The sequence below is a fragment of the Wolffia australiana genome, chromosome 10 (genome assembly GCF_029677425.1).
Source record: "Wolffia australiana isolate 7733 chromosome 10, ASM2967742v1".
Taxonomy (NCBI): Eukaryota; Viridiplantae; Streptophyta; class Magnoliopsida; order Alismatales; family Araceae; genus Wolffia; species Wolffia australiana.
Window position 1 is genome coordinate 17,553,123 of NC_135844.1, and position 71,912 is coordinate 17,625,034.

General features: G+C 42.4%; 5 protein-coding genes across 7 annotated transcripts in view; 4 read left to right on the forward strand and 1 right to left on the reverse strand.

Annotated features, from left to right (window-relative positions):
• Positions 1-6,206: 6,206 nt before the first annotated feature.
• On the forward strand, positions 6,207-9,250 carry LOC144708386 (protein FAR1-RELATED SEQUENCE 9-like). Its single transcript, XM_078581665.1, has one exon. It carries the CDS (start codon positions 6,617-6,619, stop codon positions 9,137-9,139), a length of 2,523 nt encoding a protein of 840 aa, XP_078437791.1. The 5' UTR covers positions 6,207-6,616; the 3' UTR covers positions 9,140-9,250.
• A 13,177-nt stretch (positions 9,251-22,427) lies between these two features.
• Positions 22,428-53,227, reverse strand: LOC144708728 (plant/protein (DUF810)). Of its 3 annotated transcripts, none has more exons than XM_078582152.1 (28): positions 53,123-53,227; positions 49,702-49,771; positions 49,429-49,604; positions 49,291-49,355; positions 48,720-49,086; positions 48,432-48,498; positions 48,208-48,355; positions 47,857-48,024; positions 47,670-47,780; positions 47,190-47,399; positions 46,975-47,076; positions 45,520-45,750; positions 39,117-39,191; positions 38,804-38,884; positions 37,798-37,983; positions 37,571-37,729; positions 32,868-32,960; positions 31,390-31,461; positions 26,334-26,414; positions 26,061-26,178; positions 25,780-25,958; positions 24,868-24,928; positions 24,138-24,251; positions 23,938-24,044; positions 23,321-23,398; positions 23,113-23,208; positions 22,875-22,970; positions 22,428-22,771 (listed from the first exon to the last, which is right to left on the reverse strand). In XM_078582152.1, the coding sequence occupies exons 2-28, from the start codon at positions 49,713-49,715 to the stop codon at positions 22,610-22,612; spliced, it is 3,417 nt and encodes a 1,138-aa protein (XP_078438278.1). In that variant the 5' UTR covers positions 49,716-49,771; positions 53,123-53,227; the 3' UTR covers positions 22,428-22,609. The 3 variants fall into 3 exon arrangements, with proteins under 3 accessions (XP_078438278.1, XP_078438279.1, XP_078438280.1); XM_078582153.1 differs by lacking the exon at positions 53,123-53,227 and adding an exon at positions 52,613-53,111; XM_078582154.1 differs by lacking the exon at positions 26,334-26,414.
• A 13,464-nt stretch (positions 53,228-66,691) lies between these two features.
• On the forward strand, positions 66,692-69,417 carry LOC144708321 (putative chromo domain-containing protein LHP1). Its single transcript, XM_078581564.1, has 5 exons — positions 66,692-67,329; positions 67,511-67,597; positions 67,673-68,386; positions 69,028-69,088; positions 69,197-69,417. The coding sequence occupies exons 1-5, from the start codon at positions 66,692-66,694 to the stop codon at positions 69,242-69,244; spliced, it is 1,548 nt and encodes a 515-aa protein (XP_078437690.1). The 3' UTR covers positions 69,245-69,417.
• LOC144708428 (protein METHYLENE BLUE SENSITIVITY 1-like) lies at positions 69,380-70,056 on the forward strand. Its single transcript, XM_078581742.1, has one exon. It carries the CDS (start codon positions 69,558-69,560, stop codon positions 69,870-69,872), a length of 315 nt encoding a protein of 104 aa, XP_078437868.1. The 5' UTR covers positions 69,380-69,557; the 3' UTR covers positions 69,873-70,056.
• Positions 70,057-70,470: 414 nt separating this feature from the next.
• Positions 70,471-71,912, forward strand: part of ACDO1 (Protein kinase superfamily protein) — a 4,588-nt gene continuing 3,146 nt past the window's right edge. Inside the window, exons 1-4 of the mRNA XM_078581741.1 lie at positions 70,471-71,093; positions 71,228-71,317; positions 71,465-71,611; positions 71,730-71,894. Coding sequence (XP_078437867.1) covers positions 70,572-71,093; positions 71,228-71,317; positions 71,465-71,611; positions 71,730-71,894 — 924 coding nt within the window. The 5' untranslated portion in view covers positions 70,471-70,571. The remainder of the gene's footprint in view (positions 71,094-71,227; positions 71,318-71,464; positions 71,612-71,729; positions 71,895-71,912) is intronic.

Consider the following 71,912-nt stretch of genomic DNA (forward strand, 5'->3'; position numbering starts at 1 on the left):
GTTGTGGACGTGGCAACGGCGGGGGGGGGGGTGGCATCCAGTCTAGATCCTCTCCCTCTCTTCCGTATTGACCGAGGAATATATTGGCGGACGGGAGAGGAACCGGGGGAGAGTGATTATTTTAATTATTATAATAATATTATTATTTACGAACGGTCCTCGGTCCGGTTCGACTTGCGAACCGGACCTGGGCCGAACGGTTCAGTCAGCCCCAAATTGGCTGACCGACAATCCGGTTCAGTCCGGTCTGACCGAAGTTCGGTCAGACCGTGTCCTTCCCTAGTTTCACCCCTATGCTGGCCCACCAAGATTGTGGGGTGACCATTCCCTCATTAGGCACGATCTCCGTTAGGTATTGATTGAACTTGTCCCGCGCCGACTTTGTTGACGCAAGTGCTAGTTGGACTTTTCGCATAATGTGCTCTAGGCAAGAGTTCAACTCTTTACCTTTTGAGTCCCCATCTTCGGCGAGTCACATGGTAACAAGGGCCGAATGTATGTGATGGTTGCTTCTCTGACGCCCTGACGGAGCATTGACCCTTTGTGGAATGGATCCATCAATGCCGCGCCGGTGATTGCCTCATTGGCCCACAAGATCTTTGCATACTGTGCAAGATTGAGTTGCATTGCCTTGCATGTTTACGCCATGTTGGAACGATCTCCTTCATGCAACCGTCGTACGCACGTGAAGAAAGTGTCATCTTCGATTTGCTGGACCACTTCATCCATGTGTTCTTTGAGGCCGTCTATGAGATATGATACGTCACATATCGTCGACATCACTATCTTGCAAATATGATCGGTGGATACAGCGAACCATCCAAGGATGCGACAAAATTTTTTCACCAACTCCCACTCGTCCTTCGACATCTTTGTCGCCTTCCCCTTCCAGCCAAAAGCCTTCGACACTTCATCAATTACATCACGCTTCTTCACGGCGACGGCTAACATAGTGTAAGTGCTGCTCCATCGGGTCGGATAGTCTAAGACGACCATATTAGAGTCCTCGACTTCGGAGTTGTCTTCACATGCCTTTGCATAATGTTCTCTCTATTGGGTAGAGCTTTGAATACTACGCACTAGTGTCTGCACCTTCGCAACTACATCACCCAAACATAACGGCTGGCGTGCTCCGTCATTGTCATCAGATGCTGAGAATATATCTCCAAGTTTGTTGTCATTTTTGCTGTCATACTGGTCTATTGTCCTGGTCAAGTCGCCTTCTTCGGGCTCTACAGCTTGGGCTGGGGGAATGCCGAAGCTTTTTATTGCCGCTTGCACAATAATGTTCAGAATGTGTGCAACGCATGGGACGTGCCTTCTGGCACTAAACGTCGGGTTGATGATCTTTATCTTTCTCACCATCAATGCAACATACTTTTATTCACCGAGGCATTGTCAATAGTCACGGCGTACACCTGCATAAATACCGGTCACGTGTAAAGTCACATGTTTAATTAATAAGATAAGTTTGACGCTAAATGCTGACCTTTGGCTGTAGACAGAATTCTTCTAGGGCCTGGAAAACGATGGATGCCATGTTGTCCCCATCGTGCTTGCTGACGATTTCTCGAATGACAAGTATCTGCTCTCAGTACACCCATTTATCGTCCACCCAATGGATGGTGATGCCTAGAAGTCCAGTACCATTCTCCGCAGTCCACGTGTCTACAGTGAGGGATACTCGGTCCACATTCTCCCATAGCTTCTTCACATCTTGTTTCATGTGTCCATGCATTTGGATGGTCCACTACTTAATGACTTTTGCACTGGGAGCATCCAAGTCGAGTAGTGTCGCGTAGCACCACATCTCCTTGAACGCGACATTCTGAACAATGCTCCATGGGGAATCAGTCATGCATATAAATTGTGCAATGACATTCTTTTTCTCGTTTGGAGTATGCCCTCTAATCGGCCCTCGTCAGCTTGGCTCTCGCTGTTGTTTGCTTTGTATTTTCTCTGATATACGTGACTGATCAAGATCTTCCAACACCAAGCCCTTAAGCTTCGCATGACGTTCACGATGGCAAGCTTTGAAATGTCTCCAAAATACGTTGGTGCTTTTGTCGGCCTGTCGTTTTATCATTTTTCTCTTATTGTGCGGGTTCGTCTCCCGGCACAGAAAGCATGCATAGTATTCATCACCAATGGATTTGAAGTAGTCAATGATGACTGAACGGTTCAAACGAGGTTGACTCTGTATGGCACGAGAAGTTCCCGCGTTCGTACATTTAGGACAATTAGCTCTTGACCCAGATCTGTCTTGGGGTGGGGCACTACCTCCAGGTGGGTTCATGGTTCTGAATTCATAATTTGGTAAACAATGATTGTTTAATACGTCAACGCATGATGCTGATCTACGCTTATAAATCTAATGAAAGTAAGAGGTACAATGAACATAACACAAGAAATAAACATAACACAAGATAGAAAAATATCCCGACAATCTTAATTGAATTTCAGTTTGCTACATTGCACAGCCAGTCAATAATAAGAGGCTACCAACAACCAATAAACACGCAAGGACTTCATGAATCTGAATTCATAATTTGGCAAGCAATGATTGTTTAATACGTCAACGCATGATGCTGATCTATGCTTATAAATATAATGAAAGTAAGAGGTACAATGAACATAACACAAGATAGAAAAATATCCCAACAATCTTAATTGAATTTCTGTTTGCCATATTTCACAGCCAGTCAATAATAATAGGCTACCAACAACCAATAAACACGCAAGGACTTCACCAAGAGAGAATGAGAGATGTTTGAATGCAAAAGAATGAGACAAAGATCAGAGACTGAGAAAGGAGGAGAGAAGAGTGGAAGATTATGAAATAACAAGATTGAGAGGGAATGAGAAAAAATGAGAGAAAGAAGGGAGAATGAGAACTAGAGAGGAGAAGATAAAAAAGGCAAAGAGTGAGAGAGAAGGAGAGAAGAATGGAAGATTATTGATAAGCCAAAAATAGGGGTAATCTTTAAGCAATTTTAAACCCTTGTCGTTGTCAATTTTAGCCTATACAATAAAATTTATAAAAATTCTACTTAAGATGTGTAGTGATAAGTACGACTGTCGTCCGGAAGCTAGTAAGAAATCCAATTGATGTTCGTCTTGAATAATTTGAACCTAGTTGGGGTTAATTTAATCTTCAATAGAGATTAAATCACCCTAATTAGATGAGAAATTTGGAAAGGGGGGTAGAAGAGATGAGAGGAGTAGATGAAATAAGGGGCTCTAAGTTGAATTAATTGATCCAATTGAAAGGATCAAAGAATTCAATTAGAGAGATTAAGAAGAAAATTTAGAGGCGTTTTGGTTGGTTCTTTAGGTTTGACAATTCAGTAATAACTACTCTATTGGATAATGAAATGGAAAATTTAATATCCTAGAATGTTAACCCTTTTATAAGTTTTTTTTTATAGTTTTCTTTTATATGCACTTGGAATAGCTAGGAAATCTCTCAATTTCTCATCTAAATCCTAGTCAGGGCTTGTACATTCCGCTCAAGCCAAGCGATTTAGAAGTTCAGACATGGATCAAGAAGAAAGATTAAGAAATTCAACTAACAACATCCAAAATACACCAAAAGTTCAAATACAAAGAAGGAAAAAGTACCAAATAGGTTGATCCAAGCTGGAGCTCCTCTCTGTCTTGCAGCTGTGATAGAGCACCATCAAGAATGACCCCCTCCTCTCAAAATTCGGCTTTTATACTTCGGTTAAATTGTAAAAATTACCATTTTACCCCTCATTAGTAATTATTTTTTATCTTTCAATGTAGGCTTGATCTCAATAATCCAACCATACAGATATAAAGAGGGGATCAAGACGAGCAAATCCATAAAAAATCATCTCAATCGGACTTCTGGATCAAAAGTCGTGAATAAATGAATTTAAACCAATTTTAGCCATTGGATTTAAATCCATTTATTTATAAATTTTCTTTTAAACCGCACGCTGAGGTGTCACCCTCTCACTGGCCGGCGACTTTTCAGCTTTTACAGGCGGGTTCATTCTCGTTGCGCCACGTACCCCCTTGACGAAAATAAAAACAAAGAAAAAACTCATAAGTCGCGAATTGTATACTTTTTGATACGCACGTACGTGTGCGTTTTAACTTCTCCCTAACTAATTGGAACTCGCCACGTCACCGCCCGTGCATGCGCGTTGTACGAGCTGTGTGGGTGGTGAACTTACCTCCGGGCGCTGGTCCTCATCAAGTGCCGTCGGATTCTCATCTGACGGCCACGATGAGGCCACGTCAATCGGTCAAAAACTTCCCTCGCGCTTTTGTAAAAAATCCTCCTTAAAAACTGGAATTGCCGCCTGACGCCGCCCACCGGTAATTGTATATATGCCCCTTGCGCACTCTCTCTCCTCTGGTTTCTCCTAAAAATATTAAAACAAATATTAAATAATTTGCAATAAAACCCTGGAACGGTTTAAATGATATCTTTACGCCTACAACCACGACTGAGAGCTGTTTTTGAGGGCATCATTGCACCTAAGCTTTACGAAAAGTCCCTCAAAGTTTGAGAATAATCTTAATACTCATTTTTTCATCATAAATATATCCTTTTTTCTTAATAAAAATGTATTTCTTCCTCAAATAAATCTCAGAAAAATATAATAACATACTAAAAAATTCTAAAAAATTCGAGAAAATTCTGGAAAATTCAGTATTTCATCCCCATAATAATTAAGCTCGAAAATAAATTTTGTACCTACCATTTTCATTTAAAAAGAGTTATTTCAAGCTCCAATAAATCCTAGAAAATTCATAAAATTAGCAGAAAATTAGGGAAAAATGAGAAATCCTTTGGAAACCTTCAACTTATGTAAATATATGATAACAACCCCATTTTAAGCTCTTTAAATGCATAAAATTGTGCTAATAACATAAAATAAAGACCAAAATTAGGGTGTTATCAATTATGAAATAAAAAAATTGAGAGGGAGTGACAGAAATATTCACAGATTGAGAAAAAATGAGAGAACGAAGGGAGAAAAAGAAAAAGAGAGAAAGGCAGAAAAATTCAGACAGTTTCAGACATTTTGGGAGAGGGAGGATTAGAGAAAGATGAGATAAATAAAGAAAAAAGGGTTGATGGCAGATCGTAGAGTGGGTGTGAATGAGTGAAGAGAATGAGAATTAGAGAAGAAAGATAAAAATAGGCAGAGAGTGAGAGAGAAGGAGAGAAGAGTGGAAGATAATGAAATAACAAAATTGAGAGCGAATGACAGAAAAAAAGGTTCAAGTGAGATCGTAGATTAGAATTGACGAAGATACAAAAAATTGAAGCTTCTGACTTCTGACTTCGGATTACTGAATACAACAATTTATGAACGGGAGATTCCAACAATTTATGAACTGGAAGGAGCTATGAGAAATTGCAGAAGAAGAATTGCAAAATTGGAATGTAAGAACTGAGAATTAGCGAATGAAGTCAGAAAAAAAGAAGAAAATTTTGGAGAACTTAGCGGCAGAGAATATGAGAATTAGAGGCAGAGTAAGAAAAATAAATTTGAAGGGGGAAGAAGAACTTACCCCCGAGTCCGCGATCGTTGATTCTGCCGTTCGCCGATGCCGCCGTCCGCGGTCCAAACCCTCTATGGCTCTCTTTCCGCCTTTCCTGTATTTTCGATTCAAATTTTCGAATCGAAAATACACGAAATAACCAAAACAATCTTATTCGATGTGGATATCGAAAACCCGTTATCCACACCCGATATCCGATGTCGTCATCCTCCCCCCTGAGATGGAGGCGGATGACGACATCGAGACGGATAGCGGTATCAGATATCGGCACTGTAGCTACCGATATCCAATACCGATATCCGATATCTGGTTATCGAAAATAACAGATACTGGAAATTGCCTTTCCAGTATCCGGTACAGCATCTGTCCGTATACCATCGTCCGGTACCGGTATTGGGATCGGCAAACACTATTTCCAATATCAGGAAAGACACGGATTTCCTATTTCTCATCCGACATTTGGCTCATACTTAAGCCTTTCGACCCAATCCGTGCTCCTCAAATTGAAGGTCAGGTTCGTTCTTTTGATAAGTGGACTGTGGAGGCCCGAATCTCTTCTTTTCATCTGGCCCGGTATTTCATCATCGTCCACAAGGCCCAAGAAGAGCAAGTTTCAATCAAGCTCAGCCCATTAAGTCCGTTCCCTATCACTCGCACGCGCATACTCGTGTCACGGCTCCAAAGAGCCGGCGTCGGCGTTTCAGACTGAGCGAGGCGGAGTTTCCCTGTCGCGTCCGAGCTTTGTCTCCCCGGCAGATGAGGCAAGGGGCTTCCTTGCTTCCTCCTCCTCCCCCTTTCACCCCTCTCTCGGGTCTTCGGCTCCCTTCTCGACCTCCTCCCCCCTCGATGCTAGGGTTCCGTTCGTTTGGCCGGTTTCTACCCGCTACTTCCCCTTTTGCTCTGCCCTTCCGTCGATGACACGCAGCAGCCGTCCGTGGGACTGGGATCATCATCAACTCGCTCCCTCTTCAATATCTCCCGTCCTCGGTTGCAGAAGAAGAAGGGGAGGAAGAGGAAGAAGAAGAAGCGAAACCGCGGCGTAGGGCGAAGAGGAAGAGAAGCGGGCGAGGGAATGGAGGGGTCGACGAGCGAGGAGGAGGGCTCGTCGGTGAGGGACGGGGTGGATCTCAACGAGGAGGGCCTGCTGGAGCAGCAGTCGCACGGCGTGTCGCTGGAGGGCGAGGACGGGGGCTCGGAGCCATACGTGGGGATGGAGTTCGAATCGGAGGAGGCGGCGAAGCTGTTCTACATGGCGTACGCCAGCCGGGTGGGCTTCTCCGTGCGCATCAGCAAGTCCCGGCGCTCGCGCAACGACGAGTCCATCATCATGCGGCGGTTCGTGTGCTCCAAGGAGGGCTTCCACATGAAGAAGGAGGCGTCGGCCGGCGGCGGCGACGAGGGGAAGCGGCGGCGGAAACGGACGAGCATCCGCGAGGGCTGCCAGGCCATGATCGAGGTCATCCAGAAGTACTACGGCCGGTGGGTCGTCACCAAGTTCGCCCCCGAGCACAACCACGCGGTCCTGCCGCCCAGCCGCGTGCGCTACGTGGCGCCGGAGGAGTACGCGGACCTCGAGCCCTTCGTGGGCATGGAGTTCTCCTCCCACGAGGACGCCCAGACCTTCTACTACGCCTTCGCCTCCCGCCTCGGCTTCGACGTGCGCATCCGCCTCTCCCGCCGCTCCACCCGCGACGACTCCTTCGTCATGCGCCGCTTCGTCTGCACCCGCGAGGGCTTTGCGCCCGCCCCCTCGCCCTCCCCCTTCGACGAGGTCTCTGCCGCCGCCGCCGCCGCCACCGGCCCCTTGGACGAGGGCGGCTCGAGGAAGGCGCGCCGGAGCCACCACCATCTCCACCACCACCCGCGGGAGGGCTGCAAGGCCATGTTCGAGGTGATCCGAAAGGACTTCCACCGCTGGGTCGTCTCCAAGCTCGAGCTCGAGCACACCCACGAGCTCGCCGTGGCCCCCAGCCGCGTGCACTACATCCAGTCCCAGACCGAGGTCGTCGTCCTCGCCAAGACCTCCTCCGCGTCCCCGGGCATGGCCATGTCCATGTCCATGCCTCCTCACAACGGCCCCCCGCACCACCACCACCACCACCACCACCACCACCCCCACCACCATCACCGCCTGCCCTCCCCGGAGGCCGTGGCTGCGGCCCGGAGCGACGACGGCGGTGCGGCGTCGGCGCCGATGGCCGTGGGGGCGGAGGAGACGCAGAACCTGCTGGACTACTTCAAGAGGACGCAGGAGGAGAACGCCGCCTTCTTCTACGCGTTCAAGTTGGACAAGAAGGGCTGCCTGAGCCGCGCGCTCTGGGCCGACGCCAAGGCCAGAATGTCCTACTACTCCTTCGGCGACGCCGTCACCTTGGACGCCTCCCTTCTAACCGCCAACCACGGCGAGAGGACCGCGGCCGCGCTGCCGCTGGTCACTTTCACCGGCGTGAACCACCACCTCCAGCCCGTGATCTTCGGCGCCGCGCTGCTGCTCTCCGGCGAGTCCGAGGCAGCGTACGCCTGGGCGCTGGAGAACTGGCTCCTGGCCATGTGCGGGCGCGCGCCGGCGTCGCTGACGACGGACCCTGGCGAGGCGGTGAGCGCGGCGGCGGCGAGAGTCCTCCCCGGCACCCGCCACCGGCTGAACAAGTGGAGCATCCTGAGCCGGACCCGCCGGGAGCTGTCCAACGTGTTCGCCAAGCACGTCGGCTTCAGGGCCGAGCTGGACCGCTGCGTGCACGGCTCGGAGACGCCCCACGCCTTCGAGCAGGCCTGGGCCGCCATGGTCGAGCGCTACTCCCTGGGGGAGAACCCCTGGCTGCACACCGCCTACGCCCTCCGGCGCAGCTGGGTGTCCGCGTACAACGCGGCCGGCGACGCGGCCTTCTCCGGCGAACTCTCGCCGGCGGCTGCCCCGCCGGAGCCGGCCGGCTTCTTCGGCAAGTACTTCTCGGCCCGGACGCCGCCGCTGGTGATGGTGTCCCTGTTCGAGCAGGCGGTGTCCTGCTGGTACGAGCGGGAGGCGCTGGAGGACCTGGCCAACCTGTACACCAAGCCCGAGCCCCGGACGCCGTCGCTGCTGCTGAAGCAGGCGGCGGAGCTCTACACCCGGGCCGTCTTCGACGTGTTCGAGGAGGAGCTGATCCAGTCTCTGGGCTACGGCGTGGAGAGGATTGCTCTGGGTGGGGAGGAGGAGGAGGAGGAGGACGGCCTGGCCCGGTTCCGCGTGGCCAGGGACGGCGGCGGGGGGGCCTGCGTGGTGAGCTACGCGGCGGCGGAGAAGAAGGCGAGGTGCAGCTGCGGGCGGTGGGTGGCAGCGGGGATGCTGTGCCGGCACGTGCTGCGGGTGCTGCCGGTGGTGGGCGTGTGCGGGCTGCCCGAGGACTGCGTGCTGAAGCGGTGGACCAAGAACGCGCGCAACGGGCTGGTGCTGGACGAGTGCGTGCGGTACAACGACATCTGCCGCGACGCCTCGAAGCTGGCCCGGGAGGGCGCCTCCTCCATGGACGCCTACAAGGTCGCCAAGGAGGCCCTCCAGATGGCCTTTGCCGAGCTCGTCGCCGCCAAGAAGGGCCTCGCCGCCTGCACTCTCTGACTTTACCCCCCACTTCCCCTCTTTTTCTTCTCTCTACACTCCAAATGTTTACTTAAAGTATACTCTGCTTAGACATGGTTGTTCTGTTCGGATTGTTCGATTTGGTGCGAATTGCGAGTTCTGTTCGGATTTCCAAACAGAAAAATGTTGAAAACGAACACAACTTCGCACACACGGCTGTGCGGTTCGCTTTGTGCGAATTGCGCGAATTTTTTTTAAGGTTTTTTTGAAAAAAAACTACCTCGTTACTCTCGTTCTCGTTCTAGTTCTTGTTATTTGGGTATGTGCGAATCCAGAGTCTCCTTCTCCCTCCCTCGTTCTCCATCTTTCTCACTTCTCAGTGGCTCTGAATGACCTTGACCCACAGTCTGAGCCACTCGTTCTCGTTCATCTCTCTCGAGTCTCCAGAGCGGCTTTTTCTTTCTTTCTTTCTCCTGTCTCTTCTCCCCGAGCTTGAAACCATCGGACTTCCTCCCAGTCAATTTGGCGCCGGATTGGGACGGGGTCAAAGTGGAGGCATTTGGTACGTTTTTTTTTCAAGTTTTTTTAGACTTGTGTCTTTCTTTGATTCTCTTTTCTTTCGTTCTAAATCTCTGATGCTTTATGATTCTCTCTTAATTTCTCTTCAGTTCTTTCCCAAAAACTCTCTTATCCGCTCTTTTGCTCTCTGATATTCTGTATGTGTCTCTCTTATTCCCGTTCATCTCTCTCTGTCTAACTCTAATTCTCTTCCTATTTTTATCTTCGCCTCCCTTGCGCTCTAATTTTTTCCTTCCCAAGGGTACTCTCATTGTCCGAATTCCTCTTTTTCTATGTCTGATTCGCTTTTTTCAATCGCTCTCTAATTGTCTGTCTATCAAATTCTCTGGTTTTTTTTTATCTCTCGGTCATTCCCCCTTCCTCTCTCTCTTTTTTCATCTCTCCCTATGCCGTAATCTGTTTCTCATTCTCTCATTCTCTGTCTCTTACTCTCTTTTTTTTCTCTCCATCATTATGTGGCTTTCTTCTTCTCTATTCCTCTCACCTTAGTAAATTTTTTTTTTTTACTAGCGTTCTCTGAATGTCTCTTTCTCTATCTCTAAGTTACTCTCTCCCTCTAACTCTCTGATTCTCTCTGTCTCTTATTCCCCCTTATTAACTGTCTTTCAAATTCTCTGTTGCTCTTACTTTAATTCCCTCTTTGTGTCCGTCTCCCTGATTCTATCTATCAAATTCTATGGATTCTTTTTTTTTATCTCTCGGTCATTCCCCCTTCCTGTCTCTCTTTTTTCATCTCTTCGTATGTCGTAGTATGTTTCTCATTCTCTCATTCTCTGTCTATTACTCATTTTTTTTCTCTCCATCATTATGTGGCTTTCTTCTTCTCTATTCCTCTCACCTTAGTAATTATTCTTTTTTTTTACTACCGTTCTCTGAAAGTCTCTTTCTCTGTCTCTAAGTTACTCTCTCCCTCTAACTCTGTGCCTCGCTTCCTTATATCTCTCAAATTAGTTTTCGCTTTAAACTCTCCACTTTCCTCTCATTCTGTAACTCCATCTTCAAACCTCTCTTTCTTTACATGTGCAGAACAAGAGGGCTCCTCATTGGCCTGAGGGCGCTACTCACATTTCAACCATCGTCGAAAGATATACTTGGCCAGGAGGCGGAAAGCTAGTTCTGCAGCTCAAAATACCCAGCCAGAAATCTGACTGGAATTTTGAAGGTTTGGGTCTGCAGAGGGACTTCAATTTTGAAGACAGTTATTTTCGTTAAAAGTGGGATGTACTCTTCAAAATAGACATGGTGTACCCCACTTATTTTGAAAACAGATATTGCTCCTCTACTTTTCTATCATTTCCTAACTTTATCTCCAGTTTTCTCCATCTTTCTCTCGCACTAAGTATCTCTTTCTCCCTTTCTATCATTCGCTGAGCTTCACTTTTCCGCACTTTGATTCTCTCTCTACTTTTAATTCTTTGATTTTGTCACTATCTCTTATTCCCCCTCTCTATCTATCAAAATCTCCCTTTGTCTGCTTTTAATCCCCCCTTTATCTTCATCTCTCTACCTCCCTATCTCTTTCCTTCTACAATTCACTGTCCCACACTCTCACCATCGCTCTCATTCCCTCTGTCTTCCTCTCCCTTATTCACCCTCGCACTCTCCCTCGTCTTCTCTCTTTCACTCTCTCTCCCTCTCCCTCTCCCTTTCCTGACAAAACCAGGAACACTAACATTTGTTTTAAAAAACAGCATCTTGAATTTGTTACCATATGAGAACTTAGCAAAAGTTATATTTTTATTGTTGAAATACCTAAATATATTTTTATTGAAACCTAATCATTCTACCCTCTAACCTAATCACTCTGTTTCATGCATGTCATTTTAATGAAATTAATACTAAAAAATATATTAAATTCCTTCCCTCACACGCTCTCCCTCTTCTTCTCTCTTTCACTCTCTCTCCCTCTCCCTCTCCCTTTCCTGACAAAACCAGGAACACTAACATTTGTTTTAAAAAACAGCATCTTGAATTTGTTACTGTAAGAGAAGTTAACAAAAGTTATATTTTTATTGTTGAAATACCTAAATATGTTTTTATTGAAACATAATCATTCTACCCTCTAACCAAGTACTAGAAAATATGGAAGTACACTCTGTTTCATGCATGCCATTTTAATGAAATTAATTAATTCCTTTCCTTCTAGAACGAATGATTTCAGTTATGCCACCCAATGAAATGAGATGAATTACCAAAATGAATTCAGTACAATCTCCTCTGATTAAATTGCCAAATCAATTCGTTGAATTATTCCAAATTTTTTTCTTAAATCTAAGTTACATCAATGGCATAAATGCCATTATCACTAGATTTAATGACTGTTATATTTATACTTAAAATTTTATACTGATTATGGTGATTCATGACTTGTGATTCGTAAATTAAGATAACGTCATTACTAAATTAGATTATTTATAGTAAATTATACTTTATGCACAACATTTTTTTCCAAGTTATAGCTTTTTATGAAATTTCCAAACAATTATGTTCTTCCTGTGCGAATTTTGTTTGCTTGTTCGAATTTGTTCGTTTTGTTCGAATTTGTTCGTTTGTTCGAATTTGTTCGTTTGTTCGAATTTGTTCGGTTGTGCGAATTTTGTTAGGTTGTGCGAATTTGTTCGGATGTGCGAATCTTGTTCGTTTGTTCTAATTGTTCGAACATTTGTTCGAATTTTCGCACATAAAAAGAACAGCACACCGAACACACCCCTGTGCGGTTCGTTTGTGCGAATTTTCTGTTCGTTTTAAAAGAACAGAACAGAACAACCATGTCTAACTCTGCTCTTCCTCTTCTTTAGGATTTGTGCTGCGTGATTCACGATGACATCCACGATTTGTCCCATCGGAATACGATGACATCCACGATGTCCACGATGATGACAGTTAATGGCTGGCATGACGTCAACGGATGCCGTCATCGTCTTGATTAAGGAGCATCATAGAATAATCAATTGCCTGGCTTGAGTTTATGATGTCTATGTTATTGGTCGATTTTGTTTAGAAATGCCATGTTTTTATTCACACGATCATTGAAATGTGGAGAAAAATTTAAAATTCTATGACTGTTATTTTCATTTTTGGATTATGCATACATTTGGGCATCTCTTATTGATTTAAGAGATTGATAAAGTTATTTTAATCCTATTGAGCTACAACTCATAGAACGGGTGAAAACTGTACTCTCAAATCGATCATAGTGGTACGATGGATTTCATTCAATTGATTTTCAGAAAATTTTGATTGCCTATAGGGGCCACTACCAATGGACGGAATCATTTTACTGCTAATATCCTTAGGGAAATATATATCAATAAACTATTACACTACATGACATCTATGACTTATCCCATCCAATCTCAATGAGAAAATATAATTATGAGGCTATTGGTGTGGAGTATTAGATATGAAATATTGTAAATTCAAATTTCATGATGCCCTATGTGCCTATCAATCATTTACAAAATTAAATTGGAAAATATATTTATGGGACCTAAAATATATTTGCTTAGAAAATTTTGGCACAATACACTATCCATCTGGTTCATTAATTATGATAACTTAATAATTATCTATTTGATAATCATGAATAGATATGATAGTTCATATAATTTTGAGAATAATTTATTTTAGTCAAGAAGATTTAAAATTATTTTGAAGTCATTAGAAACAACATTAGGGCAGTGTGATTAAACCTTATAATCTGAAACAAGTGTGTTTTCATGAACTATATTGTGTACTAAATAAATTGAGCTCTACTACAATGTTATTACTCTTTATCATATCTAATTAAGGTGCTATGATTTAGTCAATTTTTATCTATTTTACTAATTGTAATTCATCAAACTAAATATTATAGAATTGATGTACTATTAGTGAATTTGTTTCCATATAATCTGTATGAGTTGAAAGAAATACTAGTGAAAAAAAAATCATGGGCTATGAAAAACAGATAATGTCCCATGAAGGACTAATGACTTCTCTAATTGATCCTGCGTAATTTGTAACAATGTGTGACCATAATAATCACTTTGATTATTTCATTCATGTCACAATGGGAAATTTTATAACTGGCCTCATCTGTGTTACTTGAACTGTCTTACTTCCTATGGTAATTTGGGAATTTTGATTGCTTCATCGACAATTTTTTTAAAGAAGAAATTGAATGTTTCTTGTTGATGATGTTAATGGTCTTAGTATTATCTTCTGTGTTGACCTTGATCACAACGTACGTATGACCTTAATATTAAATTTTTATGAGTTAATTTTTAGTTTCTGGTAAACCCAAAGCAGCAACCAAGATAGTTGTTCCATTGTGGAACAACTAGTTACCCAGATGTTGGAAAACAGATAGATAAAAAGCATGTGAGAGAGCTACGTATGGATTAGTAGATTAATGGAAACCAAAAATGGATAGATAATAGTAGATTCAAAGACAGATTTAAACAGAAATGTCATAAACATTGGTGAAGTACTACCATTACGACAGAACATATGCGGACGACAAGCCAATCACACATTTCACATCCCATTCTATGTTCATTAATGCAATGTATTAATTATAGTGCATGCGTGATGCGTATAATGAAATCCATGAATACATGGTCTGACAATGAATTATTATGAAATCATATACGACGATATCTAGTCTTAGAAACATGTGTTAGGAATAATATTTTTTAAAGGATACAAAAGAAGGACATCAAATTAGGTTTTGATAGTTGATCATACCATAATTCATCCATGGAGTGCCAAGAAAATGAGGGACCATACGTAGATGATAACCAATAATAGAGAGGTTACATGAATGATTCAATAGACTCATTTTATCTTCTAGAATACAAGGTGTTTCTCGCACTCTATGGGTTAGACACTCGTCCTATCAAGTGGGTTAAATCAATCATACATTAATTAATCTATATGATGATATAATTAATTCATTTGAAATGTCAACAGAGGTTATTAGGCCATTGGAGTCATTAACTAGCCTGATACTTTGGCTTAGAGGGAAAAGGTCTTTTGGACATCAGAAGATATACTTAAAGTTTTGGGGAAGAACTTCCGCTTAGTATAAATAGGGGAAGAATTTAGATGAATTTCACCTTGAATAGAATTTTCTAGGGCTTTACCATTGTTCTCCCTTCTCCCGTTTTCCTCTCTCCATTTATTATGTGGATAAGACTGGAACAACAATGATAGAGTGAGGATGGCCCCCTTGAAATGAAGGCGGATATCCAACATGCCACGAATGATGTGGATATGGGTAGAGGCTGCACACATGAGCATATAAACACACAACACTCCAGGAACCAGGAAATCATAGGTTTGTTCTATGCACATGTAGTTTGATCACGGATTTTATGATTGCTGTTTTGATTCCATTTAAAGTTGACCACTGTAGGAATCCCTTCACTTTCATCCAAATCAATGCCATATAACCCCACACATTTTTTCCAAATCTGATTATTTTTTCCCTAACAAATTATGAGTCATTCTTGGGATTTTCCATCAGAGAAAAGTTGATGGGTCATATTTCATGCATAAAAGAAACAAATCCCCCTATTGAAAATGGTCCAAAAAAATCAATGGTTACTATCTCATTCTACCATATAATTTTTTTATAGTTTCATCTTCTTACTATCACATGCATTCTGATTGAGTACTAAGGATGTGATTGGCCTGATCCATAAATGATTCACACAATGGATGAGAAAACAGAATCATAACAGAATTTTAAAACAATTAATAAACCTAATGATTGAATTGCCTTTGCAAATATCAGATCTGTGATTTGTCAATTTCTCAAATGAGCCAATTTCTCAAAGTGTCAAGCCTCAAAATGTGTTTTAAAAACCCTTTATGATATGGAATATCCTCCATTTTGATGAGCCCCTAATGTGATACTCCATAAACATTTCAATTTTTTGATCACATTGAAGGAAGGTTTACAAAATATTGACACATGAAGATAACCATGATTGTCCAACTTTATTATTTATATAAACATATAAATGAATCAACCAAGGGTTGATTTAACCCAATATATAGGTTGAGTTTCCAGCGTAGGGGTGCCAACTTGCACCTCATACTCTAGAAGATACAAAGTAGTATATTAACTCTCCCATTAAACCTTTACCATCATTAGTTACAATGTATGTACAATTCCTTGTCTCCTCCGCACTCTAGGGTGACTAAAATTATGGTCAACCATTTAACCTTAATCATGCATCCCATTTATTAGTGATGCATTGAGAAATTATTCAATAAATCTTACCTAATATTTTATTACCTTGGATGAGGACTTCATCACATCATTTTCCTTGAGCTTTCCCTCTTATCTTGACCACTGAATCACATTTGTGAATTTTTTACTAGATCCAAGCTAAGATGGTTTATATTTCCATGATTTAGAAATCTTAAGCCATATCCAAAACACAACTGTCCATCCATATATGATGTCTTTGGTATTTCAAGTCTAAGGGCCACTTATACAAGAATGGTGTTAATCGACCTAATTGATATTTGGATATCACCAGTATGCGATTCAAAAAGTTAATTGAATGAAATAGTTTTTTGGGTTCTAGAGGCCTAGATTTAAATGGATAATTAAAAACGATATGAAGCAGAAGACGTTAACGAATTGAAACAACATCAACAAAGTAATGAAATGAAGAACTTGTGCACAGATCGCATCCATGATTTCTTACACCCTTGAGTGATACGAGTCAAGTTGCTCATATTTTCAGCCTCTAGAAGTATCCACTCAGTCCATGTCACATCGAATCTCCTTCTTCACCCTTGCAGACCAGTTCACCCTCCGACATCATCGTTACGCCATCCCAATCGCATCGGGAGTGGAGAGGTGTGGGAAGAAGGGAGAAGAAGGTGAAGGCCCCTAAACAATTCTGGCATGGGTGAATTTTTTTCAGGGCCTTCTCCTATTTATACTAAGAGCGTATTTGTCATAAAACCCCAAAACTTAAGTATGTCTTCCGACGTCCAAAATACCATTTGCGAGTGACCCTCTAGGCCCATGTATTAGTCTAGTTAACAACTCCAATGGCCCAATAACCTTTATTGGCCTTAAAAATTAATTAACTATATCATCATATAGATTAATTAATGTCGGATCGATTTAACCCAATCGATAGGTTGAGTCTCCAACACGTGGGGTGCCAAGCTACACCTCGTGCTCTAGAACATACAAAGGAATGGGTGTCGACTCACTCGTGGAACCTGTTCTTCATCGGTTATCATGTACGTATAGTCCCTCATTCACTTGATGCTCCTAGGATGACTTAGGGTATGGTCAACTGTCAAACCCTAAGGTCATCCGAGTTAGTACTGATGCATTCAAAAATCATCGGAGAACTCTTCTCTGATATTTCACTGCCTTGGCAAGGACTTCATCGCATCGTCTTACGTGAGCTGTCACCTCTTATACTAAGGGTGGATGATCCTATCTTGACCACTCAATCATCTTCATGAAATTTTTGATGTACTCGAACTAAGACCACTTAGAATCCCATAATTAGAGACTCAGTGGTCATAGTTAAAGTGCAACTGTTCGTCCACAAGACGTCTTTGGTGTCTCAGGTCTAAGGACAACTAACAGAACCGCAATATTAATCAACCTGATAGATAGTTTGGTATAATACCATTCCTGGGATTTGTACACATCAATTCAGTGATCTCTTTTCACTAAAGAGCAACCACTATTTCTCTCCACACTAATGGTTACAAGAATGATCATACTCATCAAATGAGTGAGGCTAGATAATGCTATTCTATTCAGATAATTTGATGTCCTTCTTTAGTATCCTTGAAGTAGGAATATTTAGAACACATTCTTAAAGACTAGTGATCTTCGTATAATGATTGCATCATAATTCACTAAGTCTGATCATGTATTCATGGACATCATTATAAGCATCAAATGTGCACGATAATCAATATGTTTTATTAATGAACATCTAATCAGATATGAAATATGTGACTGGCTTGCCGGTCACATATATTTCCATCAATAGGTCCATTAGAGAGAACCTACTATGTGTGTTCACGTTTTGCACTAATAGCTGTGGGATCAAACATATTATATGAGAAGGTCTTCATAATGTTATACTATCCAGATATTTTGATGCCCTTCTCAAGTATCCTTTGAAGATATTATATAGAACTGATTTTAAAGACTAGTAATGTATGCATTATGATATCAAAGTAACTCACCTAGTGATATCATGTATTCTAGACTTCATTGTAAGCATTACATGTGTATTATATAAATATATTGTAACAATCAATATTAAAGAAGATGTGGAATATATGATTGGCTTGCCGGCTACATTTATTTCCATCATTCAATTCTTTTCTAGATCATTCCAAACTAATAACATTTGTGCAAGTGTAAACCTTCTTACACTTAAGAAAATGATACAAATTGGCACCGACCAATCAACTAGATAATTCATTAATTGTCATACTAGGGTGATGGTGTTTGTTATTCTCACATCTTTTGCCCACATGACAAGTTCTGCTTCACTTTGAAATGGACGTGGGAATTTGATGAAGTCCTTTTTTGATGAGCTCTCACTCATCTTGGGCAGCACATAAGTCCTTTTTGCGATTATGTCAACAAGTGTGACGTGGATATATTGACATTATGCTAGCAACCTCTTTCTTTGTCATTACAACCTGGAACATGTCGTGTCTGCTCCATGCACAGGAAAATCAAGACGCATTTTTGTATGGTTTATCGTGTTGCATAGTGTGAAAATCTTAAAATACTCCTTATAAGGGATTGTTATCATAAGGGCTCTAACAAAGTCCACACCATCACCAACATGTTCTTTGGATTTCTGAATGACTAGTCAACTTGAGAATCCTCATTACTATTGGATATGACATTGACGTTGGCAAAATACATCGGATTGTCTTTATATACATCGGAGCGTCCACATCTATTGGCATACCCTGATGTAAAGACATGTAGACACTTCATTGCCACTCAGAAGATGTTATTAAAAATACGGGCCATGATGCATGGAACATGTCTTATGGATGTGGAGTGAGCATTATGGGCCCAATTTCTCTACCAAGATATTCATCATGATTTTGTTTCTCGATATCATAATTTGTGTTACCTAAAATAAAAATATTTAATGGACTACATGTGGTTGGACATTATTTAAAAAGTAAAAAATTTAACAATATTAAACTTATCCTACAACCTGAACTCATAGTTTTCCTATAGAAAAAATCAGACTTATGTTTTCACCATCATGACTACCTATGAGCTCTCAAATAGCAAGAAAAAATTCCCCCATTTTCACTGCTTTGGCTTAATGAATTGTTATGAAATATGTCACAACTTTTCTAGACAATTCACACATCAATGCTCAAAGGCACAACAATAATGTCAATGAGTTACAGCATCAACTATTTATTTAGTATTCTATAAACTCCTTTTGTTGGCAGCTTGTATTGCCTTTGACCCAGGGGGTTACATGGGAAATAAAGTGACATATTACCACATTTCATTGAATCTGTCATTATCAACAATAACCCATGGACAATATAAACAAAAAAATAAATTTTCTGCGATCTTAAGGATCATACATCTAGGATGAGTTTTAGTAGTTAAGCCATCCCCAGATGTACATGCTCTCTCATTTGTCTTTGATCTTTGTCAACACCTTTGAAACTGTGATGAATGTATTAAAGATATCTTTAAAATGTATTTGTGATGCCATCTTTGTTCTTATTTTATTTGTTTTCTTTGAGTCGGGATAATAGTGAGACACAGAGAACAAGGATTTATTCCAAATGAGATAAATGTAAATTAGTCCATAGTGTTTGCATTCGAGGGTTGCATATTAGACCAAGTGGAGCTCCCTTAGGGTGGTGTCCTGAGTATTTGGAGACGATGCCGAATAGGGACCAATGCATGATGTCAACACCAGCCTTGATGAAAGAGATATCTAATTAACAGAGAGAGATATCATGTGACAACTAGAGAGATAGATCGGAAAAAGAATGGAGAAGTGTAAGAATGGAAAGAGACAGAGAGATCATATTAGAATTTATTGACCGATGTGCGAAAAGTTTCCTTAAGATAATTTTGATATTGTGCTACTAACCTTTTATGAAGATTGGTGTGTTGTTTTAAATTATTATAAAATGCAACTAAAGTAGTCTCAGATTATAAGTTTAGAATATTCTCAACTCATAAAAAATACTATATCACCCTTCCATCTATCAGAATTTCTTGCTCTTAATGTCAGCAGTTTTATCATGAATGCCTAAGAAGGAAATTTTTCTCTTGCTACTTATTTTTCATTTTTTTAGAAATTTATCATTGTTCTGTGCAAACCATTTTTTCAACAGAATTTATGCCTAGAAATTGGAAAATGTTCATAACCACATAAAAATGGAAAATATGGAAAATAAAAATTTGATCAACCAATGAACAAGCACCTTTTTTGATTATTAGATCAGGTTGAGAAGATAAAAATTCTTGATGTGCTATTTATGAGGGGAGAGATGATAAGAGAAGGAATTAATGAATCTTTTTTCAGTTCGTCTACGATGTTACATTTAAAAGGATGGAGATAATGCAATGAAATACGATTAAAATGTATATATTTTTAGTTTTTAGTTTTTAGTTTTCTTTGAGCAGTTTTATCACGTTTTTCTGCACCCAATGTTTCATAATATAATAGTGTAACTTTGGAATTTATGGTCCCATAAATGATAATCAAAATAAGATCAGCTTTATCCTCCCTTTTCACTATCCTCCTTTTTTTCTTGCTAGGTCCACAGTTGACTGGAAGTCTTATCAGGAAACAGGGAATAACTATGTCAAGGGTTGGTTGATGGTCGTTCTGGCCAGGAAGAGAGAAATAATGATAGCCAAAAGAAGTATCAATTATTGAGTGACAGTCACTCAGACGAGCAAGAGAGAAACGACGACGGCCAAAACTGGTGTTAGGTAGTGAGTGACGCACACTCTGGTGAGGGGCAACTTTCTCAAGGAGGATGATGAATGTTGGAGAGAGAATATCGATTCATCAAGAAATATTTCCTCAAGACAGGGAATAAAGTTCAGATGTATGAAGGAGGCCAGGAGTAAAGAACTCAGGGAGGACTGAAGGGAGACCAATTATGACTTCCTTTTTTACTCCAAGTCCAGAAGCCACCGCCTTTTTAGTCTTCAATGATGGTCGTCAACAATGTTTACATGAATTGCAAAAAAAATTAAGGGACTTTAAAGATGTCAATACCTATTAATGAAGATTCTGTCGTCATGTTTTTGTCATCTAACCATCAACATCAACATCTCCATCATGCACCATCATCATCAGAATGAACCGATCCCTGTACATGATGCACCTCCCCTCAATCGTGACACCAACTTGATTGTAGGCAGTCGTGTAGTCCACAGAAAAAGGACCAAGTTGGGTGTGTGCAAGTGCAGATTCTGCTCACACTGTGATCTTTCGGATAATAATAACGCGAACTACAAGGGGTTGGTAGAAGTGTTGAAAATTAAGGTTTACCAGGGCTGCCTAACAACTACTAGTGGAGGACGTTGTCTCTCTTTCCCATCCTCAACTGGTATCTTTGCCGGGTAGATGAGGTAGTGTCATGGGTCCCGTATCTCCCCATCATTCGCTGGTATATCTGTAGGTTTGATGTGGGTAGTGGTCAACTGGTGTCTCTACAGGTTTGCATTTGCACCCCCACATGCAACCCCGAAGGGCATCCATGAATCGTTCGAGCTCAGAGGTCGTCTTCCTTTTTTGTCCCTTTCAGGAGGTGAACTGGCCATCCTGGGGCATTTAACCGAAGGCTGGTTGAGTGTCTCTAGGCGGAGGAGCTGGGCTCTTCTGATATATCCCTACTTCTCACTCATGGCACACCCCAACTGTATGGAAAAACCATTATTCCTTAATTGAGCAGGCCCCCGTGTGTCTGATCGGTCCATATGGCTGTCCACCGGGCAGTGCTGGCAGCCGGCGGGATCGGCGCGCACCTTGTGTGCCATCGGTAAAACCAGGTAGCACTGATCCATTTCCCGCTTCTCCACAACCTCAGTTTATGACTAAAACATCAAGTGGAGTGCACAGGTATGCAGACGTGTGGAGCGACAGGTTGTTGCCAGAGATGTCAGCCCCCCTTGAGGGCACACTCATCATTCTCCGGACAGTGTATACCACTCTCTTGTTTGCATTGACCCTGGCAAGGCTCAACTAAATAAATGATTTATAGTATATTATAATATGATCTGACGCATTGTGTATCAACATAAGCGAAAGATTTATAGTATATTATAATATGATCTGACAAATTGTGTATAAACATAGGCAAAAGATTTATAGTATATTATAATATGATCTGACAAATTGTGTATCAACATAGGCAAAAGATTTATAGTATATTATCATATGATCTGATGAATTGTGTATCGACATAGGCGACAGGAGATGGCTATAACTAGCAAAGCTGAAAGTAAAGAAGGGGACATGAAGCAAATATTGTGTATGTAAACTCTCCTCTCTCTCTCTCATCCTGACAGCTCTCATTCTCTTATCCCTTTCTGTGAACTAATCAACCTCCCCTCTCTCGTTTCATCATGTGATAACACCAGCAGGATCCTCATCCACGCAAGCATCTCTCTAATCATGTGGAGCGTCCATCCCTCACCTTGCTCTTCTCTCATCCTCTCTTGAAATGCGTGGAACCAAACACATTCTTGTTGTGAACTGGGGAGTCTTTCCCTTCGTTATTTGGGTTTCTTATTACGATATCAGACATCATTCTAGGGAATGCATCATATCATTTTGGTGCTGAGAAACGATAATCTCGAAACTCTGTCTTGATTCAGGCTCACACTTTTTGGGTTGAATTGGTCACACAGTCACAGACTCACAATCAGGCTGCGGACGAAGGGATCTTATACTGCTTCTTGAGGAACATAGACGCCTCCGAGTCAGTCCTGTGGCACAGGATCCTGATCAGGGTCTCTGAGTCCACACCTAGCCGGCTCTTCCCACCTTGTCCCACTGCTCTCAGTTCTTCGATCACTGTTCGTGTCTGCCCCACCGTACAAGTCAAAGTCAAATGCATGTTGTCACAAGAATGCCAAATTTAGTCCATATATTTTCTAGAAAAGAAGAAAGTAAGAAACAAGGTTCACCTCAAAACCGTGGAGAGCAATGATTGGTCTGACACGAGACAACAGGTTTTCTACTGTCCCCCGAGGCAGCCCGTCACCCCCCGATATGAAAAATTCCTGTCAAGCGTATGCAAAATTCATAATGATATTTGCCTAAACTATATTCATTTTTCAATCACAAGAAAGCTCAAACTTGAATGAACAGAAAAGTTAATCAGTGTTTTATTTGAAAGCAGGAGAAATCAGCCAGCCTCCACACCTTAAGAGCTTCAAGGTCATCGTCTAATAATTTTGCATCGTTGGGAAAGAAGATGCGTGATGGGCCTCCGTCCAATAGCACCCGGACAAGCCCATCCTGAAATTGAATCACACTTGTCATCAAAGCCTAACCTCTCATCAGAATCGATTACCACATGTTGGACTAAGCCAAAAACATGCAACATGGCCTCCTGAATCAAGAATCTTACCACAAAAGCCTGAAGAAGGCCAGTGACACAACGATCTCTGAGCGGATCCACAATTAACTCACATATTTTACGTAGTTCCTGGAACCAACATATGGGATAATGTAAAGGAAACAGCGCCAGTAGGAAAAAAAATACAGAACTAGCGGAGGCATACATGAACCCTGTCAATCAATCTGCGACAGCCAACTTAAAAAATCAAAGACCTTAGGTGAAGGAGTTATGGATTTTTTTGCTTCATTTGAAGACTTGGAATCTGACTAATTTTATTCTTTCATGGCCATCCTCTTCACACTTTATTACTTGCGTTTATAATCCTTGAAGATTACAGAATCATAAAGCCTGTGAGATCAAAGATTCAAACATAAACCCTGGATCTTGGAGCATATAAAAAATACCCCACGGCCTAATTTAAGAGCAAAAGATTTCTAAACCATTTCTTTCCCATGGATCAGCCATGCCTTTCTAATACTTTGTGCAATATTTTCCATGAAAAGCAGAAAGTACCATGTAGTGCACCTCTATCACAAATAAACACTGTCTCAAGTTTGCGGAATGTATAGAGGATATGGCCAGGGCATTTCATGGCTTAGAGAACGAAGAAAAACTGAAACACTTACCGTATCGAGGGCTTCAATAACCACATCCAACCTAAGCTGCGAAACACCATTTCTGTAAAGGTTTTCTATAAATGTTTCCCTCATGTCCCAGAAGACAATCTTCGTTCCTAAGAAAGAAGAAAGAGACAGAAATCAGATGTTTTCAGTGACTCTAATTATTTTTGAATTAGAAAGAAATTACCGCAAGGGGAAAGGCTCACCTATGAATTCACAAACTTTGTCGATAGCTGCGTTAAGGTCTTTCCGGCTCCCCTCAAACGACTTTGATTTATGGGGAGGTGAAGAAGCCACAGATTTCTGAGTCGTCGATCGTTCTACAAGGAGAACTTGTACACAGCATTAGGAAATAATCTTTTAAAAATTTCGTGAGATATTTTTTCATTCAGGATCAAAAGTCCAAGCTGTTTCAGGCCACACTCACAAAATCAATTTTAAGAGAAATGTAAAAATTTTCAGGAAAACATCCATGGATTCGTACTTTTCAGTGGACTGACCACATATAAACTTTGGAGTGTTGTCCATAGACATTCGGCATCATGTAATTAAAAATATATTTAAAAAATATTCTCATACAGGTCGCATGAATACATGACTTGTTTGACGATAGGCATTCCCACGCCCCAAATCTTGTATTCTAATTTTAAAATGATTGAATTTTTTAATTTAATATTATTGATTTTTTTTTTAAAACATCTCTTCAAACAGACTGCTGAACAAGAGAATGAATGAAAGTCTAAACAATTGAGCCATCACCATACTACGAATTGCTGAACAGAAAATTCTAAATAGACCAGTATCATTTAAAATACAGATAATGTCTTTGAAGCATGAAAAACTGTGTAGGTATGAACGAGAGAAACAAACACATAATGACATTTCATTTAGCCTCAAACACCTGCCGATTCAACCATGAATGGGGTACATTCTCACCCTTAATCGTCCAACGCTCCAGGATGTTATCTTCCAAGTTATTCAAGTGAACAACTGCATACTGTTGAAACAAAAGTCGCAAGCCCAAATTAAGGCAATTGCGAATGCAAAAGTGTACCGAATTAGAAAATTAAGGCATTAAAAAGCGCAAGCCATATGGACAAGGAAAGAAAATGTGAAAACGGAAGAACAAAATAAGTTCCAAAGGCTTCCAGAGAGATAACAAGAGTCGACGAGTGACTCTGGGCATGACAAAACCCGGGGTTGAGTAAATGTGAATATAAAGAGAACTCTGCAAAAGAATACCGAGAAAATTCATGGCCAGTAGGAACTGTACAGAGACCTCATACATACGGCCCCAATTTCGGCAACAATACATCAAATATAATCAATGGTGATCATTATGAGTTCAAGTTGATGCTTATTTTAAAATGCTCCAGCTACTTTTTAATCTCTGATCAAGATAAAGTCTCAAGCAAATCTAATTTTTTTATAGTATTATTTATGATGTATTAATCAATTGTGAAGAGAAGGCTGATCACAGATATCACTTACATTTGGTCCTTTCAAAACAGGCTAATCATTTGTTTTATATCAATACAAAGAATCTTCTAAAGCAATAAATTTTAGTAAAACGGCCCAAATTATCTGTCATCAGCAGCAAGAAATTTTATGAAATTGAGTTTCTTTGGATGTAATCAAGGAGGCAAAGTAAGACCATTGCTATAAATTTTGGGACGTTGAAGGTGCCAGAATCCAAAAACTGAATTAAAATCACATCATCAACACTAATCTCCGATCATTTTCCCACAGTATGGGCCAATAAACTCATTGCAACATAGGCTCCTACAAAATTAAGAAACTGATCCACCATTTTTGGGTTGAAAATAAGAGTATAAAATCAGAACTCACATGCAACGTATTCAGTTGAACGCAAAGCGCTGAGGTGGGAGCAACATTAATTTGACTGGACTTTCTCTCATTCAGTATTTGATGGCCTGGAGTCTCTTTCCACACCAGTGCTTTGATTCCAGTTTCCTTTTTATATCGAGTGAGAACAGGAACAGGTGGTATCAAGTCTTCCCTGCTACCTGAAACACAAATGCAGGTTGCGGTTTAATGAGAAAATTTGTGGAACATTAATTCAATGAGATAGGATCACGAGAATCCTAATGTGAAGGAAACATGTTTACCAATCTGTGCAACAATGTGATGTGTATATTCTCTGAAAGTGTTATTTAAACCACGAAGAAGGCCATTGAGCTCGCCAACCCTCATCGGCACTTTCAGATCAAAAAATTGGTTCACCGTCTGCATAGGGAAAGGGGGATGATAAAATTTCTCCTGACCTTTCACTGGAGAAGGCAAATATTTTGCTTTGTTTGAAAATTACACATTCAACATCAAAAATAAATAGACGAAGTACAAATTATAGAAACATTGTTTCATGGTTAAAATATGAGTACCAAGTCCACATCAACAACATCTTGCTCATCCTTTCTACAAAACTTTAAACACTCTGCTGCACAGTTAATTATGGTGCAATACTGTTGAATGAAACATCCCTGCGTCAGTCAGTAAGGTATATAAAGGGATATTATAATAATGTAAAGAAAATAAAAGGCATATAAAATGTGGATCATAATTTGTTATCTACTGGCAGTTATTTCTTCTTGTTTTTAGGTCACAGACTCTTGCTCTTTCCTTTTTTTTTTTGTGAAAGAGCACTTATAAGTGGCCCACACAAAAGGAGTTGAGTTACTTATCTCCATGTGGGAGTCAATTACATAAGTTAGGTGATCCCAACGCACCTAAAACAGACGTGTTACATATTCAATGCCCGAATAAGTATAACACAGGCTACATGAACCATTGGCCCATTTTTTATGAGAAAGGTATTTAAACCAGTCATTCCTGGGAAAAGAACAATATGTTCTTTCGTAAAATGCAAATTTTTTAGGAGAATGGTGAGCAGCACTATTAGAGAGCAGAACTCACAGGGTATCAGAGGAGGTTGACTCACTTGGTCCATTTGTCAATTTCTGACTCCACAGGAACAAGCATCTGGACCTACGTTTTTATCTCAACTCTGTGATATGATGGAAGTGTCCAATGAATCTTCTTAAGCAACTTCAAAGCCCCAAGGGGAGAACTCGCACGTGGGGAACAAGAATGAGAGACACTACATCGTCCTTTATGATGCTAACCCCAGGATCAATGGAGCCAACATTTGTCGATGGAGCAAGCTGGTGGAACTGGTTAGTGATGGCATGCAACTTGGGGATCATCTGGTTGAGGAGCCTGGCACAGAAGAACACCCAGAGTACAAGTTGTGGAAGGCGGAGGAATTTAACAAGAAGTAGGTAAAGGCAACATGATTGGAGGATCAACGAGCTAATGCCAATGCTGTCCATGCCAAGCAAGGAGAGGATGCAGTTATGATTTACTCTTGTAAGTTGAAGGATATCTGGAGGGAGACGGATTGCTACTTGCCTGTGACCAACCCCAAATCAAATGAGCAGAAATATAGAGGTTGCTCACCTTCCTCATGGACCTCAACCCTGACTATAAAACCTTAAGAAGCCAAATCCTCCACAGAAAAAGGATACATGATCAAGATACTGCTATTGGAATGGTTGTGATGCAGAGAAGTGCCTGTGTTAGCCTTCAGATGCTCAGGAGCTTACCCAGGCTACGTACATTGCCAGGTCTTGTCTCTAAAACTCCAGCTTCAGAGCCTCAGAAACTGGAGTATTAGAGACAGGAAAGAAATTCAAGAAAGGTCGTTCCCACTTTGGTGAAGGTCAAGGGTGACAAAGGCTGGCCATGGCGCGGATGTCCGCCAGAAGGGAGGGAGAGCGACTTCAGGCTTCTCCTGTCTTGATCTCTTCTTCCATACTCTTCAATTTCTGTTCTGTTCCCTACATCGGGATCTGTCTGGACGAAATTTCCTGGCACACTCTAAAATTTTGTATCACAAAATTACTGTGATTTTACTCTGCAGAATAATATTGACAGCTTGTACCTATCACTGGAGAATCCTTCAATTATGCGGAACAGTTTCCATTCTCAAAACTGGGCATTGTTCCATGTGTTAACACATATGTCCCATGTGTTAACACATATGTCCCATGTGTTGCACATAGTTCTACACCAATATCTGCCAACCCCATAATCCGATCCACCACTTTCGTCAATAATATCATGTTAATCTCTTGCAAATAATACCCTCGGCAAACCCCCCCACCCTCGGCCACGGTGCTATAATTTTACCTGCCACTACTGCGCTGTCCACTAGTTGTCGGCCTGGGATGAAAGCTGAGTGAAATGCTCTGATGAGGTCTCTAATCACCATCCATCGTCAGTCGGCCAAAACTTTACCCATGATAAGGTATTTGGAGTTTGACAAAGAAATAGGTGTTTATCCCCTATTCCAGCAGCACCTTAACATTTTGGTAGAAGAAAAAGGTATTTATCGAATCCGATCCATAGTTTGCCTGCCAAAATTTGCGCAGTGTGTCCATAACTTCTGCTTCTATTATTTCCCAAAACTCGCTCAAGAAAAGTACAAGGAACCTGTCAGGACTCAAAGGTCCCCCTCCATTGGGCCACTTGATGCCTTTTTCACTTCTTCCACCCGAAGGGTCTCAACAAAGTGACCTGCTACTTCTGCGTCACCGCACCCCCTACTGTCCTCGACTCCACAAACTCTTGGCTCCCCACTTGTATCTTCCCCATTTGATTTGATATTCTCCTTCCATTCACTGTGAGAAGGTAAAATCTAGTGTTGGTGTCTCCTTCCTTCTGCCATAATTGGCATGATCTGTGCCTCCAGTCCATTTCCTCTGCTACTGTCTTGCACTGGTTCCTTCGTTGTTTTGCCTCATTCACCGAGAGGGCTTTAGTCTCCTCCAAAATCATCCATCTGTTATATGCCAGCCAATTCGTCTCACTGTTGTTTGTTTTTTCCTCCTAGATTCGCTTCCTTACCCCAATGAGGTGATGTTGAAGTCCTAGCTTTATAGCCAACCTTGTGGTGGATGTCCCTTGAACCTGCTGAGATGACCACCATTCGTTCACTTCTTCCTTGAACTCCTGCTCCCTCAACCAGGATATATCCATCTTGAAGTATGTAGCCCCCCTCCGTCCCTCTTGTATTAGGGACTGATCTGACATAGGTCTCGGGAGTGATCTCACATCCACCAGTCAGAATCTTTCTAGCAGCTCAACCGAACATAGAAACATGTCCAATCAACACTGCATATTTGGCTCCGTAGTGCTCTTCCATGTGTGAACACAGCCCCTATGGCCCATTTATTGCAGCCCTGCATCTGAAATAAATGACCAAAATTCTGCCAAACCCAACCTCAGCCCCCAACTCTATTAGGACGGTCCCACATTTGTGATGTGACATTGAAACAACCCCAAACAGAAGCAGAAGCATCACAAAGGTGGCTACCACACTATATAGCTCCCCCTAGAGCAGAACTCTTGAAGCAGGTAAACATGGCCATGCACTGATATGACCACCCATTTGATCCGATCACTGCGTCATTTCAGCTTCACAGCAGCCATGAAATTCCCTGTCTATCCATCGTTTTTAGAGAACTCTGTCTCATTCATTTGACCACCAATCCTCCGGAACGCTCCACCATGTTCACTGCCAAAAAACCTTCTAGAAATCCTCATCCAACCATAATTCACTTGTCTCACAGCTTTCCAACATTGTCTCTTGCAAGCTGACCGCCGTAGCTCCCCATTCATGTAGTTATCTTCTCACCACCCTGCTTCTCCTCTCATCCTGATGCCCATGTACATTCCAGGAGAAGCACTTCATTTAGTATGATATTTGTTGGAAGCAACCAGCTGTCCTTCTATTTTTAGTTTCATTTCTTTTCTTTAATTTTCTTAATGAGCCCACTTATGTTTCGGGCCCACTTGTAACCCCATAAATAGTGGAAAATGTTATTTGCTTAAGTAATTTTCGAAGTGTTGTTTAGTTCCTCTCCAAACCCTAGCCACCACAGCTCAACAGTTCAATAACAATATTCCCTCCCACCCTGAGACTGCTTCCTCTACAGCCTCCCTGCCCCGACCACTGAACTTGCCCCCTGATCCATAATCGAGTCGCTCTCATCTACAATGTCTTTGTTGATCCTTCTGTGGCCCAAGTCTGTTTTTGTTATTTTGCTGCCTCTCCCAGCTGACTCCCTTCCATTATCCTTAGTTGGCTACCCTTGCCAGCCTTTACCGTGCTCTTCCTCACGCCTTGTCCCATAGTAGCAGTTTTCCCCTTTTTGTAAACCACACCTTTGTATCTTCTGAAATCTCCTGTTGTGAGCGTCTCCTCAATCGCTAGGAGACATACTTCCTTATTCGCGTCTTTGTGGTCGCTAGGAGAAATTACGGGTGTGAAGATGTCTCATTCACTGTCACTTTGTGGTCTTTGTTTTGTGACTGCTTGGCGCTGCTCTCTGCCATCGGCCCTACCATCTGTGTGATTCCCTTTGTTTCTGCTCGTGGGTGGGCGCTTTGTGCAGTTACATCCAGCCGCATCGATGATGAGTCTTGTACATGTTGCCCGATATTCTGTCTTGATTTTGGTTCTTTATCACCTCCCTCCTTCTGTGCTACCTTCTAGTTGGTCTATGGCCCATAGATTAACCCCGACATTCCTCACCTCAGATCCCCCCATGCCAGCTGTCTCTTCGGCTGTACTGTTCTGTGTACCAGGCTCACTTGCCATCCGAGATGATGGTTGGGAAGACTGCACTGTCAGGCTGAACTTGAAAATACCCTCCAGGCCTTGAAGCCGGGCCAGGCCTAGCAACTGGAGTCCACTCATCACCTCCACTTACAGGATCACCACATTTGGGGTCTCAGATCCCGAGCCAGTTGAGATGATGCCTTGGAGTCTATGGGCCAAATGGCCTGGCTAGCACCTCCATCTTTTGCCATGTCTGATAGCCCATTACAACTCCTCTGGCTTCGATGATGTGTGTCACAAGTATATACTTAATTTGCTGCAAGAGACACGTAGAAGTGAAGCCAAGCCTACAACAAGTACACCTGTGAACAGTTAATGTGAATTTCCTTTTTTTTGAAGAAAGTTGATGTGAAAATTGACAGTGGTGAGGACAGCACCCACATGAACAAGGAGGTATTCAGAGGCTGATTGGAAAATTGATTTACCTAGACCAAACTCACTTAGATATAGCATTGGCACTAAATTCTCTGAGCCAGTTAATAAATGACCCCAGTTAAATCCCCCTACAGGCGGCCTATAATATTATATCCAATCTGAAGAAAACTACTGGACAGAATGTTTTACTATCAAGAGATGGCGTGATTGTGGAGATTTATTCTGATGCCGACTATGCAGGATCTATGATCAACAGGAAGTAAACGGTTTATTGTGCATTTCAAGAGAATGGTCTGTCGCTCTGCTGGAGAAAATAACTCAAAATAGTAATAAAAATGAGATCTGAAATGGAAACCAAAAAAGGACGAGGAAAAATATACCTCTTCTACAATTCTGTAGACCTCAACAACTGAACTCCCATGACGCTGTTGTGGTGATATTGGGTTCCAATGCTGAGGTATTCATATATCAAAAGAATAGTGTGTAAAGCGTCAAGAGAGAAGTATTTCAACTCAAATTTCAAAGGTATCCTTCGCTTCCAAAGGATTACAACAATAGATCATTTAAAACATTTTAGAAAAAATAGTGTAACATAGAAATGACAAATAATGGCGTTGACACAAGCAATGGAATAAAAAGCTCTATCTGTCAATTAAAACATTCAGAAATAACTTTATGTCAATCAACACCAGCAATAGAAATGGAATGAGATTCATACACTATATAATGACTGAAGGTTCCGAAAGAGCAGAATGAATATTGATAAAACACAAGAAGGGAAAAATAATGAAGTAAACTGATACGATAAATATGATTATTTAAATTAGAAATAAGGAAGATAAACAGCCCCACTAAGAAACATGAATCCTGTTTGCTAAAATGCATCCTATTGTTGAATGCAGGAGCCGAAGGATTCTCTTGTCAATGAGAGGCATTGGGGGTTGGGATCATCATCTGGTGTTCGCTACAGTCAGGATCCTCAAAAACAGCGTGACGAGAACACGACATTTTTTGCAATTTTCAGACATATCAGAAACCCCTAGCACCCAATGACTGATGGGAAATAATAAATAGAAGAACAGCATAAGTCAATGATAGGGATCAGAATTTGGACAGAAGACTAGTTAATGGGTTCTTTCTAATCAGAGCTCAAAATCATTTCTGCTCTACACTTACAGCACTTTTGTCACAAGTGAGGGGGATATGGGATTCTGAAGGGGGACCTAGTGACTGGAGTGACATTGTAGCAAGTTTCCTGGAGAGCTATGCTTGTTGGATATTTTTTGGTAGGACTCTGCTTCACACACAAAAAGAAGTGAGCTACGTCTGAGCTAAGCTTGGATATGAGAGTACACTTTTGTTTCTGAATGATGGAATATGACCACGCTCATCAGCTTATTATCCTAAGCCTGGACAAGTTTAGATGATACTCTTTATCGCTCCCATGTCCGTCGCATGTGGTGACATGGGGACACAAAAATGAAGGAGAGGGATGGGGTTTCTGTCCTAGTTGAAGGACCGCGCAAAGGGCTTTTAGCTCAGTGGTAGGTCTGCAAAGACATGAGATCCAAGGATCCATGTCTCTCGCATGCGATCCCGCAGCTTCTACCAGAGGCATCAACAACATTGGGAAACATCAACAAAACGTACAAAATGTGAGTAAGTACAAAACGTGAACACACTCAATTTTTTAGTAGGATTACAAAATGTGAACATATTCAATTTTTTGAGTGCGAATACAAAACATGATAATTCAATTTTTGAATAGGATTACATTCTGCCATGTCGCATACAAAAACCTCAGCTAGTTAAAGAATAAAAAAACCAGTTATTAAGTATTATACTTTTAAGGACCCACCTCTTGCTGGATAGACCTTTCAACCCAACTTGAAATAGTTCCCAGCTGCGTATTGACCCAGCGCATTACTAGAGTCCCCGATGTGCTTTCAATCTGAATTTGTGATAGACAATGTGCAGTGAAGTAAGATCAGATCATGTAACAGAGCATAAATACAAATAAATATTTGAGACTGAAAATGAGAAATAATTTATGTTATTTACTTTATGGAGCTGTTAAACTGTAAAGAGAGTTTTTTTATATTTATAGGTGTTTATAAATTCATACATGAATAAACCTGCTCATTTAAGGCGTTAGCTATGGAATGAAAAGCAATTATTTTTGGTCCAATCAGGGAAATAGAATTATCCCTTGCCACCACGTGCTCCTGGTCTCTTTCCTTAGTCTTTTCTTCAAAATGTACAGAACCAAAAGATCAAATACTGATTCCAGGACAAGCAGGATGGACTATGATATGAACCGACGTTGTTTGTATCATAAAGGGAATGAGGGGGGAATCCGCTTGGGTGGATGTCACCAAGATGGAGAGAACTGATGGGATGGATGTATTCATGTTAACGTGTAGCGCATGACTAGTATGTGCTACACATTACTCGGCGAGAAAGACTGTGGAAGGAGCTGGAAGGAGTGGTCTCACTCTTTCAGGGGACTCCTTTACTATTTTGGGGGGACTTCAATGTGACGTTGGAGGCGGGGGATAGACCAAAAGGTGCTGGAGGCCAGGACCCAGGATCGGCGAATTTCTGGTCATTCATTTTGGGAGCTGGATTGCAAGAAATGGGACTGACAAATTGTACGTACACATGGCGAAGCACAAGGGGACCTGCCACCCTCTCTCGCTTAAACAGATTTTTGTGTTTAGTGGAAATGCTAGATGAATACCCATTGGCTGATGTGCGAGCACTTCCTAGACCGCTGTCAGATCACGTTCCAATTATTTGGTAAGATAATGTCCGCCAAAATAGATCTACATATTTCAAACTGGATAGATCGTGGCTAAGCGAGAAGGGCTTCAAGGAAGAAGTGGTATCGTGGTGGACAACGCAACCCAATCGCGGCACGGCCACAGAGAGGTTGGCTACCAAACTGACAGGACTAAGACAACATCTTATGGTACTCAAAAAAAATTCGAGAAGGTAGACACCACAAAAGGGAGGAAGCACTATCAAGAGTCCGAAAACTAGATGACATAGAGGACACCCGGTGCTTAGTGGAAGCTGAAGTCAATGAAAGAAAGGCTTGTAGAGAGGTGGTGGAAGAGGAAGACAAGAAGATAGAACTTGATTGGAGGCAGCGTTCACGGCAGCTTTGGCTGGAGGGGGACGCCAACACTCGCTTCTTTCATTTGATGGCGAATGGAAGGCGTCGATCGAACCAAATACTGAGGGTGCAGGTGGGGGACCATGAATACGCTGGAACACGAGCAGTGGGAGGAGCATTAACAGATCATTTCAGAATGATAACGAAACGGAGGCCTCGTAACCGATGGAGGTGGCCCGGATGGATTTCCGGTATTCTTCTTTGGTGAGTTTTGGGAGCTGGTCAAATCCGAGGTTATGCACACGTTAGATGAATTCCGACGAGGAAATTTTGGCATGGAAAGACTCAATCAATCACACTTGTTTCTGCTGCCCAAGCGACCAGGAGCTACCAATGTGGGGGATTTCAGACCCATTGCATTATCGAACTCAATTTATCTCATCATCGCCAAAGTGCTGGCCAACCGGTTAAGGAAGGTAATTGGAGACTTAGTCGGGCCATTTCAATCTGCATTCATTCCAGGCAGGCAATTAGTGGACGAAGCAGTGGTAGCAGGAGAGATTGTATTAACATGGAAGAGAGATGGGACAAAGGGCTTCATATGGAAAGTCGATTTTGCTAAAGCCTATGATTCTCTTGATTGGAGATTTCTTTGGTCTGTTATGCGAAAAAGAGGTTTCCTTGATGAATGGGTGGCCTGGGTGTGGCGATCTGTTACGTCCCACTCATTCTCAGTCCTGGTGAATGGAAATGCAGAAGGAGGTTGGATTCGTCCACAGAGGGGAGTCAGTCAGGGTTGCCCGTTAGCATCTCTACTTTTTGTTCTAGCAGTGGATACTTTGGCTACTTGCACCCTCAGAGCCTGCGAGCACGGCCTCCTCAGAGGCTTCCAGACAGAGAGTTCTCCGGCGGGCATTCCCTTACTTCAGTATGCAGACAACACAACGTTCTTCATAGAAGGATCGGCAGAAGAGGCATGTGCGTTATCTACATTATTAGATCTATTCTCAGACTTCTCAGGCCTACAATTGAATCGAGCCAAGTCGGCATTTGTGGGGTTCGGGCTTTCTGCTGAGGAGGAGGCCCAATGTGCTAATGCTCTTGGCACACCTTTGGGTCTTCCGTTAACAGGGAGACGTATGGTAAATGCGGACTGGCGACCAGTGACTGAGAAGGTGGAGAGGCGATTAGAAGGCTGACAGAACAAAGTGCTATCAAAAGGAGGTCGTTTGGTACTACTCAGATCGGTGCTCTCAGCAATCCCGGTTTTCTATTTTTCGGTCTTCAAGATGCTAACAGGTGTGGAAAAACACTTGGATAGATTGTTGAGAAGGTTAATTTGGGGAGGCAATGAACACGAAGAGCGCAAGGGGGTGCCCCTGGTCTCGTGGAATATATATAGTAAGCAGACCTGTGATTCAGGGGGGTTTGGGGGTCCTCCACCTGGAGTCCATGAATTTGGCTTTATTGACCAAGTGGGTGGTAAGACTTGGATCAGCAAAAGAGGACCTGGTCCTGAATGTCCTGAGAGACAGATATGGCTCAGAAATTGATTGGGAGCGGCGTTGGGCCAAAACTCGAGGGGAGTCTCCATTTTGGCAGGGTTTACGTCAAGCCATACCACGTATCCGCTGGTTTTTTGACGCCAAATTGGGAGACGGTGCTGACCTTCGATTTTGGACAGATAACTGGTCCAATAAAGGCATCCTGAAGATAGAATTCCCAAGACTTTGTGCACTAGCGCGGAGCCCTCACGCTACCACTGGTGAGTGTTGGGATGGAGCTTGGAACCCAATCATGACAGGGGCATTATCCGAGCCACGGTTTTCGGAATTTATGAAGATGCAACAAGTCCTTCTCCATCTTAACCCGACGAGGGAGTCACGGGATGGATGGATATGGCAAGGGACAACTTTTTCGGTAAAAGAGGCCTATATGAAGATCAGAGGGGACACGCTGGAGGATTCAGCAATCACCACCACATGCTCCCTGTTGATGAAGCAAAAAATCCCGCTCAAGGTGAGGCTCTTCAGCTGGTTGTTGAGGCGGAGACGATTAGTTACAAGAGTCGTAGGCAAGAGATGGGTCCCGACGGCTTCCACAGAGTGCCCCTTGTGCGCCGGAGACAATGAAGACTGCGCCCACTTATTCTTCACATGTCCCTTTGCCCAGGGAGTATGGGCATCGCAAAAGTTGGCGGGGGCAGATGTGTCGTCAGATGAGGCATTTTGGGCCTCAACTGGTGATGGAAGGTACAGGAGCAAGCTGGATTGGGGAAGACTCCTTGCGGTGCTATAGGCGATAAGGCTGCACCGTAATGAAGTGGTATTCAAGGGAAATAAGGCTTCCATTGAGAATGTCCTACAGGACGTGAAGGCACTAATATTTTTTTGGTTTGGAGTGAGGTGAGTGGCAGGCCTTTTTGGTCAGGTTGTATATGGTTTGTACACAGCTTATTTTCTTAATAGCATCAGGTTGACCACCGCTCCGGGTGGTCTTCCTTATTTTCTTCAAAAAAAAAGAAGACATACAACCGTTGTCCTCATTATGCGGTCAACTGGATGTATTATTGGACAGTTGCCCATCTCAAGGGCCAAAATGTCATACAACCTTCCACTGTAACTGTATATCTATAGCACATTCCTGCAAAGAAAAGTTACGCATTTTTGCCCTATTCTTGCCTCTTCCCGCTCATGCTGGAACAGAAACTTGACACTTCAAGCAGGAGAAATCTGACGGAATGGGCATTGTCGGTAGTCTACCATGAGGAGGAACTTCTTCCTGTCCTCCAACAAGGAGGGCTACATCTTTGTAAGGAAATCACCCGTGTCGCTTCACTACTCGTGCAAGAAGCTGAAACGACACGGGACCTCCCGCCATATAAATGAGGGCAAGAACTGAAGTTAGGGCAACCAAGGTAATTTAGAGAAGGAAGCCTCTGGAGAGGAACATCCCCCAAATAGCATGGTCAAAGATCTGATCATCGTCTGTGGACCCTTTGGAGTTTTTATGATTGTTTTTTTTATCATTCTCTTCATTCCTTTCTGGTTTTGTCTGCAACTCTTTGCCGGAATCTATCAATCTTTTAAAGGGGCGTACGGGAAACTACAAGGGGATTAAGTGAATGCCATAGTAATCAGTAGAGCTATTATGAAAAAAAAATGCAAAAAATCATTGAACTTATCAGGATGTGATTCGAAAACAAGGAATCGCTTGGTTCTAATTTCAATGCAGGGGATGAGCCAAAAAACAGCTCTCTATTGAAATTTAAATTATAAATTTCATCAAAAATTTTCAAAGAAAAATCTCATCATCAACATGCATAAGACAAGAAAATAGCCATATATTAATATTCATCGCGGAATTTGTGTGCACTTTGAACATCAAGAAACAAATTTAAGGGTCCGTAAGGCAAAATGAAGATCTTGGTAGAAAACTTCCACCTGGTAGGGCGTCAGCTTTTCTATGCAGGAATCTTCTACGAGCTCATCTTCACATGTAGATGAGATTAGGGACATTATATACCTTTCAAGACCAACAGCTGCTGGTAGTACAGAGACGGCATCTTCTGTAAGATGTTCAATGCAATCAAGAAATGGTCTCTGGAACAAGATGAAATGTGTGAGAACATTTCTATTGAAATCACAAAGCCAGCTTAGGCTCAACTCACTAATTTGTTTCCATAAAGATTGTGGATAATAGACGCAGAAATTGCTGGAGCTTGCGGATGTCTTTCTTTAAGAATTGGCAAGAATACTGCTGCATCCTTTTTCAATAGTCTTATTGAGTCTTCTGCAAGGCATCTCAATACGTGTTCTTGGGCTGTATCCGCCCTAGTCTCAACTGCAATTAAAACCTGAACATTTCCAACAATGCACCAGGTGTGAGATGCACAGAAAAAAGTAAATGAAGATTCTTTTTACAAGACAGATTAATGGTATACTAGTTGCATTTTGAATAGTATGATATGCTAAAGATAGAGGCGCTTCCACCAGGAGACAGTTCAAATAGAAAAAATACAAATGATAATACAAGAACCTTGGTTTCACCCATAAAGGAATAACCAAGAAGTACGAGAATATTGTGTTATCAAAAATAGAAAATAGATGCATTCAATATCAACTGGGGAAGCTTGAGAATATATAAGTGAATGATTCCCTTCGACCTCTCAGATCTTAGACATTAAATCCCATGTTGGTGAGAAACATGACTGCTGTGGACGGAGCCTCCACAGTCTAGTAAAATAATAGAACAGTTTTTTTCTTCACTATAAGCAGAGTACATCCATTTAATCCTACTTCATGTACACAGTTTTATTTGAACCTTCTTCCTTCGCTATCTCTCAATAATAACAATAATAATAATAATAACTACACACATGGAGACGAGCTAAAACACACTTTTCAGAAAATTAAAAAATTGAAGACAAACTAAACTATAAGGACATCAAAAATATAAAAACATAAAAAAATAATCTGATTTAGTAAATCCGAAAGCCAATATAGGAATCATAATACTACACTCTGCTCAAACTATATCACTGGTTTTCCTAAAGAAGTAATTACACTGTCATATGAGAATTTTGCTTTTAAAAAAATGTTGAATGAGAATATAGATTGCTAAGAAACTCAGAAAACAATAATTCCCGCGCACGCATTAAAAATAAGATGACTCACCCTAGAGAATGCACTCTTTGTAGAACTTGTGATATAGCCCTCTATCTGTTCTCGCTCAAGGGAAGACACTGATTGCCTCATCTGTTTCAAGAAATTGTGACGTTTTATTTTACTACTTTAATAACTAAGAAAGGAATGTTGGTGGGGAAAAGAAGGTTCTCCATCCATGGGATTTTAATCCATGTCAAACAATGAGAACCAAATAAACTTTTAACATAAGATGCAGACGTTTTCTCCAAAGATATTGATGTAAAGGGCTTTAAATTTAACTTTTCAGTCGTATCAACATTAGACATAAAAAATACCCACGTACTTGATCAGATTCTTCAGCCAAGAGCCTATATACAAACACAGCCACAGAGAGTATTTCTGTCATGAGTGGCGCCCCCTACAACATGCAAGAAAAGACAATCGAAAGTATGTTCAAGCAGAAAGAAGAAAATCATGAAAATTACCCATTTTGACCACGAGTTCCAACAAGCAACATAAGTTCAACAAAATATCTTGTCGGAAAGTCCCATGTATCAGCATGGTCATTGGGTAATAAGTAGCACTCTAAGTGTCTGTCACATGTTATTGTCAGAAAGAGGCAGCCAAAGGGAGCAGAGAGAGAGCAAACTGGGAGGAATGGAGGAAGAGGAGAAGGGAGGAAGAGCTCCAGCCTCAGGCGGCGCTTTTTGGAACAAAAGAAAGGAGAAAATGTCATACTAAAGCGGCTAGGGTTTGGGGCCCCTTTAAAGGGGCCCCTTTACAATCTCCCACGTGGGAAGATTTTAAGTGACCTCCCACGTGGGAGGTTCTTTAAAATAAGGTCCCACGTGGGACAGTCCTGCGCTCAGAATAAAAACAGAGAAAGAGAGGGAGAAAGAGAGAGAAAGAGGGGGAGGCCTCTTGGTGGGCCACTTATAGGCTTGTGGCCCACCTACACTTAGGCCGTAGAGAGAGACAGAGAAAGAAAAAGAGAGAAAGAGTTAATGGTTGCTGGGCTCGGTCCAACACCCCCCCGCAAGCTAGGTGTGGATGTTGACCATGCCTAGCTTGGACACCAGCAACTGGAATCTGGGACCCGGCAGCGGCTTGGTGAAGATGTCCGCCTTCTGGTCTGCAGAAGGAATGAAGACTGGTCTGATGATCCCGCGCTCAATGTTCTCTGCCAGATAATGTCGATTCAAGGCCATATGCTTGGTTCTGTCATGCTGAACAGGATTTTTCGCAATGGCCAGAGCAGACTGGTTATCACAATGTAGTACGATTCCACCACCGTCAGACAAACCAATATCTTCCAGGAGGTGTTTCAGCCACCGGCATTCTGAGACGCCCGCTTAAGAGCTCAGAACTCTGCCTCTGCACTTGACAGAGAGATTTCTTTCTGCTTTTTGCTCCTCCATGTGATCAAACTACCGCCTAGGAATGTGCAGTAGCCTGACGTGGATCGACTGTCGACAACAGACCCGCCCAGTCAGAACTGTATAAGCCTCCAGAGATAAGCCTCCGTCACGTGCAAAGAAGAGTCCCTGCCCCACTGTAAATTTCAGATAGGCAAGTATGCGATACGCCGTCAGAGGTGAACTTCATGGGGCTCGCCATGAACTGACTTAGCAGGCTGACAGCATACGATATATCTGGTCTGGTATGATTGAGGTAGATTAACTTCCCAATTAGTCTTTGGTATGATGTTCTATCAACTGCTGCCCCCCCATCAGCCTTTCCAATCTTCACATTTGCATCAAGAGGGGTTGAAAATGGCTTGCACCCCAATTGCCCTGTCTCCTGAAGGAGATCAAGAATGTATTTGTGCTGACTGAGCATGATGCCTTCTTTTGAGTATGCCACCTCTATTCCCAAGAAATACCTCAACTGCCCAAGATCTTTCATATCAAATTGTTTGGATAAGGATGCCACCAGCTGACCAACTTCTTCACGGTCCCCTCCGGTAATCAATATATCGTCCACATATACTAACAAAAGAGTTACTTCACCAGTCGAGCCTCCTTTTATAAACAGTGCATGATCTCCTCTCGCCTGGCGGTAGTTCAATTCGACCATCGCCTTAGTAAACCGTCCAAACCATGCCCTGGGGGACTGTTTCAGTCCGTACAGTGCCTTCTTGAGTCGACAAACTTGATTTGGACTATTGGTCAGCAAATATCCGGGGGGAGGCTGCATATAGACTTCTTCTTCCAGCTCCCCGTGAAGGAAAGCATTCTTCACATCGAGTTGGAGAATTTTCCAATCACACTTGGCTGCGAGCGCAATCAATACTCTCACCGTGTCAAATTTGGCCACTGGGGCAAATGTTTCATTATAGTCTATGCCTTCCGTTTGGGTATACCCTTTAGCAACCAATCTGGCCTTGAGCCGCTCTAATGTTCGATCGGATGAAAACTTCGGGGTGAATACCCAGCGACACCCAACTGCTTTCTTGCCTTTGGGCAATGGCACGATCTCCCATGTTTCATTTTTCATGAGGGCACTCATCTCTTCATCCATAGCTGCTTTCCATCCAGGATCTTGAAGGGCCTCCTCCACCTTATTTGGAACTCGGAAATCTCCCAATTGAGACAGAAAACTCTTATATGGCTCACTAAATCGCCCATACTTAACATAGTGACTGATAGGATACTTAGCCCGTACTCGGCATGTTCGTACTCTTCAAGTGCTATCGCCAACTAAGATCATCATCCACTGGTTGACCGGGAACAATATCATCTGATTTTTCTTCACTTTCTGCTGATGCTTCACTCACCTGCTCATCTTCTACCACAGGCTGGTCCACTTGGCCGCTTTTTTGACTGTACTTTGGTGACCTCATCAGCTGATGGAGATTCAGGTGGATCATCTTGGATCGATGGCATTAGTGGGACCGGAGTGGCCATGACTGTGTCCCTGTGACGAAGGAACTCAAAAAACGGAATACTGTCATCTGAGGAGGCACTTGGAGGTGAATTTTCTGCCTGAAAGTAAAATTCGACTCATTGAACACGGCATCGGCGGAGACATAGAATTTCTGAGATGGTGGGTGATAAAATCTATACCCCTTCTGTGTGCTAGAGTAACCAACAAACACGCACCGAAGTCCCCTTGGATCTAGTTTTCCCATATTCTGATGGATGAAACTCACACACCCAAATACACGAGCAGGAAGTCCCGAGAAGAGTCGCACCTTGGGAAAGAACTTTTTAAGCAAATTTAAAGGGCTTTCATAACCAATCACCCGCATAGGAATTCGGTTTATCAGATGAGCTGCTGTCAGGACAGCCTCTCCCCAATATCTCTTTGGAAGATTACCTTGAAACAATAGCGTCCTGGCTGTCGCAAGTGTATACCCCAAGCGCCTCTCTGCCAGCCCATTTTGCTGGGGTGTATTCACGCACGACGTTTCGTGAACAATTCCCACATCTGAGAAGTAGGATCTAACTTCAGAATTCTGAAATTCTGACCCATTATCTGATCTGAGCCGCTTAATCCGCTTCCGAACTGATTTTCAATCATCTTGCAGAATTCGACAATTACCCTTGGAGCCTCCCCTTTAGACTTCAATAAGTATAACCACATCACTCTTGTGTGATCATCAACAAAAATAATGAAGTAACGGCACCCCGTCATACTTTCCACTGGACACGGTCCCCACAAGTCACTATGGACACAATCGAATGGCGAAAGAAACGATCATCCATTAACTTAAACGCATTTCTCCGAAGTTTTGCCATATGGCATGCTTCACAAAATAAGTTCTTAACAAAAATTCCTCGAAACAATGAGGGAAAACAAGTCTTAAGGAGATCGAACGGAGGATGACCCATCTGCTGGTGGAGACGGATCACTTTCTCCTGCTTCAAGCTTGTCCTCCGGGACAGCATGCATTGTCCGGTTCCACCATCCAAGAGGAGCAAGCCGCCTTCCCTTCTAAAGGATAAAATCCTCTTCCCGGAGTCCTTGTCCCATAAAAAACACCCGTCACGATCTAAAGTAAACCTCCATCCATAGTCATCAACAATTTTCTGAATGGATATCAAATTAGCTCTCAGGTTTTCAACATGGAGAACATCTTTAAGCTCGCCAAGTGGATGAAGCAAAACACTTCCAACCCCTTTGACCGCCAATAATCCTCCTCCGGCTGTCTGAACTTTATGAGATATGGCAGTGGATGAATAATGATTGAAAAACGACTTATCGGGAGACATATGATCTGTGGCCCCCGTATCCACGATCCAACTATTTGGAGAGGATGTACCTGATTGAGCGAGGGCAGTAGAACTGAGTTTCTCCTGCACCTCCTCAACTCCGGGACTGATAACAGTGGGGCCAGATTGTTGTGGTTGCGACGCTGCTACAAGAGCCTTCTTTCCCGAATTTTGATTCTTCCAGGCAAGTTTCCAGCAAGTTTCCTTCGTATGACGACGCTTCTTGCAGTAGTTGCAGAAAAGAGAGTCTCGATTGTCTTCCCCGTCGCCACCTACTGCTGAGCTCGATGGGGTTGGTCGGGCAGTGCCACCCCCAGGAGGATTCGTCCGACCCTCAGGACGCTTTGTAAGTAGGGCAGCCGAATTCTGGCCCTGTGAGTCTGACGAGACAGCCAGTCTGCTCTCAGCTTGTAGGATGGCGCCAATGGCTTCCTCTAGGGACGGCAGCTTCTCTCGATGCAAGAGTTGACTCTCACCGATTCAAGACCGGTTAAGTCCCATGAGGAACGTGAAAATGCGCTGCTTCAGGATGTATTGCCGCTCTATTGACTGTGGATTCTGTACTGGCCATAAGTTGTCAATTTCTCTCCAAATTGCCTTCAGCCGGGAGGAGTATTGACGGATATTCTCCCCGCCTTGACGCGCCATCGATTCCTGCACTTTCAACTCGTAGATTCTCCAATCATTTGACTGCTCAGACGTGTACTTCTGGATTTCATCCCATAGCTCCTTCACTGTTGTACAATAGAGAAAGTCCCTCATTTCAGGCGTCATTGATCTCAGCATCCATTGCAAAATAAGAGACTCCTCTGCTTTCCATCGCTTGTAATCTGGATCTGCAGGAGTTCTGGGTTCATCAGTGAGATGATCCCCCAGAAATAATCCATAAACTGTCAAAGTCACCATCTTTGACCATTCAAACATGTTTCCCCCATCAAACTTTACTTCTGCAGGGGGAAACACAATTGTTCCTCTTCCAACCTCTGAGTTTTGGGATGTAACCAGCCCACTGACTTCTCCTATCCTTGCCTCAGAGTTTTCTTGGACCACCCCTGGGAGTCTTTGACTTGAACTCGCCTCTTCAAAGCTTGCCATGTCTGAGGAGGTGGTAGAAAGGTTGTACTCGAAGGCAGGTGGTAGGGACAGGCCAAGAAAACACACTTCTGGATTTGCTGCTCCAGCAAAACTTCTCTGCTATCCTTGGTCGATGAAGCCCTAGGCTTTACTGCTCTGATACCATGTCAGAAAGAGGCAGCCAAAGGGAGCAGAGAGAGAGCAAACTGGGAGGAATGGAGGAAGAGGAGAAGGGAGGAAGAGCTCCAGCCTCAGGCGGCGCTTTTTGGAACAAAAGAAAGGAGAAAATGTCATACTAAAGCGTTAGGTTTGGGGCCCCTTTAAAGGGGCCCCTTTACAATCTCCCACGTGGGAAGATTTTAAGTGACCTCCCACGTGGGAGGTTCTTTAAAATAAGGTCCCACGTGGGACAGTCCTGCGCTCAGAATAAAAACAGAGAAAGAGAGGGAGAAAGAGAGAGAAAGAGGGGGAGGCCTCTTGGTGGGCCACTTATAGGCTTGTGGCCCACCTACACTTAGGCCGTAGAGAGAGACAGAGAAAGAAAAAAAGAGAGAAAGAGTTAATGGTTGCTGGGCTCGGTCCAACAGTTATAAGTGTGTGCCACATGTTATAAGTGGTCATTGGGTTATAAGTAGCACTCTAAGTGTGTGCCGCATGTTATAAGTGGCCCACAGACTCTCATTTTTTATTTATGTACTTTCTATTGCAAGTCAACCAAATGTACATTTTTATTTATGTTCTTCTTTATTTATCAAAAAAATTCTTGTTACTTATTCCCACTTGAGAAAAGGTAAGTTAAGCTTACAGGGCCTCTTGGGCCTTTTTGAAAGAAACATTTTTTTCTGAAAAAGTCGAAGGACTTATGTCATTTATCCCACGTGGGAATAAGTAAGATATGTTATGTTATGTGGAACATTCCATGTAAGACTGGTATTTAAACTAGTTTTAGAGCGTGAATCGATTGGAACTTCTTTGAACCCCTAATTCAGGCAGGAGGTCCCTGACACTGAAGGAATGCAAAGTCACACAGATTATGTCCTTATATTTCCATAACTTTCTGTTAATGGGCCATGAACTGTAAGTGGCCAAATCCTGTCTTACTTAAATGACTTATTTCCCACCCTAGGTTATAAATCACTAAGTAAGGTGGGGCTCTGCCCACTTATTATGTAAGCTGGTATTTAAACCAGCCTATCATGACTATTTGAATAATTTACAATGGCCAAAAACCTAATGAAAAGTCAACAAGGAGCAGGGTGACACTGGATGGGGACCCAAGAACTAGATCCTCTGACATTCTGATCTTGGCCCCAGTTTTGAATCCATTCAAAATGATTACTTTCAGAACTATCAAAGATCAAAGCATAGTGAAATGTACTACAACACAGAAACCCGACACAGTTATGGCACATAATATTACAAGAAATAAAAAATGAACCATAAAAGCATTAGGGAAACCTCAGAAAAATGAAGATGGTAGTCTTTTAGCTTCTTATCGGTCCATTTCTGGATTGGGAGCAGAAATTCCTGGAGAAATGTGAGATCTCGTGTGCCATCGTCAATATTAACTTTAGAATGAAGGTTTTTCAGGTGAAGTCTCTCTTGTGGTCCACGTTGTTCTTTTGTCGGAATTCTCCTCAGTTGCTGAATGGCTGTATGCAGCATTCTTTCTTCACCAGTAATTACAAACTGTGCAAGTCGAACATGATTTTATGAGAAGGATTACATCAGTTCCAGATAATGTTAAATTATGAAATACAATTAAATCAGATTTAAAATGTTCCATTCTGAGCTGTAATAACTACATCCCCGTCAATCATCCAAAAAACATATCTAAACGTCATTTTTTGGGGAATATCCAAAAAAAGATATATAAGTCATATAATGTTATTTTAACACTTTTTTTCCCGACAGGAGAATCCATTATTCATCTCCTTAAGCTATCTCATCTTTGCAACTAGTCGCACGGTGAGTGTTAGATTCAAGCGCTTGACAACTGTGATAAAAGCTATAGCTGATAGCAAGGTTGCTACTTTTCATTTTTACGCAGGATGTTGAACTTCAACTCTGCACACAACCCCCGCCGCTGGCTTATTTATGGCCCTAGCATGCAGTGTGTTGCTTCTGGGATTTGAACCTGCTATTATAGCTGGTTTTTATACTGATAGATCCAGAATCAATGAATCTTCGATATGAAGAATGAGCGATCATAAGATCGTAAATTGTTGACTTCAGATCACAATTGAGTGAAAATAGCAAGATACGGGGATTCTTCTCCTCGGTGGCGCTCCCCCTCGAACGACGAGACGTCTCCTTCACGAAGCTCCTTCTCCTCGGTCAAGATGGCTCCAGCTCCGACGGCGAGATATCCTCCCAGGCGGCTCTCCTTGGTGGCGAGTTCCTCCTCTTCCAAGCAGCTGGCGAGATCCCCCGCCTTCTTCTTGGCCTTTCCCGATTTGAACAAGTCGGGTATTCTTCAAGAATTAGAGACAACATACCTGACCCCACTGGTGTGGGTCTTTATTTATAGAATGGAGAGATCTTTCTCTCTCTACTTGTTTCACTGGTCACGGTCAAAGGTCCGTTGACCGGTTCTGCGCCTCCTCCTCTGGTATTTCCGGGAGTAGAGTCTATCATATACTATGTTAGAATCAAGCACTTATCAATTGTGCAAAAATTTATAGCTGAAAGCAAGTGCTATTTTTCATCTTTAAGCATGCTGTTGTACTTCTGTAGCGGGAATTGCAATCACAATGTAGATTTCACCGTGATTGAGTTTAGATGAGTCATTTTCCAACTAGAAAATTAAACCAGAGTCACAACACCCCAAATCCATGTTGTTTCTTCTATGGTTGACGCCAAAATTATTAGCATTTCAACCTGTCTTTAACACTTAAGATTAGAAACTTGTACCTGACGAAATTGCACCCAGAAGAAGCATGTATCATGAATGGTTTCAGTGATACCTAATATGCGCCATGTTGATCTTAAAAGTTCAAGAATTTCTTCAACCTCCTGAGTACGCAACCAAGGAATATCAGATTAAGGCCCAATCACCAACACTCAGACGAACACACTTCAGAGAGAGACAAGTAAGAAATGGAGACAGGCAGATAGAGAGAGATAACCTCAGTAAGCTTTCCTTCATCCAAGATGTCAAAAACACTGAGAAGCATTTTCTCATAAATCAGAACATTGAGATGATAGCCGTCAGCCCAGTGGCAGACATCCCCAGTTAGATCTCCTCGTGCTGGCCTCTCCGCAAGTGAAGTTGCCACATCTCTCAGAGATCGAAGACACTCTGCACGTTGGATCTCACCAGCTGATTGCGGAAGCAACTACAAAATATAAACAGATATAATATTTGACCTTTTAACCAGAATGTTCATGGCAATAGACGTGTACACTTGGGCAGAAATATTTGATTGTATAGCTTGCATTGATTTTTTTTGTCAAGATGATAAAGCATCAAAATTAAAAGAATAAAATAGAAATATGGAAAGACAAAAATAAGAATCAAAAGGAAAATGGGCAGCACATTCAGAAATGTAGCATGGAAAAATAATAGAAAAAGAGAGACAGTTAAAACATGATCCACAGATCTACACCTCAGATTCCTCGATCTTTCGCAAAAGTATCCGCATGTCATTTGCCTTACGTCCAGACTCTCCAAATCCGACAACAGGATGATTTATCAGACCCTCCTCAAGCAAATTGAGCTGATTCAATGAAGGAACGGTAATCAAAACATGGTATGCATAATTTAATGGGTTATGGACAATGCGTGTGCATTACCTGCCTCTTTTGCCATCTGAGGAAAGCCTTCTTGTCAGAAAATTCGGTCCGGGAAACACTACACAGAAGTTCAAGTGGAATCAACAGCATGTCCATCCTTTTTCCCACCTTGCCAATGAGAGCATTAAGCAAGCCCTTCCTAGTTCGTATGTCCATCGCTTCTGAAATCTGTGTCACGTGCATGAAAACTTAGCTAATTTTTTTCATGTAGGCGGCTGTAAATGGTGCGTCTGGGTTGGTAATATCAGTTTCTGTCAGTACCAAACTTGGAAAACGTTCATCATTTTGTTTTTTGTAAAATTAATATGATGATCGCAATACTAAAACAAACAAACGAAGAACATAGTTAACCTCCAACTGTATCCGCATAGTCTCCAACAAGCCAACCAAGCCTGGAGCTCGCTTTTCAATGACACTGTCTGTCCGGCTTCGAGCAAGCTTCCTCAGAAGTTTAGACTTCTTCTCTTTCTTCTTTTCTTGGGCTGGAACTATGAGACCTCTAATGGGAACGAAATTAAGAAAGAAAATGAGATGACAACCAAAATGATAGTTCCTCATTAGGGTAAGAACACTACCCTGAAGCCCCAGCTGAAGACACCAGGATCTCATATGCTGTTTCCCGGAGATCATCATCTGTCAAACCTGAAAACAGAGAAGGCATCAACATTATCCCGTGCCAGAATGTGTAATATCTTTGACCGAAATGAGTGAATAATATGAGAAATCCCATATCAGGAGCATTCTTTGGAATTACAGCTGCTAAAAGAAGGAACAAAAAGAACTTTTGACAGTTATAATCCATTCATTCTTTTGCGATTGCGACATCACTTTTTCACACTCTTGATGAATAAAGTTAGGCCAACCTGTGGGAAAGTGAGAAAATCCTAAACGCAGATCACCGGCATCATTTCGCTGCCATCTGGGCATTACAAGGTTATCCACATCTTCGTCTTCGTCATCCTCAAAATCCTCAATATCATCAACTGTCAACTCCTGATGATCATCGGAACGGACAGTCCGTGTTCTGGATATAGCTGTCCCATTTGAAGGAGAAAATGCCATCTCGACTGGTAAAGATGATGACATACTTGTCCTTTGTGGTGAGGGAGATACGCTAGCTAAACTGGGTCGTGGACCAGATGGCACGGGAGGTGGTGCTCGTGATGGAGCTGGACCTGATGATTCAGCACTAGTACTCAGAAAGAACTCCTGAACTGGACTTGTATTATCCTGGAAGGTTAAAAAAATTAGATACACCTGGACAAACCAGTCAAACACTAAAATCCATTAAAATGCCCCCAAATTACTTTCTACATGCCCAAATTAGATATGAAGGTACATCTTTCCTTCAGAACATTTGTTTAGTTCTGTCAGTGACCTTCAGGTATTTTCGTTATCTTGAATGAAACGTAAAAATGTCAACCTGGGCCATACCAGTGGAGGATAGTCAAAACTATCATAGTGGACTCTGATTGCTTCAGAGAGATCAAGCATTTCACCTAAAATAGATACCAGTTCATCAGATTAATACTGCTTTGAGAAAGCCAAAACAGAAGAAAAACAAGAAGGAACCTTTCTTGGCACAGTTGAGGACAAAATCAATGCTGACTTGATCTAGATCAATGTCTTCCAAAGAAGTGGCGCCCGGAGGCATCGCCACTTTCTTTATCAGATTACCCGACAGTATGAAGTTGAGAAGTACGCGACGATCACGACGATAGCGCTGGAGAAGCTCCAGAACATTTAGCCTAGAACATATATTCAAGTCAGGACATCTCTAGATATCAAGATATAAAACTTAAGGCCTCTACTTCAAAACTTTACATACAAGGACAGAATACATACTCTTCCATCGACATTGCAGCAATTGGGTCTTCAATTAAAGCAGAAGGCACATTGAGTCCTAGTGATGCACCTGCAACATTGATTTCAGAATCTGCCAGGGTAAAAAAATGAAAAAAAAAAGAAAAAAAGAAAACAAAGAGAGCACTCTACTCGGAGGGTTCACAAGTTTGAATTCAATCTGTCCATAAACTTGTGACCTGCAACATGTGAAGACTCCCCAGGCACCAGCTGTAGAGAGCTTTGGGGGGACAAGTGCCTCTAATGAAGGAATACAACTGTATGGAAGTTGCTTCTACGTTTTGAGCATCCTCCGTTCATACTCCATTGTCCTCAGAAGCTCGTCAATGCATGTCATTTGATAAGTTTGTCAGGTCGGCTGAAAGCCTAAGGCCTAATCCCAAGCCCAAGAGGTCAATAAATGTAATCCAGCAGCATGGCAGTGTGCTTCTTGAGGACAATAAGGTAGGTATAACGAACTTAATGGTGGGGATATGCAGTTAGAGGGGCCAAATTATTGTCCTTTGGCTTGTATTTGTGTTTTGTATAATTCATTTTATATTCATTGAGTTGCACCCATCTCACATCCTCTCTTTGCACCAGATTTTTTTACCGTGGTTCCGGGACCCTAACTGGTCCTATAATTCAGCCGCTTAGGAGTCTAATCGACTCCATACAATCATGTAGCAAATGCTACCTGATCGTACCGTTTACAGATTACTCTATAAATCACACACAATCATCGCTTTTTTGAATGTAAGTTTGCCCGAGTAGTGTGAGCCCTCCAGCCAAACACAGGGGTGGACATCCCCTCTGAGGACGCCTTATACGAATCTATATAGCGCAGTGCTCCCAGACGGCAAGAGGAGCATGGTCGACCCTTTGTGGTGCTCTGTGCAATATGGATGTATCAGAATGAGGTTATATTCAATGGAAGAAGGCATCACTTGATGGAGTTGTACAAACCATGGCGAGTCTTGCGTCTTCAAGGTATAATGGTTCACAATCGGAGGGCCATGAGAGGCCATCAGATCTCTTGCGTAATTATTGATCATATCAATTGATCACATAGGGAGGGTCACCGATTCATCATTGCAACTGCCACACTGCCCCTGAGTTTGACTTTGATGGCTCCCTTCCCTGCAAGCTGCAGTACAATCCCACAATGTTGACTTTTGTAAGTCAACTTGACTCAGCCGAGTCAATCTCAGATATATCTTCACTTGTCACCTATAAACCTTACAATAAGCTGATTCCTGACTCTCTTGAGTCAAATCCAAAGACTCTTTTGAGCCAACAACAAGACTCCCCCCAAGTCAACTCACTGACTCCCTCTGAGTCAACGGTAAAAGTCAAAGATATGTATATGGTACTAAGTCCACTAGTCTCACTCGATATGATGATATGACTGAAAAAATATCTTCCCAATAGTGAGCAATAGGTCTCAAAGTAGATTTTCTTCAATGTTTGCCTCTCTATAACTCAAGCGGAAAGTCCAATGTGTAGAGATATGTGATAAGGTTCCTTTGAGAACCCATCATCATAAGTTGAAGAGAAGGAGCCAACATCACACCAGAATGGGTTAAAGGCACATGCAAATTCGCATAAAAACTGGCGGGAGTGGGATCTATAAATAAGGACAGCAGGGAGAACAAGACATCAATATTCATTTTCGAGTGGGATCTATAAATATTCATTCGTTCACGGCGAGGGTAATCGATCTGGTTGACCTGCCACTACGTCCTGTGGAGGCTTTGGTTCGTTCCTCTCCAGTTATTGTGTTTGAGTCATTCTCTCTTTGACGACGTTTTACTCTTATCGAAGACATATCTGTTGAGATCGTTTTATTTCAAGGAACTTTTCCATAGCGCTCTATTAACATGTTGTGAGCAACTCTATATCAAACAGTTATGGTAAAGATTTAACATCAAACTAGTTTCCGGATCAAACAGACGTTTCCAAATATACTCAGATCTCTAATCAACTTTCAGACTCCGAAAAACTTTTACGGATACTTTAAGAGTATTTCGTTCCAAATTTATGAAAAATGCGAGCATAAATTTGTAGACATGTGCGCACAATTTTACGGGAGTATAGAGCGGAGCATAGTTCAGAGACATGTTCAGAAAGTAAGATAGTCAATCAGATGCCAATGCTTACAGTGGAACGATCTGGATATGACTGTCGTTCAAAAGTTTTTCCGAAACTGTTTGCGCGAAAAATTGTTCAGAGAAATTCACGGTAACTTGGTTCTCAGAATATTTACGGCAGAACCTTTGAGCCACTCTTTATAGAACGAATTTTGGACGAAATTTTAAGTTTTACAGAGCAGTTTTATATGCTTGTTTCAAACTTTCAATATTTCATGGATAAATTGTTGCAGGAAGATTTCTTCGCGGAAAACAGTTTTGGCTCAGAATAGTTCGCAGACAAAATTCGAAAGGAATGTCCTGATGCAGCATTAATACTCCCGCAAAGATGCAAGTCGAATCGTTTAACCGTAAACACAGATTAAGATGGTTTAGTTTTACAGAATGTTGGACTCTCGCCGAACACAGATCACTGATTTCTTTTGCGGAAACCTTCAACTGAAAGGATATGATTCAAACAATAGGCTCAATGATTTTGTGAAATGATTTCCAAAGACGATCTGACGAATTATAGGAATCAAAGTTTTTAATAGTTGGTTCTTAAAACTTTATTTCCGGAAGCTAATCAGGAGTAACATTGTGGTGAATACTTTAGCTCAAAATTTTTCCTGAACCAATCTGTGGGACTTTCAGATTTCAACTTGAGATATGATAAACAGAAAGACATGAATGAAATCAGATTTCTGCTTAAAGAATCACGATTAGCAAATGAAACGTTCCTCCGATAATACGGCTTATCAAACATGAGGATTTTGAATGCCAACCCGATTCTAGTTTCTTCGGTTTCCGAAGAATGATGAACACGAATTCAGTCTCTTTTCAGATCCACAATCAGCAATCAACAGGTGTTGTCTTGAAGATCAGCAGCAAATGAAACGGGATTTCTCAAATTCCAGAGAGAGAGAGAGCCCTGTTTTGATTACTTTTTACAACAAGGCGCGATCGGCGCATGTCGCCATGAGCCCAGATCGGATCCCATGGATCCGGCTCCGACGGCGACGAACGAATCTGATCGCGCCTCGCAAGATCCATGGTCAATGCGACAATGCGACAGTCATTGGCACGATATCATCTTCGATAATCGCGATGCTCGGCTCCCCCCCAATACTTTGTTGAAGTTCTTGCTCGCAAAATCGCATTCGACTGAATCTACCTAGTATGAGACTGACAGAGGAAGTTCTGCGCCCCGATGCTACGACTCTTGCCCTTGACTTGGCGGCATTCAAACACGGGAGAGCGAGAGAGAGAGAGAGAGAGAGAGAGAGAGCTTGCACCTTCACGGAGCGACGCCGATAGCAGGGGCGTGGGTTCAGCGTTCCCCGGTCGGCCTTCGAGGAAGGTGAAGGAAAGAGAAAGGACTTGGCAAGTCACGAGGTTGACTTGCTAGCTGGAGATCATATAAACCTCTCTCGTCCGTCATCCCTGTGGGATCGGCAATCGTCATCCGTCACGTCACGCGTCACCGTGACGGTGACGGTGACGGATCGCCCGTGACGGTGACGGGGTGGGCCGGACGAGTGACGTGACGAATAATCCGTCACGGATGACGTCCGTGACGGAATTTGAATAAGTCTCTCTCTCTCTCTCTCTCTCTCTCTCTCTCTCTCTCTCTCTCTCTCTCTCTCTCTCTCTCTCTCTCTCTCTCGATCTCTCTCTCTCGATCTCTCTCTCTCGATCTCTCTCTCGATCTCTCTCTCTCGATCTCTCTCTCGATCTCTCTCTCTCGATCTCTCTCTCGATCTCTCTCTCTCTCAGTCCCTCTCTCTCAATCCCCTCTCTTTATCTCTATTACGGGCATTTTCCGTCACCAGTGACGGTGACGCCGTCACCGTGACGGTGACATGACAAAACAAGAAGGGGAGGACGAGTGACGTGACGGTGACAGATTTTTTGAAAATCCTCGGACGAGTGACGTGACGGTGACGTGACAAACATTTCGTCACATCACCGTTCGTCACAACCCGTCACCGTCCCGTCACGTCCCGGACGTGCCGTTCCCTAGTCATCCCTCACCCTCTCTCCACGTCACTGCCCTGGCCTGTTTCACGCCCATGAGTGTGCACCTCAGTCGTCACCAACTGGAATCAATGAAGTTTATTTCCTATCATACTATTTACACAAGTAAAATGAATTCATGATGTCCATGTTGTCCCTAGACATCATGATCATGATCATCATCAGCTGACCTTCAGTATGAAGACATAAAGCGAACATCAGTATGAAGTTTAATAAGTCTGAACACACTAGTGCGTTTCCGTATGATACCCAATATCAGACAACCGGTAGAAATCAGGGGCAGTTTCTGATATCAGATATTGGATATTGGAGGGATGTAGAATAGTCATCCGGACAGATATTGCAGGGCTCCGAACGTAGTGGATGCTGGTACCAGATGTCGAATCCGATATCTGATATCAAAACCCAGTATCTGGATATCGGAAAGCGAAATCCGTACAGAAAAGTGGTATCTGATATCGAAATCCAATATCTGGATATCAGTTGAAGATAGCATAATGGTGTCCCATATGGAAAAATATAAACTTTACGGTAGTATATATACCTGTGGTCAATAAATTGTTTAAAAAATGCGCTATTCAAAATGCCAAATCCATTAGTTAGATGGGCTGATAATGTGCACCGTGGTGAGAGCAATCTGACCCATTTTGTGCTAGACCAGATTAAATACGATATTATCATTGAAATATAAATTTAAACCATCAAGAAAATTATAAAATACTCAAAGAAAATGTATATAAGACTCACGATAGCTTAGTTAGGCATTGGAAATTATTTAAAATATATTTTGAATTCTTCTATCAGATATCGATAAAAACTGATATCTGATGTCGATATCTGATATCGTCATCCAACCTTTGAGATGAGGATGGATGCTGATATTGGGATGGATAACAGTATCGGAGATCTGTATTTTAGCAAGCAAGATCAAATATTGTCATTCGGCATTAGGATATTTGTATGGATGGATATCAGAAAGCCCATTACTGAGATCCGGTTCAGCATCCATTCTAATATCGGCATCCGATATCAGGGTTGGGATGGGCGAACACTAGAATACACTAGGGAGATGATGACAACTTTGGCTTCTCGGTCCTGGAGTAAGAAATGAAAAAGTGTACATAGAGTAGGGTTGAAGAGAAAATAGAGAGAGAGGAAGAGAGACAGAATAATTGAATCCTTTTCATAAAATCCATATTTCTTAAGGAACATATTTTTAAGAAAATTAGAGGGGCCTATTGGAGAAGGTCGTACTATTAAAACGAGACAATTTCCATATATTGTGTAGATGTGACTTGTTTTAATTGCCAGAGGCTGATTCAAATGAGTCTCATTGTGAGTGAATGGGATTAAATTTAAATCCTATTGGCTCCTTCGAATTCTATTAAACCCCCCCTTCATGTTTTGCCTTGGTAAGAGGTTGGGATTCATTTGTAGCCATTTAAGCCACATCTTCATCAACGACTTGGTGAGGACACCTGCTAGTTAATCTTTGCTTGACACGAACATGACCTGCATTTTCTTTGATGCGGCATGTTCACATACAAAATTGACATTGATCTCTACATGCTCGGTTCTAGCATGAATCACTGGGTTAGCTGCCAAATATGTAGATCCTAAGTTGTCGCAACAGAGAATGCATGTTAGATGGATGGGTATTTTGAGTTCATGGATGAGAAATTGAAGTCTCATTGGATCTGTAGCGGCATTTAAAAGTGACATATATTCAGCTTTAGTGCTGGAGCGTGCCATGATTAGATGCTTTTAGAGCTCCATGAAATTAAAATACTCCCAAAGAAGATAAGATTACCGCTAGTTGAACAACAATTCAATGCAGAGTTAGCCCAATCTACATCACTATATGCATAAAAAAGCTTTAAAATTTTAAAATATTTTATACTCGTCTGATGTAGCCAGGAAAATGCTTGACATGGCGCTAGTCTTCCAATGTTGTTTCATGAATTTTATGATAGGTTTTGTCAACAGAGTGCTCAGCAACCGATCCTGGAGTGCTCAAACTGCACGTTGATAATTAGTTGGATCAACATTGTCAACTTTATTGGTTTGCTTTATAGTTGAGATGCATGGGGAAGAAATTGGTTTGCATTGGTCCATGTTGGTTTTCTGCAAAATGTTCTCAAGGTATTTCTCTTGGCTCAAAACACAACCATCTTTGTCATCGGTTAGTTCTATTCTCAGAAAATAGTGATCCGGTCCTAAATCTTGTTTGACAAAAGTCAAGCTTAGTGAATTAATGACATATTTGATGTTAGTTGACTCTGCACTTAGGTATATAATGCCATCTAAGTAAGTTAAAATGAAAATAGGAGAAGATGGATAAGCATTAATGAAAAATGTAGTGTAGGTTTTGTACCCTATAAATATGATTGGAATGTAGTTGAGATCTTAATTGTTTGAGCCATTCTCTTGTTGTTTTTTTTTTAATCCATAAAGAGGTTGACAAATGATCTGGGAAGTTGAGGTTTTCAAATATTGGAATTTGTACCATATAAATGGTTTCACTAAAGTAAAAATTTAAAAGACATTTAAAAAATGTAGTTGATGTACTGCCCATTTTTGTGTTATGACTATGGCTAAAAGACAAATGGTTGTTATTTTGACAACTGGGCTAGAGGTTTCAAAATAATCAAATCCTTCTAGCTAAAAACTTTTGCCATAACTCTGACGTTTTAATGTTCTTAAATACCTAAGCTTATATATTTTGGTGATTTTATGGATGAAAATAGGTGGTCGGAGAAGATTTTAATTGGATGGTTAATAGGTGTACCCCAATATTCCATCTTTGATGGAAATATATGTACAAAAAGTCAATCACACATTCCATATCTCGTTCCATATTCATTAATATAATTTATTCATTATAGTGCATGTGTGATGCTTATAATGAAGTCCATGAATATATGATCAGACTGAATGAATTGTGATGAGATCGTAATATGAATATCACTAGTGTTTAAGCATGTGTTCTATAAATTCATTTTTGAATGATACACGAGAAGGACATCAAAATATATGAATAGAATAGAACTATCTAGCCTTGCTCGTTTGATGAGTAAGGCCATTTATATAGCCAGTGGTGTGGAGACGCTAAAGATAGATAGTGGGTGCTTTTAGCAAAAAGAGTTCACTGAATCGATTTATGGAAATCCCATAATGCTATTATACCAAACTACCAATTAGTTTGAGTTACAACATAGTTGTGTAAGTGTTCTTTAAACCAAAGACACCCATGATGTCTTTTGAATGGACTGGTGTACATTGACAATGACATACGAGTTCCTAATTATGGAATTCTAAAAAATCTTAGTTCTAGTGCATCAAGAAGTTCACAAAGGTGACTAAGTGGTCAATATGGGATCATCCACCCTCTTTATTAGATAAAAACTTTAGAAAGATGAAGTGATGAAGTCCTTGGCCAAGTTAGTAGAATATGAGAGAAGAGTTCTCCAACAATTTCTGAATATATTTTTACTAACTTGGATGATCGATTACTATTTGATAGTTGACCATACTTTGAGCATCAAGTGTTTGTGGGAATTTATGCACATGACAATAGATGACGGACATGTTCCATGAGTGAGTCGACACATACTACTTTGTATATTTTAGGACACAAGATGTAGCTAGGCACGCCATAGGTTGGAAACTTGACCTTTTGATTGGGTTAAATTGATCAGATATAAATTAATCTATATGATGATATAGCTAATTAATTTCGACATACAATAAAGGTTATTGGGCCAAAAGAGTTGTTGCCTAGACTGATACATGGGCCTAGAGGGTCAAACACAAATAGTCTCTTGGACATCATGTGATATAAATATTGCTGGGGGTCTTTATGAAAAATATCAACTTAGTATAACTAGGGGACGGCCCTAAAAAATTCACCCATACCAGAATTGTTCGTGGCTCTCCCCCTTCTTCTCCCTTCTCCACTTTCTCATCTCCATTCTCCATGTTAATGGGACAACATAACGACAACAATGGAGAGTGAACGTAGCTTGTACATGCGAAGGAGGAGATTCAGCGTGATGAGGATCGTGTGGATACATCTAAAGGCTGCACACTACTCTGCAAAAGGATCCAAGAAATTCTGATTGCAATCAGTGCCTAGTTCCTTCAATTCATCATTTTATAGATGTCATTTTGATCCCATTTTAAGGCTTCCTTTACGAATCATTCTAAGTTTTCATCCAGATCGAGCGACATAACCCAATAATTTTTTGGACAAATGATTCATAGATACCTGATCTAACCTTGAGAATAGAAAAGATAAGTCATTAAATATAATGATATATCAAGTAACTACAGTTATTCTTATATAATGAAGTGCCCAAGAGCTTTTGGGGGGACGCAGTCTTGACAGTCCTACAAATAATTAATAAGCCACCGTATAAATATATTGAGCTATGAAAGTCCCATAGATCTAAAGATGAAAATTTACCCTCTGCTTTGGTTGAAGACAAAATTGACCTCGAGGATATTTGGTTGTACAAAATTTTTGCATGTCCATAATCTAAGGGATAAATTTAGTCCTAGAGCCATAAGATGTTATTCACATACCCAAAAGGGGTATAAATGTTAGGATATGGCTTCAAGGCGAATGCTTATATCAGTTGATGTTACATTTCATGAAAACATAAGTTCTTCGAACCTCAAGAGAAAGTAAGGGAAGAGGCATCTGAATTGCCAATGTATGGAGTTCATGGTTTTCGTATCATTTTAGACAATTCTAGAGTTATTTATGATGCTTGACATGAAAGATCCCCAAGGACATGAAAGAGCCCCCAAGGACTGAATCATCAAGTGACGTTGGTGAAAATTAAAGTGATGAAGTTGGAAAACCGATAGAGAAAGAAGTGAGTGAGATCCTTGATCGACTAGCTGGAAGAGGACAATAGAGGATGGCCGATTCCCCGAGGGAAAGAAAATGACAATGTATTCAAAAGAGAAAGTATCCACTTTCTAATGTGGTACACTATAAAAAACTAGCATGTGTTTATAAGTCCTTTATTGCAGCCCTCAACTCCGTCTGTATCCTAAGAAGACACGAGGAAAAACTCAAAGAGGTGAACTGGAAGAAGGCTATGGGTTTTGAGATGGAAGCACTAATTAAAAATAACACATGGGAGATTGTAGATTGTCCCCTTGGTAATGTCCAATGGGATGTAGATGGGTATTTACAGTGAAATATCAAGCTGATGGCATTCTAGAAAGATACAAGGCAAGACTAGTAGCCAAATGATACGTACGTGCCTGTGGAATAGACTATGGAGAGACCTTTCCCTAGTGGCTAGAGTCAATACAGTGTATTCTAATTGCATTAGCAACTATTTAAATTTCTGGAAATGAGGTGGCCTACTCTCCACATTGTTATTTATATCACATCATAAGTATAGCCTTGATCTTCTGAAAGAGACAATAATGAGTGGATGCAAATGCTCTCTCATGCCAAAGGACCCTAATGTGAAACTAGGTATTTTCGAAGAAGATTCTCATGTCGACAAATTTCAATAACAAAGGCTGATTGGGAAACTTATCTTCATCAATCATACTCGGCCTAATCTTGCATTTACAGTCAAGCTATTGAGTAGATTCATGTAAAGCCCCAAGAAATCTCACTTGGAAGCCGCCTACAAAGTAGTTGCTCATTTAAAGGGGCATACAAGTTGTGGAATAATAAATCACTGTCATGGGGGAGAAGAAGTTTAAGTATATACATATGCCAAATTTGGAGGTCAGCAGTAGATAGAAAGTCCAGGTCAAGCTATTGCTTATTTATGGGGGAAAACATAATAACCTGGAGGAGGAAGAAAAAACCTGATATTTCATTGTCTAGTGCTGAGGCAAAATACAGGGCATTGGTTCGAGGAATTAGATAGACACTGTGATTCAAAAATATTCTCACAAAATTAGGCTCAAACAAAATAAGCCCACGGTTCTATATTGTGACAATAAAAGAGAAATTGCTATTGCAGACAATCTTGTTCAACATGACATGACAAAGCATATTCAGCTAAACAAAAATTGGATCAGGGAGGAGATTGACTAGGGACGCGTTCTGATTATACACGTTAAGTCTGCTTGCCAAATTTTCAATGCTTTAACCAAAGACTAATGGTGACAATCTTTGATCATATACAGAGCAAGCTTAGGATCAGAAGCATTTGTTGACCAGCTTGAGACGCAGTGTACACAAGACACCCTCCTCAACGACTTTGTGTTTCTATTTCTTTTTATTGGATTTCTTTCCTTCGCTTTACTTGTATTTCCACTTATGTACATGGCCAGTTTATTATGGACCCACTATGTAACCCCATAAGACTATGGGGGCAAATGGTAAGAGATCGATCAGTTCCTTTGTTAACAAACCTTTGCAAATGGAGACCAATTGCGGGAGATTTTTACTAACCAGGAGGGATCGTGACTAGTCAATTTTCAAAATGAGATTTATTTTTCTACAAGGGATTTCATTTAATTGATGAGGTATTGTTGATGTGGAGAATATTTTATCCAAAGTTCTTGACTATGGAAGGCGTGAAGTCAAAGTGAAAGGTTGGTTTCTATATCATGTATATGTTCCCTTTCAGCGCATACATGATCTTCAATAAGGGTGTGTGAGGATGTGACACTCTATGATTAATCTCATGTTAAAGAGAACTTGTATTTGCGTGAAATTCATCTCCACATTCAGATTGGCAAGCGATACTTTTTTATGAAAAAAATTTTCTACTTTGTGTTGGAAATCAATAAAAGTTGATAAAATATCACACCAATGAGGAAGACGATGGTAAAAGTAAAAGTCTGACCATGTATTTCTTAATTTTAGTAAAATCTGTCCATGGAAAATCTTACTTGGGAGATCAAAGCTCGTAATCTCTTCAACAACTGACAACGCCTTACATCAACTTGATAAAACCAAAATATGTCATGGAATTGTAACTTTACAATAATTTTCACATTGTAAATGCATTTTAGGATCATTTTATGTGTATTACCGTCAACTTTACAATAATGTTCATTGCATGCACTAAATAAAGCAAGTGATAAAATAGTGCATTTTAAGGTAATTCTTTACATATTTTACAAGTCCAAGTATTTCTTAGTAAAATTTTGTTGAAAAAAATTATTACTTTTAATGAGATTAAAGCTCCCTCTAGTATGTCAATCTATGTTTTAACAGGGAATAAGTCAAACTTAAAGAAGTAAATAAAGAGAGAAAGATAGAGGAAGAAAAGATATATACATAGATATATAAATAATAATAAAAGTCGCTTTATGTGGGCATCTAGGGCTAAGCTAGGGAACAACACCAACCAAGCGAGCCATAGGCAGACAAATGCAAGGCGCTTAAGCTCACCCACATCCAGCAAGGGCCAAAACCTGGCACAAGCCCCAACAAGCCCACGAAGGAGCCAACAAGGAACCATGCATGTGTGCAAGAGGGAAGTATTTATTTATTTTGATCTATAATATCGGTTGAGATTTGTATAGCGTTACATATTTTTTTTGATATGGGATTAGATTTGCATGTTGATTTCATCTCCGCATCAGGCTAGGCCGAGATGCAACAAGTGATCGCGACCTGACGAGACACTATATTTAGAAAACTAAAAGGATTTAAGGCCGGGCTTCAGACCACTCCGGCTCGAAGCCCATATCCTAATGGGTCAACTTAGGTATATTGATGTAATCTCAACCGTCCAATCTTTCTATGTAAGATCAGACGAGAAGATCCTCCTATTCTTATTGATTTTTTTCCTTTCTCTTTCTTTTCCAGACCTTTGATTGGCAACGACCGCTGACGTAGAGGAGGCTAATGACGTGGCAGCTGATGTGACTGATGGGTGCACTAGATTACTAAGGAGACAAGGTTGTGATTTCATTGCAGCCGTTGGACAAATCATAACATAGATCGAACAACCAGGGGTAGATTAGTCCATCTCCGCCCATTGCCGTCAACGCCATCATCGAACAGCAATTTTCGACTGGTGGGGGGGACCGCCAATGCGACCTGATGGCATAGGAGGATCCCCAAGGCCATCTTAGTGCATCGACGCCCATGGGAGGTCCTTCCCAAACAGTTAAAGGAGCTCGATGGCCCTCAATGTTCTTATCTTCGAATCTAGATACAAGAGAATGGCGAGAGACCCTTCTTGGGGCGAACGAGCCAAGGGGAGCACCATGACACCTTCCCAACAGCTTTAAACACTCAAAATGGTGTAAAAGGGGGTGTAGAATATCTCGGGAGTGTCCCAACACAAAGGAGGCCAGGTGAAATGCACGTGAAAGTTTGGGGACCGTGAACAACATCCCCCAGCCTCAACCGCCCAAATTAGGCCGTTCCGAGTGATCCTCTGAACCTTCTTTGGTAGATATGTAGTTTAAATTTGTGATTTAATGCTGATCTTTTGTAGAAGTCCGTGTTGCAATCTGTTTTGACTGGTGTTCGATAATTTAGCTTGATTGAGGCATTTTCACAAACACTTTCAAGGCGTCGAGGAATTTTTTCTCAATTTATCTCATTTTTTCATATTTTACATTATAAAAATACTAAAATTACTTCTTATTTATATAAACTTCTATAAACTGCATAGTATTATTATAAACTACCGCTCACCATATGACATTATATATATATATATATTAATCTTTCTATCTTATTAACCTTATCTAAATTCTCTTAACCTCCTCCTCTATATCTAATTAAATAAACTTCTAAAAATTAGATAACATCTATAATATTATCTATCTCTAAAAAGCTATTAGCATATATGACTCTTTCTTACCTCATTAATATCTATCTAGATATTTAATTATATTATAAATTAGATAATCCCTACTCTCTTAAGTATCTCTGTTAATCCTGTTCTCTTAAGTTATCATCTACGCTGATTCAATTATTTGATAGATGTATAAATATGTTGGGTTCTAGAGGTCTTGACATGGATGAAGAAATCAAAACGACACGTAGCGAAAGGCTTTTGCAAAATTGAACGGCATCGATAAAACTGTGAAACGATGTACCTTTGCACGGATCACATCCATGATTTCTTGGATCCCAGAGCAAGACGAGTTGAGCTGCTCAAGTGGGCATCCTCTAGACATATCCACGCAATCCTTGGCACATCGAATCTCCTCCTTCTCGTTGACAAGCCCCATTCAATCTCCGTCGTCATCGTTACGTCGGCCCGATCGCATTAGGGATGGAGGGGGTGTGGGAAGAAGGCAGAAGAATGGGAAAGACCCCTGAACAATTTGGGACTGGGTGAATTTCGTTCAGGGACTTCGCCTATTTATACTAAGTGGGTATTTTTCATAAAAACCCCCAAAACTTAAGTATATCTTCTGACATCCAAAAGACCATTTGCGTGTGACCCTCAAGGCCCATGTATCAGTATAGTAAATAACTCTAGTGGCCCAATAAACTTTATTGGCCTTCCAAATTAATTAACTATATCAACATATAGATTAATTAATGTCGGATCAATTTAACCCAATCGATATGTCGAGTTTCCAACACGTGGGATGCCAAGCTACACCTCGTATTCTAGAAGATACAAAGGAGTGTGCATCGACTCATTCATGGAACCTGTTCGTCATCGGTTACCGTGTACGTATAATCACTCATCCACTTGACGCTCCTTAGATAACTCAGGGTATGGCCAATTGTCAAACCCTAATTGGTCATCCGACTTAGTAGTGATGCATTCGAAAATCATTGGAGAACTCTTCTCCCATATTTTACTGCCTTTGCCAAGGACTTCATCGCATCGCCTTCCTTGAGTTGTCACCTTTTATACCGAGGGTGAGTGATCCCATCTTGAACACTCAATCGTCTTCGTGAGCTTCTTGATGTACCCAAAATTGACCGTTTAGAATCCCATGATTAGAGACTCGTTGGCCATAGTCAAAGTACAACCGTTCGTCCACAATATGTCTTTGGTGTCTCAAATGTAAGGACCACTTACACAATCATGACATGAATCAACCTGATTTACAGTTCGGTATAATACCATTCAGGGATTTGTACAGATCAATTCAGTGATCTCTTTTCACTAAAGAGCACCCACTATCTATCTTTAGTGTCTCCACACTAATGGCTATGGGACAAGCCATACTCATCATATGAGTGAGGCTAGATAGTGCTATTCTATCTGGATACTTTGATATCCTTCTCGCGTATCCTTTGAATATGAATGTTTAGAACACATGCTTAAAACTAGTGATCTCCGTATTGCGATCTCATCATAATTCACTAAGTCCGATCATGTATTCATGGACTTCATTATAAGCATCACACATACACTATAATGAATATGTTCTATTAATGAACATGGAACGAGATGTGGAATGTGTGATTGGCTTGCCAGCCACTTATATTTCCATCATTCATCTCAATCTGAATTGAGTTCGTGACACTAAGATAATGATGAAGCATTGCATAATCACTATTATTTCATGCCAAGTTCCATATTCATTTACTATATAACATTCAGATGCATATTCATTTGGTTTGTAACCTAATCTCAAATCTGAATGAAGGCTTGGATCTACTATGTCATGTCGTTGGTTGGTTACTATATGACATATTTTTCATAAAATTTCAAGTATTTACAGCTACATGTACTATAGAAGATGCCCTATTTATTAATAAGATGTTTCATCTGAATTCATGAAATCTATATGACCATCAGATGAGTTGAAAAGAGAGGAACCAAATAGTTCTTAATGCGGTTTAGAATCTCCACAACTTTTACTGAGACCTTGTTGTTGCTTCACAAATAATAATACTTTGTAATGTCTGATTTTACTTTGTCCCTAGTGCCTTAGAGGCATTGTGCTAACGTAACCAACAACTCATTTCTTCCTGGGAAATATCCTCATTTTTTGATAAAAATATATCGAGATACAACCTCTGTGTTTGTTATAGAATAACGCTTGGTACAAAAAAGCTGCATCATTCATCTATCAGTCTCTGGGTGTCTTACGCCCTTTCCCAAACTCCACCTCCCAAATAACCAGGATAACAAGTAGCAGAACCAACCAGACTAATATGCAATTTAGATCCCAAGACTGTTACCATGGAGGACCACACACTAGGTTGGTACCAATGCACTATGATTTTGTGTTTATTTGAGGGATTTTTAATGGTTTATTTTTGGACTTTATTTAAAGGGAAAGTGTAATGGCATATCATTTATTTAGATATAACCAATGACATATGAACATTATACATGTCTCATCTACGGCTTAAGGATGTGATTATAGATTGACTATAGCTCATACTCAAATTTAAAAGTCAATTATAAATTAGTAGTACTTACTTTGGTCCATCTAAAATTTTATAGCTTTTTACTTGATAACATCACATAGTTCGTGATTATTGATATTCTACATTGTTTTACACTTCAGGATACTGTTCCATCTTAAAGGCATGTTCATTGACTGTCCTTGAACATATACGTGATATCGCAACCATGTCAACATATATCATTGCTAAATCTCCTTTACTGATTTAAAATTCACTGAGAACACTCCTTTACTACCACTCATACGCCCCCACTGCCACACTTCTCCACCCCTAGGCTTTTCTTAAGTATCAATTTACGAACTTCCCTTTATACATGTGATGCCCTTCGGGAAGGATTGTTGTCTGCCAATACTACCATCATCAATGATGACCCTGCTGTTTAGCACTTTAGTTATCAGTGACTCCTCACTATTGATAGATCTATCAGCATCACCACCATTTATGCCTAATGATCATGATATTAGCAGTGGTTTAGAAAAATAATCACGAGATGCCTAATGAATTGGGATCTATCACCAAATTTATGCCTAATGATCACGAGATGTGGAATGTGTGATTTGCTTGCCAGTCACATATATTTCCATCAAAAGAATCCAAGATGGTTCCTACATTCTACACATGTAGATATTAAGGGTTGTCAATTCCTTGACAATTTTGAGCTTTTCAAATAAATAACCTCCTGGTGATGTTAGACAAGTCTCAATAATGTTCAGGAGAACTTTTTAGCCATGATTATTGGAAAATACTTCTTCCAAATCAAGAACCATTCAAATCAATATAGAGTTAAAAATACTCTGTGGTCTCTCTGCATTCCAGAAATATGATCATGATGCAGAGAAGAATGGCCGTGCATATATGGTGAGGAGAAATCATTGAGACAAGAAAATGAGGGTATATATTAAAATTTAAAATCTCCCACAAACATAAATACTAGGCCCAAGTAAGCACCAGAAAAATCCCCCCACAGGCTTAAAAATAGGTGAACCTTCATCCCAATACCTAAATTTGCTGAAAAACTTAAAGAAAAACTATTACGAGAATTAACTAAAAAGTTGGCGGGAGAGACACATAATTTTTTATGACAGAATCAAGAGACTAGATGAAAAATGGGGGTTAACTCCTCTCACTGTAACCAGGTACAACTTATTTAATTTCGTATAAATAAATCTTATTTCTCAGAAAGTGGAGAGCCTGCTGAACTTTTATTCCTGTGACTTGATCAGAATAGTTTTCTAATACTTAAACTTGAACACACGGTCTGTCCACGCATATGCGATTATTAGAGTTAGGTCAATAAGGTATTAGAATACTATTTTGTGCCACAAAAAAAACAACTCGCTAATCTTGGGGCGTCTAAATATTTGGATAAAATAACCGTATAGGATAGTCCCCTGGTTAGGCAAGACATGGCTAAATATTTGGTGATCTTAGTGGGAACTATCTGATCCTAGCTAACTATTAGTAACTGTTAACAACGAGCGCGTTGGTTATCATGGCGTTAATGATGGGAGGTTTTCTCTTAGACACGGCACTCAAAACTTGGTACGTTTGGGTGGTTCGGGGGCGATTTAAGTGCCCCGACTCGGTGCAGAAGAGCCATTATGTTGCGGGGTCCATCTGGGTGGGCTCTCCGGTCTCCTCTACCATGTCCGCCGTCTCTCCGAAAACGGCGTCGGGAGGAGCGCGCCGGCGCCCGCGGCCCGTCGGGACGCAGCCAGGATCCCGTCCGAGGCGGTCGAGCAGAGGAGCAGTCACCGGGAGAATGAGATCCGGAGGCGGAGGCCGGAGGAAGGCCGTCGATGGGAATTCCGCCCCCATTTCTTCGTTGCCTGTGGCAGATGCGCAGGCACAAGGCGCAACTGAGGAAGAGGTTGCCCGAGAAGAGGAGGCAGTCGGAGGGGCCGACAATATTGATTTAGCGGGCGGCGAAGGGGAAGATGCGAGGGAAGAGCAGCCCTTGGCCGAGGAGGATGAGGAAGAGGAGGAGGAGGAGGAGGAAGAGGAGGGGGAAGAGGAGGAAAAAGAGGGAGAAGAGGTGGAGCGCCCCAGGCTGGCTGACGGTTTCTACGAGATCGAGGACATTCGGAAGAAGAGGGTGCGCAAGGGCCAGCTTCAGTACCTCATCAAGTGGTCTAACGTCTTCCTCCCTTTTTCTCCCCTCTTTTTTTTTTTTTGTTTCAATCCTTTCTCAAGTTTCGTGCGGGTTCTTCTCTGGGACTTGCCATTTATTTTGCTTGGCGCGCTTGCCGTCGATTCTTCTCCCTCTTTCTCTTCATGTTTCTGCAATCTTCTGTTGTTACTTGTTACCCAGGCGGGGATGGCCGGAGACCGCAAACACCTGGGAACCCTTCAGTAACGTCAAGTCCTGCGCGGACATCATCGAAGCTTTCGAGGAGAGGTATTAATTACTTCCACCCTCGCTTTCAAATTCTCGTTTGCCTTCCCGACCCATTCATGCTTGTTCGATGCTCAGGCAAAAGGCCTCCGGGGCTACGAGGAAGAGGAAGCGCAAGGTCTCGGGATTCTGGTCCATCGGCAAAAGGAAACGGCTGCGCGGCGACAAGCAAGGGATCGAGTCTGTCGGTCCTCGTCGACCGAGGGGGCGGCCCAGGACTGTTTCCGCGAACTCCGCTCCTGTTCTTGGCGATGTCGTCGTTCCTTCTGAAGCTCCAGTGTCCGTAGCACAAGGAGGAGAGGGGTGTTCCGGCGAGGCAGGCGAGAGACTAAATCGGGAAGTGGAATCGAGCGGTGATGTCCTGGAAGAAGAGGTTCCGAAGACGGTTCTCGCCGACCACGATCCAACTTCTACCGACAAGACCGCGCCCAATTCTAAAGAGGACGGCGACAACGGTCCTGTCTCCGTCGATCTACAGCTCGTAGAAGGCAACGAGCCTCCTAGAGTTGATTCGCCCGCTCAGCATCAGTCTCCTGGCCGATTCACCGGAGCACGGAAGAGGAAATCTGGCCCCGTTCGGCGGTTCAAGCAAGGTGCTTCTGACCAGAGTACTTGTTCCAGAGGATTAGCGGGTGAGAAAACGCAGGACGAAGATGGTACTTCGACTAAAGCAGAAGCTGGCGACGGGAATATCAGCGGAGAGCGTTTAGTGAAGATCCTCAAGGCTGTCGCTTGCGTTGCTACCGTATCCAATGATGTACAGCAAGTGTCCGTGACATTCGTCGCACAGAGGTTCAGATTCTCTGCCCCTGAGCTTCTTACGCGCAAAATTTTTTACTTCAAATTGTCTCCGTTTCTTTGTTTAATCTTCTAATAGATGTGTTTATCGTCACCTAACGCCAATGTTTAGTAAGATCAGAAAAAAAATGTTTCTTCAGTGGTACAGGTCTTCTGTCCAAAATGAATCGATCCTCTATCTATCCAAAGTTTAATCGCATGTGACACAATCTTATGCCAGAAGAAATTAAAACCGACAAGATTTTGTTGCCTTCCACCATACTTGATGAATCGTTTTATTCATTCTTCCATTTGCAAGGAGTTTGGCTCTATCACGTTCCTCTGTGTTTGTTGTTGGAGTTTTGATGGCCGGTCCAGTTTCTTGCTATTTCTCGACCAACTGTTGAAAATTACGTTGCCTCTTCTTTCTTTTTCTTCGAAAGGAATCATCTCTCCAACTTCATCTTTGGACCGCAAGTTCTGATGTAGATTCCGAGTCATGCCGACCTGCCTTTTTTTTTTTCCTCACGACTGGGAATCAAAAAGTGCAGATACGCCTCTTCCATTTCCTGGATGATCTTGGATCAGTCATGAGCTTTAATGAGATGCATAAAATTCCCACTGCACCGCTGATTGTGCCGTGTTCCTCCTCGCAGGTCCGATGGAAAGGAGGTCCAAGTCGACAACGAGTTTCTCAAGTCCCGCCACCCCGCTTTGGTACGCCTGCCCTCCTCTCCTCTCCTCTCTGCTGTTCTTCTCGTCTCCTGCGCTTTCGGTCCGCCGATGTGGACTTTGATCTGAGCCGCCCGCGTCTTCTTCTCGCAGCTCATCGACTTCTACGAGCAACACCTCCGCTTCGGCTCCTCCCTATGACGTGAAGGGCCGTCTTCCGTCTTCTTCCTCGGATTTCGGCAGACCCAACTCAGTTACCCAGATTCGACTCGAAATATCTCGACTGTTGATTTGATGGGGCGGTTGTGGACGACGGATATTTATTTGCAGGTCAAGGGTTCCTTAGTATCAGAGCCCACAGAACGGTTGCCCGATTTAGGATTTTTCTCTTCGGCTAGGGTTAGGGTTTTGTTTCCTTTTTTTTTATCCCAGAGCGGCGAAGGGGTTGCGCCGACTGTCGAGTTTCTGAGGGAGGAGCGATCGCTGCGACGCCGACAAGAGAGGGAGGAGGAAGATGACGGGAAAGGCGAAGCCCAAGAAGCACACGGCGAAGGAGATCGCGGCCAAGCTGGACGCGGCGACCACGAACCGCGGCGGCGGGAAGGCGGGCCAGGCCGACCGGCTCGGGCAGGACAAGGGCGGACACGCGAGGCTGGAGTGCCCCCTCTGCAAGGTCACCGCCCCCGACGTGAAATCCATGCAGATCCACCACGAAGCCCGCCATCCCAAGGTCCCCTTCGACGGCTCTAGGCTCAGCGACCTCCACGCCACCACCTCCGCCGAGTCGTCCAAGCCAAAACCCGGCATCCGCGGGAGCTTGAAGAAGTAGTGAGCGAGCTACACACAAATCTTTTGCGCTCCCCCGTGCCGTGGATCTTTCTTCTCTCAAGACGCCATGACGCTTGCTGCTTGTTAATCGCGCATGTTCATACTCTCCATGGCCTTCTTTTTCCCAACATGCCGCTGTCCTCCTCTACAAATCACCAATGATGAATCTCTCCTCCTTTTTCGTATGATCGATCTATGGCGTACACAACCATGTCGCTCTCAGCTTGAATCAAGCAGAGTTCTCTCATTATCTCTCTCTCTCTCTCTCTCTCTCTCGCTCGCTCGCTGGCCCTCTTCCTCTTGGCCCGGCCGGGATGGACCTCCACGAGGGCTCGATCTGTTCATAATTTACTTGGGACGGAAATAATTGGAGAATAAATAATTGGTGGGTCATCTGGATGACGCGGAGGAGTTATCCATCTCCACTCTCCAGGCGAAGAGCGCGCCGCGTCGCGGAGAGCTGGGCCATGAGACGCGCGACGGCGTGAGCCCACTCCCACGCCAGCAGGTGAGACAGAGAGAGAGGCGTTTGTGGGTGGGAATGAAGGGGGCCACGCCGGACCCACTACTTGTCTCTCGCCCTTGTTCCTCTCCTCTCCGTTTATTTGTGCGGTCAGCTTCCACGGCCGTCGCCCCCCTCCCCTTCGCCTTGCCCGGAGGATCACCATCCGTCCCGTTGCCAGTCCTCCGCGTCGCCGCCATGGAAGCCTGCACCTGCCCGTCTACCCTCGCCTCCTCCGCTCCTCTCCCGCAGCTCAAGGAGCCATGCCGTCTGCGGCGCCCGCTCTCTCCGTCCTTCTCCTCCGGCCTTGGCCGCCGCCCTCGGCTCCTGAATCGGCATCGGCGACTTCACGTCGCCGCCGCCGCCACCGCCAGCCCGCCTCTGTCGCGGGATTCGCAGGCCGCCGCTGCCGGCGCCGACCGGGAGGGCGGCACGGCGGCCTTGGAGCAGCTGGACATCGAGCGCGGAGTCTGCGTTCCTTTCCGCAAATACTCGCCCGAGGCGGTGCGCCGCCGCGTGCTGGGGGAACCTCCGAGGCCCGGGGCTTTCTTCTCCCTTGCCTCGCGCGGGGTCGAAATCGTTTGGAACTTGGGCCTCTACTGGTCCTCCCTCGCCTACGATTGTCTCGTCGGCCGCGACGAAGAAGTCGTCCCCTTCCGTGCCAGCCAGCTCCGAGAGCTCCTCTGCGATCTTGGCCCCTCCTTTATAAAAGCCGGCCAGGTACTGCTCTCAACCCTTCCCCCTTCGTCAGAATAGCTCGTCCGAAGCCATCCTTCCCAACTCTCGCCTTGTTCGGGATCTGCCCGACAATTCTACCCCCAGCCATTGTAGTGTTCATCTTTTCGGTGTTCTAGGTATTGGCCAACCGCCCGGACATCGTCCGAGAGGACTACATGAACGAGCTCTGCATTCTCCAGGACGACGTCCCTCCTTTCCCTAATCAGGTTCGTCATGGCTTGCTACCATTCCTCGCATGGGCTAGTCCTTTTGCTTATCCTTTTTCTTCGATATGGCATCTTACGTCAACTCACTCCGCTTCTTTCCTGGATCTTTCCATACCGTACTTCAAAATTTTTGCTCTAATTGTGCAGGTTGCCTTTGCGATCATCGAAGAGGAACTTGGTCAGCCCATTGAAAAAGTTTTTAGTAAGATATCCTCTCAGACGATCGCTGCCGCCAGCTTGGGGCAAGTTTATCGCGCAACCCTGCGGGACACAGGGGAAGATGTAGCTATCAAGGTTAATTTCTCAAACAATCGGTCCTTGTTTCGCGCCCTCGCGTCTCACTCCTTTTCGCCATTTTTGGAAATTGATTGATCCACTAGCAAAGTGATGTGATCTTTGAATTTGACAACAGGTTCAGAGACCAGGGATCGAGCCAATCATCTACAGGGATCTCTTCCTCTTCAGGACCCTGGCTTCTTTCCTGAATGGGATCAGTTTGCAGAAACTGGGCTGCAATGCGGAGTTAATTGTTGATGAATTCGGTGAGAAGCTCCTGGAAGAGCTGGACTACACCCTGGTATGCAAACTCTTGCCA

Coding starts and splice junctions, on each gene's coding strand:
- LOC144708386 (XM_078581665.1), top strand. CDS start 6,617: ATGGAGGGGTCGACGAGCGAGGAGGAGGGCTCGTCGGTGAGGGACGGG.
- LOC144708321 (XM_078581564.1), top strand. CDS start 66,692: ATGGCGTTAATGATGGGAGGTTTTCTCTTAGACACGGCACTCAAAACT. Junction 67,598..67,672: donor ATCGAAGCTTTCGAGGAGAG/GTATTAATTACT, acceptor TTCGATGCTCAG/GCAAAAGGCCTCCGGGGCTA. Junction 68,387..69,027: donor GTGACATTCGTCGCACAGAG/GTTCAGATTCTC, acceptor TCCTCCTCGCAG/GTCCGATGGAAAGGAGGTCC.
- LOC144708428 (XM_078581742.1), top strand. CDS start 69,558: ATGACGGGAAAGGCGAAGCCCAAGAAGCACACGGCGAAGGAGATCGCG.
- LOC144708728 (XM_078582152.1), bottom strand. Junction 48,499..48,719: donor ATTTTCTCACTTTCCCACAG/GTTGGCCTAACT, acceptor CTCTGTTTTCAG/GTTTGACAGATGATGATCTC. Junction 22,971..23,112: donor ATGACCTTGAAGCTCTTAAG/GTGTGGAGGCTG, acceptor TACGCTTGACAG/GAATTTTTCATATCGGGGGG.